We start from the raw sequence: 72,089 nt of genomic DNA, 5'->3' as shown, positions 1-72,089 counted from the left end.
GCATTATGTGCCACGATTTTCTCCGGAACCATTGAACTGATTTGAACCATTTTAGTATCAAATGAAAGCTCTTGCTACTGAAAAAGTTTCTTAAGAGTTTTTATTGAGAACAAACAAGCAGTTTACTAGTTATGCTTCAAAATATGGGTTTCAAGGGGTCGGTTAGCCGAACGTTTCTCAGAGATGACCAAAGCACAATCTCTGCGCTCTTAGTCTTGTTTAAAAGATACCGTAGCGTCATAAGCTAGACCAGACCAGGTTTACCGGTTCAAAGTTTAACCAATATCTACTTCAACAGGGCCTGTGAGGAGAATACCGATTATAGCTTGGTTCGATTTGCGGATCCCCCAGCTTGGGCTGCTCTTTCCCCTTTACATCCTACCTTCTCTGAGGTACTGTCGATAGTCCTCTACGAACTTGAGACAGTAACTTTGCTAACGGAAGACATACGTGCACTTGCCATATTCGAACGAAAGGTGTTACGGACTATTTTTAGCGGAGTACAAACGGAAAGCGGGGAGTGGCGGAGGCGTATGAATCATTAACTACAGGCACTGCTTGGAGAGATTCCCATTGCGAAGATTGCGAAGTCACAATAAAGGCTGCCGGACGACTGGACAGTGAAATCCGTTCTCTTCAAGAACCCCATCGGCACCAGGAATAGAGGGACTCAATGTGATAGATGGCTCGACCATGTTGAAGCCGACTTGCGTGTGTCGAGATGCGCAACGAATTGGCTACGAGTAACCCAGGACCGAGTACAATGGGGGGGAATTCTTGATACTGCAACGCACACGGGAACGGGAACTCTCCTCGTCGTTTTATTGCTGGATTTATAATTCTAAGTATCTAAGAGAAAATATATTGCCTGTCTTTTGTGTTCCTGTGATAACCCTCACCATCGCTAATGGTGGTTGATTCCAAAAATATCCAGAGCAGCAATGTTTTTGATTCATAGAATTTTTAACATCATTTGCCTTGAATAATTTCCAGCTGCATAAAATGTCAAAATCGACTATCAGCCAATGTAGACACTGTCCGCCATTCTCGCTCTGGTGGGGGATAGTAAATATCCAGAAAATAAGAATTTGATAAGCTCATAAATTCACATCTTCATGAGAACTGTGATAGCATAACAAAGATTTTTTTCACCATTGAATGGATTAAATTGTTTTCTTTGGTTATGAAACTTGTAAAACTTTTTCTATCGAAGCTTTAAACATATTTTAAACAAACTAAGTTTTCAGTACCCATTCGGTACCGCAAGCAACCGATTAAGCACATACAATGAAAGCATGTGTCAGCTTGTTGAGTACTGCAGCAGCTTATGGTCATTGCAGTGTCCTACCCCTTTCATAAACCATTGGCCGTAAGCCAGATATAATATAAAACAAAAACAAAGTAGATCGTTTTTTTTCTCTCGACGTTATGTAAAAAAAAAAACGCACAGTGGGAAAAACATTGGATGAAACTGCCAATGCAATCAGATTTACAGATTAAAGTCAACCTTCTTTCAATCACCAAAATTTTGCTCAACAAGGAAGTGAAGACAGTGATCCATTTATAATTATGTTATACGGAGAATGTTAAATAAAATGGCAGTTTTTGTTCCTTTTCACTAGTAGTTCATACCAAATCAAATTATGGAATCTCTTATTCATGCTCGTCATTAAGCATATTTCTTTATAAACTAAATTTAACAAATGCTTTTGAAAGTTCAGCATTTTGAGTTTCGTTCACTGTATACCAATGCTATCATAATGTACCAAAGGAAAGGCAAATTTTTCTCGTATTTGTCCAGTCTGTCCGGACGGACATGGGTTGCCCTTGTCAGCGAAGGCACGAGATAAAAGGCCCAAAAGGAGCAATATGTGCATAAAATATGACTCCCGGTAGGAGCGTAATGCGACAATAATTAATTTCGTTTTCGAGCATTCACTCGTTTAATGGCATGCACATATTGTGACACGGTTGGATGTGCTCTGGTTGTACATTTACTATCGATAGTGTAAATGCTATTATGGTTGTAATAACAGCGGTTAATCAGAATGAGGTTCCGAAATAAGCGCACTTAGAAACAGTACTTAAATAAGTAAACGAAGAGATGAAGTTCAAAGTAAGAAACTGATTCTGTCAGTAATTGCCATGGATCATTAGCCAAACTTTAATCAAACCCACCTAGAAACAGGAAAACTAAGCTCTTGGTGTTATCTCGCAAACCATTGTTTTCCCGTTTATCACCATCTAGGAAAGTCTTTTGTCCTGCCGAACGGAAGATCCTTTCTTAGTCACAGCTTTTCCTCCCACAGATTAGCCACAAAAGCCTCCGCCTCCGTCGCCTCAGCCCGGAGTATCAACACAAAATGTTGTCCTATACTTGTCGCTTTGTCTGCTTCGAACAACCAACGAACAGTAATTTTGACATGGCTTTTGGCACACCCGGAAAACCGGAGAAAGCCAAACTTGACAAAGCCGTTATACGTAGGAAGCTAACACTGAAAGCCCAGCGCATTTGTAGTGTATTTTGTGATGAAATCTCAATTAACGTTTTAGTGACACGCGTCGGGTGCCGGGAATTATTTCGCCAGAAGTGGGAAACGGTGGACAAAGTTGTCGCGTATGTTACCTCTCACTCAAATATTCAATTTTCCTAAATCCTATTATAAACTGAAAATGGAGTGACAGTGTAGCAAACTTAGTCTCGACGACTCGGAGCTGTTGTGACGATACAGATTTTAGTCAGTTTTTAATTTAAATTTGGCACACACCTATTTCGGAAGACTAACGTAATTCAAAATGACAAATGGACAGTGCGAAAAAATATATTTACTCTAAGTGAATAATTATGGAAATATTTTTTTCTTCGTTTGCTGTGGGCGTAATATACCTCTATACAGAGCAATACAGTCGTTACTCGTCGCCTTGACGCTGCGTTTGTCTAACGTCAAGAAGCTTCCAAAGACAAATAGCATCTCCCCCCCGGTCCGGCAAGTCTTCGCTTGATACCTACCTATCTATGGGACCTTTCATGTCAACGTGATCCTGCCGCCACACCGCGGGGTGTGGGAAATCACCGGAGAGACAGCAAAGCTGTCCACCGTCGACTATGGAAACGGCAACAATACTGCCGGCTGGCTGGCTGCTGTCATGATTAGAAGCCATCGGGCCCTGGCGGGCGGATCAGTTCGTCGAAGTAAATAACATTATTAAGCTCCAGTGTTTGCCTTATGTTGAAGGATACTGGATGCGTTCGCATGAACGCAAATTGGTTTAATAAAATTTATGTAGGCAGTAATCCAATAGGCAATTATTTCGGCAAGAAGTTTCAAAGTGAATTGAATGTACGGTACTCTTAGAGCAGGGCACGGGGGAACATCCATTGATTCAAAATAATCTTAAATAATACCTGATTTGCATTAGAAAGGGCTGTCGTCTGGGATTCACATTAGCTCTTTACCCCGGCTAACCTTTTTTGCTTATTTCCATAAACATTCGCGTGCTTCTCCCGGCGCAGAAGAACGCGACACAAAAGTGGCAAAACAGCAGGATGATACCAAGCATCCAACGACGGATCAGATTTTTCATCCTGCGACTAGCGAAAGCGATGCTAGCCAGTGTCAAGTGACTCCGTTGATCTACGCCACCAGAAACGCCAACAGCCAATCAGTGGCGTCAAGTGAATAATGAGACAAAGCCATCAATTAGTGAAAGTGACCAATTTTCTGCTCTATCTCATGCTGGCCGTTCCGCTAGGGACGTTAGTGGACCAACGTAGCAGTGAAGCCAGTGTAGAAGCCAGCAGTGCCGAGACGCCCCCGGGAAGAGTGGAATTAAATGCGCTCGGAGCATCAACCGGTAATGAAGCGAACCATGGAAAAGGACATCATAAAGGTAAGCACGCAACTCTCGTAAACATTTCAATAACATTTTCTCCTACCGCAAATGATTCATTTTCGACAATATCAAACCAAAAAAAAAAACATTCATCTAATCGATTGATTCCCTACCCATCGGGACGAACATCCATCAAAGAGTCATCCGTCACACATCACCGTGACCAGTTGCGAACAACAGGAGTTAGCACTGGAAACCGCATCAACCATCAGCAGCGCCATATTTCCGATGTCAGCCTGAAACCCACCCCCTTTCCCTAGACTAGAAGCAGACTCGCAAGATTTATTCCGTGCTATCAAAATTTACCGCCTCAATAAACCGGAATGGGGCAAACAATGGGAAAAACATTCCGACCTCCACACCCCCTCTCCCATCCGTATTTGGCCCAAACTTACGCCAAAATCGGAACATTATTCAAGTTTGATGAATCGCTGCGCTTGTAATCCTTCTTGGCTGGAAAAGACTTCCCTGCTCGTCGGAGTGTAGGTGGTGGTGGTGGTGGTGGCGGTGCATTAACGCTTGCCTGGGTTTTTATTCGTGAAATTTGTGCTGTTTCATTATTTTCGCAAAACTGCGATTCCGGGTGAAGCTTTATTGCGTTTGCCCTGCCGATGGGTTGGGATTTCATTGAGATTTATGCTTCATACATAGATGTGTGGAGAGTTTCGGCAAGAGAATCTTCCGCTCCGAGGCGGTCAAAATAATAATGGAAAAACAAAAATTGCAGATATTGCAATTTTGAGCTGAGCGTTGGTGTTTCTACTTTTTATTTATTTTATGCGTTTTCGCTGTGTGCTTTTGTTTGCCAAACTATTTTGGTGAGCTCAACTGTTTTTTTACGGGGAACTAAACTTTATTGCCACTGCAAATCATCGTAATTTCTTTTCCAGTACGCGGTTTTAATTACAGCGATTGCGGCTATCCCATTCAACGCACACTGTAACAGTAATTTTAAATTTCGTTTTGGTTGGAAATCCTGGCGTGACCGACCATAAACAGAAGGTTGGGCACCGAAGCATGTTAGCTGACCTAGAAAAAAACAAATAATCGGAGGATGGCAGGTCTATTTTTACACAACAGAATTGATCGCCAAAAAATATTGACCGATCAAACTCAAAACTTCGGAATTCCGGGAGAAACCATAAGAATTTATTGCACATGGTGGGCATTCTCGGTAGTCGACAGAAACTATAAACCATAGAGTCTCACCCTCTCCTTGGTTAGCTTTACCTGAATTTCCTTGCCGATTTTCTAATGACTTTTTCCGAGGATGCTTCGGAGATCTCCTGATGGAAATATTTTTATATAGACAAAATATAGTACTTCACTTAATAGTTGTATGGTTTGCGCAAAGTTGCCCAAAATTTAAAAAAAATATTTTTGAATAAGCTTAGCTTAGGTAGACTGCCCGTAGTTGCACTCCGTGATTGGACGAACCAGTAAGACTGCACAAAGAATCAATTGAATGGTGCTTGGGAGTAGCATGACATTCGCATTGTGCAACTTCTACTGATTTAATACGTTGAAAACTGACCAATAACGACGCCGGCCACGACCAAAATGCTGTACTACATGAGAAAAGAAAGGAATATTAGTCCGAGACTTGTTACGACCAGGGACTCCTGCATTCGGCTCTTCACCTCTCACCTGAGTCAAATATTATTGTAAATTACAAACTGTACTACTGTATTACTACTCAAAACTACTGATTCGAATTTAAACCGAATTGTCACGGCTTCGGACAAATTTTGTTGTCAAAGCCTTTTGCAACGAACGAAGCACTAAAGCAGACGATGCTGATCCCTTGCAATAAAATACTCAGAACCTGAACACCAATCACGGAAACTGAGAATAATATTTTGCTTCAAGAATGATCAGAATAAAACTAAATATGGAACAGTAAACCACATATAACAGTAAACCACATTGCGAAGCAATTTAAAATTCTTAGTGATTTTCATGAAGATGTAGATAATCACACATTACTACTTGGCTCACAATATCTGACAGTAAAAATCAGGAACAGGGAAACCAATAAAGCATTTACTGTAGCAAATAATCCCTAAGTTGATAAGCATTTCCTCCTACCAACACCAATATGTAGAGATAGAACGCCCTACACGCTCTGAAAAAAATATTTTTGAATAATGAAAAATTTTTGTCTACACTACAATCTCTTTTTATGTCCATTCATTTTACGTAATTTCGTTTTAGGGTTTTTTTCTAATTCCCGTCGTAGTAAGTAAAGCCACTCTGATTTTCATCATTTCATGTCCCGCAATAGTGGCCGTAAAACGAGATTTGAGTGTATATTTTATAACTCATTAAATATGCGTATTGGCGACTAACAGTCTTCAGATAATATGTGTATTTTAACATACTAAAGTTATTCAGTATGTAGTAGAACATTTGAAAGCAATAAAAAAATCGTTTGCGAAGCTATTTAGCAAGATTGCCTTTTAAGTGCTCTTTTTAAGCACATCATCATATTTCGCAACCAGTAAGAGATAGATATTTACTACTAGTTGAGCCCGAATCTTACCTTGGCCAGTGTTTGCGAAGATGTTTAATCTTTGTATTAGTTCTTTGAGTTCTTATATTGCATAATATAGCTCTAAGATGTTGTACATAAGTCATAGCCGGAAACTGAAACAAATAGTTTTTATGGAAATATTGGAGTCAAGCAGTCGGGTCAAGCGGTTAAGTCGAACAGTTGAGTCGAGCAGTTCATTCGTGCAGTCGAGTCGAGCAGTTCAGTCAAACGGCTTATTCGAGCAGTTAGTTGAGTCGAATAGTCCAGTTTAGCAGTCAGAAGTCAAGTAGTTGAGTTGAGCAGTCAAATCGAGCAGTTAAATCAAACTGTTCAGTCATGCAGTCCAGCCGAGCAGTTGAGTTGGGCAGTTGAACCGATCGAGCAGTTTAATCGAGTAGTCTAGTCGCGCAGTTGAAGCGAATAGTCTAGTCGAGCAGTTGAGTTGAGCACTCTAATCGAGTAGTCGGGTCAAGCGGTTCAGTCGAGTAGTCCAGTCGAATCGAACAGTTAAGTCGAGCTGTCTAATCAAACAGTTAAATCAAGCAGTTGAGTCGAACAGTCGGGTTGAGTGGCTAAGTCGAGCAGCCGATTCGAATAGTCCAATCGACTAGTTGAGTCAAGCTATTCATACGAGCAGTCGAGTCGAGTGGTCCTGTCGAGCAGTGGAATCAAGCAGCTGAATCCAGCAGTTAAGTCGAGCGTCATATCGAACAGTTGAGTCGAGCAGATAAATCATGCTGTCCAGTCAAGCAGTTCAGTCGAGCAATCGAATCGAACAGTTCAGCCGAGCAGCTCAGTCGTGCAGTTAAGCCGAGCTGTCGGGTCGAGTAGTAAGTCAAGCAAATGTGTCAAGCAGTCGAATCGAGTAATTAAGTCGAGTAGTCCACTCGAGCAGTTAAAGCGAGCTGTTCAATCAAGCAGTCAAGTCGATCTGTCCAATCAAACAGTTGAGTCGAGCAGTCGACTCAAACAATTCAGCCGGGCAGTTCAGTTAAGCAGTCCAGTCGAGCAATCAAATCAACCAGTCCAGTCGAGGAGTCTAGTCAACCAGTTGAGCAATCGAGCAGTCCAGCAGTCGACCAGTGAGGTGACTGAAAATACAACCCATAGGACTTTTCACACTAACACTAATGCGACTTCTGCGGGGCTCACATTACATTAGGCCAGCTCAAGTTAAAATGTAAACATTGACTAAATAAGTGTTTGGCTGCATTTCACACTGCTTTTTACCATTTGCTATGTATGACAAGTGAGTAAAAAAATATGGTTTATGTTTAATTGGTTAAATCTTTAAGCCAGAATATAAAAAACGGCATTTTACATCGTAAAACTTGCGCGACAGATAGACGCGGTGTTCGTGGGGATCATCGACCAATTTTTATAATATTTCTTATAATATTTAGAATCTAACATACTCTAACATACTGAAAAGTTGCAGCGAAAAAGTTATTACTGCAACATGTCAACTTGCTGCTTCCAATCTGAACATTGTCCAGGCAATTAAAATATGAAGTTTGAACTATTTTGATAATATATATATAGACCTCTTATTAAATCTTTGAAAACGTCTAGTCTACAAGAGTCGTTAAACATTACTTAACTATTCTGCTGACATTAACTATATTTAAAATAAAATTAAATTTGCCGCCTTCAGCTTTTAATAGTAATTATTAAATCGTTTATATTTTCAACAGAACTTATGTGATTTTCATGCATAAAAATTAGTTAGATACTTAACTATATCAAATTAGATAACGTTTTTCGGTAAAGTATAGGTTAAAAATACTTTTAGTACAGTTGACAGCAAGCAATATTTTTCCAAAACTTTTCAATAACTAACCAAAATATTGTACATGATTTAAACTTATCACTACGCTGTTTTTGAGTATCGTAAATGAAATATTTATTTAAAAAAATTAAAATAAATCTTATTCAACACTCTTTGCATTCATTTTTGCCTGGCTGTGAGACCATGTGTGGCCCCCAGATCACTAATACATTTACACATAGGCAAAAGCCCTATTGCTACGAAAGCATGACATCAGGGACCTGTTTTTAGTTGCCGATAAGCCTCTAATGACGTCCTGTCAGAGACCTGGTTTTCGGTACAGACATAAGCCTCTTATATAAATATATATTCAGCAAAATTGCTTATTTCAATATGTTCTGCATCTTTTTGGAAATTTTTTTTGACGTAGGACTATGTCTTACGGCAAGGTTTGGGATAGGGTGTCATTCCAAAAAATCTATCTCGAAAAGTGGTCAGGTTTTGAACGTTAATAGCTTCGCGGTTTCCCGATCGGTTTTCAATATTCTTACACCAATCGATCGGAAAATCTTCTAAGAATTGACTCAAATGAAGAAAAGTATGGATTCTTGATGTGAAACTACTGAAAAATTGAAAATAATGAACCTATGTTTAACCAGAATTCTCGCTTCGGAGGAAAATCCAAGAGCAAGGCAAAGTCACGCTCGAGTCATGCAAGTCTGCAGTTCGCGGTCGGTCGTATTCACCGATTGCTGAGGAATGGAAACTATTCTGAGCGTGTTGGAGCTAGAGCTCCAGTTTATCTGGCTGCCGTAATGGAATATTTAGCTGCGGAAGTGATTGAATTGGCAGGAAATGCTACTCACGACAACAAAAGACCATAATTATCCTACCTCACTTGCAGCCACCCTGACTGGTGTTTCATCGTGACTCATGACCATCACGAACGGCTTCGTCGATATTTTAGATCGCATAAGGCTTTTCGGTTGGCTCGATGCAACAACCCGTGCCTGGTTTGCGGTTATCGGTACTCCAATTTACCGAAAATCAAATTACGCTAAGTACGTTAGTGCTAGTTTATTGCAAGCTGGAGTTATGATAATCAAACAATCGGTCCTTTTAAGGGCCATACAACGATTGAAGAGCTTATTATATTTTCTTGTCTAGTTAATACCATAACACAGACAACGAGGGAAAACTTGAATTTTTCGCCGTTGCGAACGACCAACAAATGGCGGGAATAAGTTTTCTGGTCACGGGTGGCATTTTCTGCTACTTCCACAACGTTATCAGTGTACTTCTTTTGTAAGCCATAGAAAAGTTTTGCGCAAAATTTTCAGCTTTTTGAAAACTCACGCCAACCGTCTACCAATTACCAGAGGAAAAGCACTGTTTAATGTAGAAGCAGACAATAAATTTTTTTTTACTTTTTGGTTTAGTGACTTCGATTCGTTTTGATAAAATAGATTCAATCAATTCATAGAAATAACTGTGAAATCTGTTGATAAACATTACGTACAACGCATGTAGCATGTATACATGAAGAATCGTATTATTACATACATGGATACATGCTACTATCTTTACAAAGAGACTTACGTAGTCCTACGTCACCTATGCCGTTGTGTCTTGTGCACAACTACTACTTGATACTACTCAAAGAAGCAAAAGTTTGTGTCGCCCTTATAGGTGAATTCCCGGTCACTCTAATAGTACAGAAAGATACGCTATATGTTCTTAATAAACTTCTCCAAAGACTCCACCCTTGAAAAATTATACTTTTTTGCCCAATTGCTAATGTCCGCTTTTTGCGATTCCGGCAGCGGAGCTATACTCATGTTAGTATTGAACTATCAGTCTAGTTATTCGGTGGTGGCTTGCTGAAAACGCAAATTAAACGGTAAGAGCTCCTCAGTCCTCACGCTCAACTCGACCTTTCTTCCAATCCGGATCAACTCTCTTTCATCGATCAACGGTGTAAGCTTAGACAGCGGATTGGTCTTTTCAATTGCTATCCACTGACTTGCTGGTCGATCCTTATTCTACGACAGTATCTTTAATCCGTTGGCAAAACTGTACACCTGCCCCATCTTCATAAGAAACACTTCCGCATTGGTATATTCGTTCCGTTGCAGCCTGTATCTGTCTAGCTGTTGAAACACAAATGGCTGAATCCCGAATGGCCGAAATAACAAATGACATAATATATCTAATAGCCGAATCACGAAAGGCAGAAACACGAATGGTCGAACGTTATATTCGGCCGAAAATACGTTGATTTTTCGCACGAAATCAATCGAAGATCATCTATCTAAAAACTCTTCATGGTTGACTGCGAAATTACCAGTTCCTTGGCCATCCTACATCCAGGCCGATCTGTTTTCCGTCGAATTTGCTCTCTTACCGGTTTGATATTAATAAAAGTAATAAAAGTAAAAGTAAATGGTTTTCGGTGCCCTTACAGTGCGTTTACGGCCACATTTGGGGTGTATTTTGCAAAAACCGGTTTCCTGATTTCAACGGCGACAGCTATTTGCCTGCTTTTAAACGTAAAAATTAATCAGCAATAAAGCTTAACCATCGTGAATCTTTTTCAATGATTTTGCAGTTGCTGTACACTCACAGTCCACTTGACCGTAACACGCACAACAGAAGCCGGTTAAATTCGTTCCATAATAAATCTCCGATCTTTCCAGAAAAAATAATTAATTTCTACATCCTTATCCTGACTGGTACAAATCGACAATTCTCCTTTCATTTTTTACCGTTTTTCTACCCATTCATAATTTCAACTCCACCTAGAGACGAAGAATCCAACCGTTTTCCGACGACAGAGTCGCATGAATAATGGCATCCACTTGCAGAGCCATTAAAATTGCATTGTTTGCGTTTCACCTCGTGCACTGATTCATCATTAATATTCACGATTTTTCCATTTTCGCATTGCAAAACTGTCCGATCCGTTATGGTCGTTCGATTGCTGCTGCTGCTGCTACTTCTGCTACTAGAATTTTCCACTCGAGTTCAGTGGTAGAGGAACTGAACCGGAAATCCATTCCGATGTCGTGACCCAGGACGCGGCGGGGTCCTGTTAAAGCGCATCCTGTGTCGATACTGTGTTTGTTTGTTCACATGGAAGGTTGAGCTGCAGCACACTATTCCGAACCTGACTGACTGATAGGTTTTGATTCGCGAACCAGTATCAGAGTCAACCTCAAGGCAAACAATGCTGATGCAGAACTTCAACCCACTTCAACACCCGCAATTTCTAGACCATTCGCAGAGTGTCACTTGAAAAACACCCCAAGCGGGCGCAAAAACCATTGTGTGTCGCTAGCGCGATTACTGAACATCGATGTAAATGAAGGCTCTCCATATGCTCAGTTCGGTGATGTTCTGTGTTCGGTTTCATTTACACCGTAATCCAGCAGTTGCGAAAATTTGCATTTTCACGTAGTTCCGGCTTTTGCCGAGACCGCTATTAGCATCAGAAATATTTGGATTGGTTAGCCCAACTGTCGTTGTCGCATGTAATGCATGGCATATGTGCTAACCCGCATCAAGGCAAACTCTATTAAACATGAGCTTTATTTTCAGTCAAATGATTAAACAGGAACGTAGCAGAACTCGACTGTAATGCAGCGGCAGAAGTACGACAAGTGCACTTATTAGATGGTTGTAAAATAGCAGTTTGTATGCGAAACTTTTCCCAACCAACGCAACGGTATCAGAACATGGGAGAATAAGTTCCATCTAACTTGTTATGTACCTACTGTTGGAAAACTTTCAAGGTTTCATCGGAAATATTATGCTGCCTTCTTATTTCAGTTTAATCGCGTGTAGCCAATATTGACTTTTTACCAATGGCTTGAATCCAAATTATTCATTACTTGGAATGAAAATTTTGGCATGTTAACTCCTTCTTGGAAAACATTTTATACATACATACTACAGCTGCTTTGCTCTCTTCTGCAACGCTCAAGCATAACTTTCCTATTTGAACCCACCACAGCTGGTGCCAACAATTTTCCTTCGCGAATAATCTTGTGTAAAATTAATTCCTTTCCTTTCCGGAGTTCGGAAAAGTTTGCCCATCAGAAAGTCAGCAGCTCAGTACACTGCTGCCTGGTGCTACGTACTACGTACCGTACGTAGCATTTGGCAAATCCGATAAAAAGAGTACTTCCAGTATGGGGGCAAAAGTGCTTTGTACAGTATTAGTCAAGTCCGGCAACCATCGTTGGGTGCTGCACTCAAACTTTCATTGCAAATTTTGGAATTTTACCACGTTGCATCGAGGTTGAAAAGAAGCATGTGAATTAGAGCGCTTGAAAAATTTGCCCCAATTTTATAGAAAGGTCAGCAAGGTGGATAAGAAGGAAGCTAGTGGTGAGTGCTGCGCGCGAGTGCATCCTATCCAAGGACTAATGCTGACCCCAGTCCTGGATAATACAGAGTCCTTACAGTAACCTGAAGTCTTCAATCTTCAACGTTTGCTGGAGAATATTTTGAAGAAATACTGACTTCTGACTAGCGCTTAGAGTTTAACAGCGCCATAGAAAATTTTATGGAAAACTCGATATAGGTGTCCATTGTTGAGCATATTTGCTTACATTTTCATAATATTTCTTGTAGAGCACTGGAGGGTATTTTCGGCCCATTAAGCGATTGCATCTATTTTTTCGGCCTATGGCCTAGTTCTAGTGGAAGAACTGGTGGTTTGACGCTTTTTGAATACAAAATTTACTAGATTACTTACAGTCTTGAGAGAATAGTTATAACATATTAAAATTGTATGTCAAATGTATGTGAAAATCGGTACGGTAATTTTGAAAGTCATTATAGTTACTCTAACAGTTTGGGTCGTTCGTGACTTTCTGCGGGGTTGGGATTTGAACTCGGGTCCTCGGCGTGAATACTAACCGCTACACCGAGATTGTCTCCTACAAACACATTCTATAACTTGAGCATTTCGAAATGGTAACTTACAACGCGGAAGCATACCCCGCGGGCAAAAAAGAAAAATACTTTACAAACGGCTTTTCCTTCCTTTAGAAAAAAGAATTCTATTCAAGATAAAAAACAGTCTGCGATAAACAAACAACCGCTATTTTGCTGACTAAGCTAAAATCCTGATTCATAATTCATGGTCGCATTTTTCTTCGACGCACAAAAGCACCAACTTCCGAGACGTTTCGCAAATGATTTACTGCCGTAAATATCCGTCTTGACTTTGTCTGTCATCCAACGGTGAACTCTGGAAGGCTGTAAGTTTTCTTTTCTTCCTTCGAGGACCAGCTAGGATCGAATATTCGTCTAAATAAACTGAACTGCTGCTACGACTTTAGTTGTGCGATAAAACTTCAGATGCATTGCATCAGCGATCACTCTTCTCAGCAGCAGGCAGCGGAAAGGCAAGTAATTTCCACGTACCTACCTACCAGTCAGCAGAAGAAAAACAAATTTTAATCTCGTTTCCCTTCGCAGAATATGAGCAGAAAACCGGAAAATTACGCCAGGAAACGATTTGTCTTGGTTTTCCTTCTTTCCATGGCACGCTTCGTTTCCGGTTCCGATTGAAAGCTATTCTATATGTGCGGTGGGGGATGCTGCAAAGAGCGTCCAATCAGTCACCGGCAGCTTTCCCTTTTGCATCCGGCATTCCTGGTCGAGAGTGTTTACTTTCGAAGCGCGACAACCGACAGCATCGGGAACTGCATCTTGGTTCAATCTGCAGCGAAACTATAGCTCTATGCTTCGAGAAGCTTTTATTAATTTCCGTTTTGTAAAACTGTTTTTTTTAATTCTGTCTGTTGGTAATCGTGACAATCAGGTCATCCGACTACGAAGAACGGATTGAATTTGTAAATCGGTTCTGCAGTTAGCTACTTTGTAGTTCATTTGATTATCTACCGACACGGTCGTCGATGTGGTTGCATTGCACTTAAGGAGCACACTATCCCACCCAACGTGGCTGGCTCATGCCGGAAATTGCATCCTTTTCTGCGAACATGCAATCAGCTTCCGTTAGATAGAGAGAAAAAGGAAGCAAGATAATGGGATAAGCTTATACTCGGCTACTATGGCAATGCCATCATCGCCGTAATCATCCTTTCATCGTACAGTTGCTGGCTTTAGGTAATCAATCACCTGAAGCATGATGCTTTCCTCCAGCGGCATTATTGTCTGCAGCGCCGGATGATTTCCGTTTTGAGAATGTCTCGCAGTAACATATTATGCCGGTGTAAGTTTCCAAGGCACACACATGTTCCAGTGGTGCACAATAGCTAAAAGGAATAAATCATTCGAGAATATTTTACCTCCCTGTTTACGCATTGGCTTGTTGTATCCATAACTTCAAGGGGCTTAACTTTTATTTGCTTCTAACCTTCTAAGGAAAGGAAACAAACTGGATAATTTAGTGTATCGAGAGCTTCGATTAGATGTAGAGAATAAAATGATTCAATCTATAGATTCTAATGAACTTTTCAACAATTATACTTTCTAATCAAGTTTTTCGGCTGGACTAAAATGTTAGCTTCTTCATGATGATAATGCCAAATAGTGGATTGATAGATGGACGTACCAAAGGGAAAAAAACGAGGATCATTTTACCAATCAAATTGAAGAATCATGCGACGGAGGTTATTGATGGATAGGATACAACAACAATAAGCCGTTTTCTTTCTGATGGATTGTTCTAGGAAACTGTAAGCCATTCCACTTGGTTTTGTCATTTTGCCTAGAGAAACAGACAGAATGGCGCAGTTGTCGGTTATGTACGATAAACTTCGACATCAAGCTGGATGTGGTTTATTGACAAGCACTCTGTTTGATGCCATGTTATCACCTAATCGGGTTTGAGAAAAAGGAATGCAATCCCATTTCTAGTGGATGCAATCCGTTCATGGTTGGTAATTCAGAAGTGGTATTTCGAAGTCACCAATCTGAAGAATCATTTTTTTTACTCTGACTCTCCATTTGTCAAATGGTTAGAATTTTATACTTGGAAAGTAGCACATGAAAGTATTGCAAAAGCGGATAGGACATGAGGCAGACGATGGGCATACATAGACACAAGGTCTACAGACTTCAGGCATAATAGATGTGGATGTGCTATGTAAACAAGTATAGAGCAAATAGGCATAACGAATGAGAGGCCGAAAAGACACAGGACCAAATGGATTCAGGGCTTGGATGGATTGGAGACGTGGTCGAATGTGTGGACAAGTTGTACTAACCTGTACTTCTTACTTATCAATTTACATTTCTCACTTTTACTTTCTTATTTCTCACTTCTCATATTACACTTATGATTACGTTCTTCTTGTTTCTCAATTATTTCTATTTACTACTCGCTATTCACTACTAACTTCTCACTTCCTATTTGTTACCCACATCTCATGAATTTAGATTTTCCGGACTTTGAAGCTGGATTTTGTTTTCGTCGGAATTTTGCTCCGAAAGCAACCAAGCAGCTGTTCAGAACTCCAAAACAATCTTGTGTTCTCCATGGTGCTAGATTCAATTCCAAAAGTCCCAGTGGCGAAGTAAAGATATCAATCACTGGTTATTTACATCTTGCAAACTCACTGTTTACAACCCAGTAGCATCAGAGAAACTACTTTCCGTTGATGTTATTCGGTTCATTGCTACCTGAAATTAAAGAAAAGAAGCGTTATTAAGGTTCAAAAGGCGCGATCTAAATCTAGCAATAATTCACTGAAGTTTTTGGAGCGTCTTAGTAGAATACAAAGCCTGAAAAAATCAGAGGGGTTGTGTACAGGACACGACCGCATATATAGGTGACGCAGAACTACGTAAGTCTCATTGTAGTGATAGTAGCATGTATTCATGCATGTAATCATTCGATTCTTCATGTATACATGCTATATGCAACATATATACATGCTGCATGCGTTGTATATAACATTTATCAAAGTAGTAACATTGCATACGTTCAATTCTCAAAAGATTGTGTGCATTTGAATACAATTTAACAAAATCAAGAACACAAACTATTGATTTCCTGCTACCTTACTGAAATTAAACATTGTTTTTATTACCCATGGTTCCCCACGTTGAAGGGATTTTACCAATTCAATTCTATTTTATCAATAGCACATCTTTTCACTACACTTCTAATGAAACCGCATGCATGCGTATTCATACAGAGTCGTATTATAACCGAACATTACAGCTGTAGCACATTTTTCCAACACACATATCAAATTCGCCGAGGTTTAGTCGTCTCGCAGTAAAGAATTTGCGATCTGTTGGGACAACGAACTTGTGTCATTTTTTCTGGCACACTTCCCTAACACAGACATCAAATTGTACTAGGTTTAATCGCGTTCGTAAGAAATCTGTTGGCACGAGAGGGCTTTGTCACTTTTTCTGGCGTACTTCCCAAGCAAGGACATCAAAATGATCTAGGTTTAACCGCGGTCCGCGGTGTTAAGAAGTCTTGTTGAAATAAGGAAACTTCGTCGCTTGTTTTGGCTTACTTCCCAAGCACAGATATCAAATTGGTATAGGTTTAGATCATCGTAAAGAATCTTCCAACCAATCACGAAGCGAGAATTCTGGTAAAACATAGGTTCATTATTTTCAATTTTTCAATAGTTCAACATCAAGAATCCATACTTTTCTTCATTTGGGTCAATTCTTAGAAGATTTTCCGATCGATTGGTGTAAGAAAGTTGAAAATCGATCGGAAAACCGCTGAGCTATTAGCGCTCAAAACCTTTCATTTTTCGTGACGCTCGCATTTTTCGATTTTTTGGAATGACACCCTATCTCAAAACTTGCCGTAAGACGTAGTCCTACGTCAAAAAGAAGAGATGAAAACTTTTTCCAAATTTAATTCTACTATTAATATTTATTCCCGACAGATACGCATTTCGCCTACGATTTGCAGGCTTCATCAGTGTCTGTGCGTAAGTGAAATACTGTTGGTAATCGTCTATCTTCTCGGTGCTAGAAGCAAAGGGCAATCATTACCGTCGCGTGGGAAGCGTATGTGTGCGTGTATGGAACGGTTAAGACTGGAGGGACAAAATTAGATATAAGACTATCTAATAGAAGGATGCGCAGATAGTTTAATTGCAAAAACACTTGGGTATCAACCGAGAGTGTGAGTTGGAGTTCCACCTGCCACTGAACGACCCAATATATTTTTGGGCTTTCATTAAAATTCCCCAGTTTCATGCAGTTTATCATTCTTCTCACCAAACGCTTCTTCACTTTACTATTTTCTATGTTGGAAGCACCTCCAAACATTAAAAAAAAGATCGTCAGTCAAGTCTAAAATCCATCGTCATCGTCGTCGTTGAGGCACATAAATCCAAATCACGCTTTTGCTCAAAATTAAACCATTTGGAAGTGACTATTTTGAACATATGAAGCTTTGCAAACGATATTATTTTGCACATGTTGGCTCTCGTTCGTTCAGTTCATTTGCATACGCATTTGTTGTTTCATGCGCAAGGCTCCGGGGAAATGAAAATTTATCTGGCTAAGAAATACATAAACAACTTCTGTCTGATGTAACATTTCCACTGAGACTCATGAATGTTCATCTGGGAAAAAATAACATCTACGCACATTCAAGAATGGAACAATAAAATTTGCCATTTGAAGTGGATCGTATCGAGAGGAGAGGAGTAGACAGCAAAAGAAAACAAAGAAAAACTAAGAAAAACATCTCAACCGAATGCATGTCTTTTCACTGTTTTTGGTGCCAAGTTGATTAAGCATGGCTTGTATAGACAAACATATCGTTCAGTTCTTGTGTCGTCGAATAGATTGAAAGACCTAACAAATCGTTTGCTTTTCCAATCAAATCCCTATAAAAAGGACGTTAAAATTTAATTTCGCACGAATGGAACATGTGTCGTCTGACTGACTAAAAACGTTGCCTTAACGATAAGCAATATCGAATAAAATGGAACCTGTCAATGAGATTGAATATAAATGCATATAGAACAGTCGCTTGTAAAAATACTATGTTTTCAAAATATGACTAGAACTTGAAAAATAATAGCAAAATAATGAAATATGTTAAATAATGATAATTACAATTCTGTGAACAGCATAGCAGCTATTTCGGTGCGACTGTTCCATCAGTTGCAGAAGGCCAAACTTTTTTGTTTCCTAACAATTCCTGCCAGGGTTTCCTCTATATTGAATTGATTTTTCAACCAGCGAGAATGATTGAAATGGTACAAAGCGTGGGGGCGGACTTCAGCAGGCAGTGGCGGGAAAAACAAATAACCGACTGGGCGACAGTTTGGCTTTCATAGCCCCTGCTAATACCGCCGGGTGATTGAAATCAAATGGACCTGTCAATGGACGGACGGAGCTTTCCGCCTTTCCTTCTTTCGTTTCGTTGTGATTGGACAGTGATCCGAGCAGGCTGGTTGATTGGATTCCGTCGTTGTATCGATTGTCATCATTCTGTAGCTTTCTGAGGATTTTCCAGCCTGCTAGATCTTAATTATGTTTCTTGGATGGATACTAGGAATGATTTATTTGCTAACAACTTTTAGTGTCTAAAGAAACGATACGAAATAAGTTGTGGTAGGTACAAAAAAGCCACAGCAAAAGACAAACTCAAGCACTTTTTAATTATTTTTCTCCCCTGCTACTGGACCAACAAAAACAAAAAAATAAAGCTACTCTTATAGTAACAGTTTATAAGCCGTACAGAGGCAACAATTTTGTTTAAGTTAGGATGCAAAATTGACCGGCCGGTGTCTCGAATATCTCAGTGACTACTGATCTGGTTAAAACTTTCTTAATGCATGCGAAAAATATCACAACTTAGTTAATTTAGAGAGACAGATTGCGGTTGGCTTTTCCATAATTTAAACTTTATTTATTTGAGCGGATCTCCTTTCTTCGCTGCACTGTAAAAGCTTTTATTAACCATGGTAAGCTTCTCGCCCACTTTACTAAGTAGCCACCTTCAAAGGATTGCTACAGCAAAAGAGCACTTTAACTCTAATTTGACACTAAAAGTAATTTTCTCGGAACATGGTTGTAATTCAGCAGCGGAGAAACGAGCCAGGACCATGGTGCCGTAAAAATGTAACCGTTTTTTAAGCTTTCTCTCTCTCTATAGTATCAATGAATGGATGGTGTGGTCGGTGTAACATCGCTACAGCATGAAAGCAAACGCTAGGGTGAATGATAAAATTTAGAACCATGTCCAAGTCAGTAAGTAATTCTCGTTTGTTTCGCCGTTTTAGCGATGATCTCGATCATTCAATCGGTCAGTAAGCTAACAATGTTACCAGTAGAGCTGTTGAAATTGTATTATTGAATTTTATTTCATATTTTATTGTCAACCAAGGGGAAAATTCGATTTCGTTTTATGACGCACTTGTGCAGCGGAGCATTTAATAAAAATTGCTCGAGGAAATGGTTTCCTGCTTCCCTTACCAAACGCTGTGAGAAGGAGATAAAACTGAAACCGTGGTCTTGCCACGGTGGTTTAAAAGTGGGAATTGGCCAACTTAATTGCTTCCTGAGTTAGTACTTTATATGTTACGAAATAGTGATCAGAGCCAACGTCAGGTTCGCGAACGGACTGCCACACCCGGACGGGTACACTAGGATCTCCAGAGGCCCAGTGAGCGGTGCGCCTCCACCTAACGAAACGCTGCATTTGTTTCCTTAGAGCATAGTAAAACCGACGGTACGTTCTGCTCTTTACACACTAGGGCTTATTAAATGTGACATTTTAACACATTTCTTGAATGACTACAAGCTCCACCTTCATCTCAAAAGCATTCTGGCCAAGACACCCCACATGTGGGAGCGCGGCGTTAAGCATACGGGTGTCAGGCATAATAGACGATAGGCATAATGGATGATAGGCATTAGCGTGCCTAGACATAAACAAAAGGTGGAACACCCGAGCTTTCAGAAAAAAATTTTGATCTGGGAAAACGGAGTAATCACATAATGGCGAATCCATTATTACTAGTCACGAAAATTCTGGTCAATTTGGTTGAAAATTCTGGAATTCCGGGAACAATTGGATTTAAAATCAAACTGCCTGCCAAACAAGACTTGAACTGGACTAGAAATAAGAGTCGAAATTGAACTTGAAATCGGACTTTAAAGAACTTAAATTTGACTTAAAATTGAACCTGAAATTGGAACTAAATTGAAATGCGGTCAAACATATATTAATATATATGGTTTCAAACAAATAAAATATTATTATATGTTTGACCGCATTTCAAGGTCAAGACTAAAACACGAAGTTTGGTCTATTTCATAGGAACGGAGCCTTTCCCCGAAAATCTACGCTGAGAATCGCGGCTAACACGCTGACAGACGAACAGCGTCACACGCAGTACCTTGTAAGTCGCAAGGGCCTGCATAGTGTCGTCGTCCCGCCAGTAAAAATAAAGTTAGATTAAACTTCTCGGTCGGTGGTTTCTACAGTAGACGGAGGAAGAGGCACAATTTGTGTCTAATAACCCAACCCATGTCGCTAGCTTAATAAGGGGGGTTGCGCAGTCTACTTTTGTCCAGCGCCTCCGTGGTTCAAAGGTACAAGTACCAGCGAACCACATGCCCTGGCGGGTGTGGTGGGTTCGAATCCGGTTATAATCTCTGATTACAGCGTGGTTCAACCCGTGCACCTTCCAGCATTGGACAAAAGGTTGGAGTCACAACAACTTATTAAGCGTAGCTACCAATAATCCCCCACCTCACCTTTCCACTCTTTCCCCTCCATTCAACAATTTTTCATTACTCTTCACTACCGTCCCTTCATCAATTGAGGAACCACTGTTTCAAAAAATATTAATTTATATGCCTGGCTGCATTTCAAGGTCCAAGACTAAAAAACACGAGGTTGGTCTACCGTTTTTCATGTTATTTTCTTTCCCATTTGTAGATCTTTTATCTTTTCTTTTCTTTTTTCCAACGAACTAGAAACTGAAAACGTCCAGTCCTCGTCTTTTTATAACTGCTTTTGACTCCATTCCTTCTCGTTTTTCGTTTTCATCTATTCCATTTTTTTCTTTTTGATATCCGGTTTTCCGTCTTTTCAATCGCGTTTAATGTTTTTGGCTGCCTTATTCCCATTCCCATTCCAAATTTCCTTTTTGTATCGTCCGTTTTTCATCTTTTTCTCTCCCGTTTTACCCTTTTCTTTAGTCCATTTTTCTGTATTTTTTCTTCTTTTCTGTTCCTATTTCCCGTCTTTTGTATCATCTTTCTACTCTTATAGTCCGTTTGACATCTTTTTTTTTCTCGTTTTCCTCAGATTTTTCTCTCACTTCTTTCTTTTGTTCTGTGTTCCGCATTTCTTTTGTTAACTCGTTTGCGCTGTTATTCTCTCTCTCTCTCTCTCTCCATTTTTTCTACTTGCTGTTTCCCCTTTCTCGGTTGCTTCTCTCTTCTTTACATTTTTCTACATTTTTTTCTTCATCCTATTTTTATACTTTTACTCTGTTTCAATTTTCGTCTTTTTTCCTCCGTTTTTCCACGTTTTCAAGCCCGTTTTTGTTTTTTCATGTCTCGTTCTTTGTTTTTTTACTGTCCCGTTTCATCGTTTATCTTTTTAAGGTCCCGGTCATCAACCGTCTCTTACCGCTTGTTTACTCCTATCCCGTTTTTTCTCTTCGTGTGTTCCGTTCTTATATTACGTCCTGCTTTTCCTCTTTTTCTTCTACGAACTAGTTTTGTCCCTTTTACCTTCAGTTTTCAATTTTTCTTCTCTGTTTTGTTCTTAATTTTCAATTTTCCAGCTCCCGCTTTTCTCCTTTTCTATTCCATTTTTCTCTTCTTGCGTTAATTTTTTTACGTTCTGAAAACAACACTCGACCAACGACCACATCGTTTTTACCTCGTTTTCCCTCCTTTTCTCACCCGTTGTACTATACATACGAACCCTAACATTACTCACTTAGCAGTAGCGCTCTACTGTGACCAATCTTTTATCGTTTACGTCTTATATAGCAAATAGCTATAATCATTCTGAGCAAAATGATGCAGTTTATTTTGACCTAACAGCAGCATTCGATAGCACTAACCACGATATTGCCATATCCAAACTGGAAAAGCTAGGATTCGACGGCAGAGTTATCAGTTGGCTACATTCGCATCTCACTGGCCGTCGACTGGTAGTGAAAATTGGTGATAATTATTCTGCTGAGTTTTCTACTCGATCTGGAATTCCCCAAAGGCAGCCACCTAGGACCGTTGATATTCCTTCTATACATCAATGATGTGAATTTCAAACACAAAGTTCCCCGCCGACGATTTGAAAATCTTCTATCGAATCAGTTATTGACGCCCACGTGCTTCAGCAACAGCTAGACAATTTTGCAGGCTGGTGTTGCACAAACCGTATAAAAGTTAATCCGAGTAAATGTGCCGCCATCACTTTCTCTGTGCTGACTTGTACTTTTGATATTCAGTGTCGACCAGCATTCACGTCGCGACCAGCGAGGATTGGCGTAACCATCGAATACACTAAGCATAGAATGATTTTATATACAGTCCCAGTAGTCTATCTCTTTTTAACCTTAACAACATATTAGCATCAGTAAAATATCGATTCATAGTAACGATTATTTCGTGAGTCAAAATTAGTATAGAAGGAAACGTTTTGCAAAATAAAATAAGCCATTTGACCACTGAGCTTCTTCTTGTCAACGTGACCCTTTCGGGCTATCGCCTACTGATGACAAGTTCTCTAGACAACCCCGCAATTCTTTGATTGGTACGGGCCATTGTCAGGCTTAAGCTCAAGTAAGACCAGTCTACGTCTTTCGTATCACTGTACCTAGTAAAAGTTCGCCGCGTTCAAAATCCGCAAATACGTGTTAGTTTTAGATGGCTCCCAAGATATTTCAGACCGTTTTCTTCTTTTCCGCTTGTTTTTCCTTTTATAACCTGTTTTTCCTTCGCATATCTCTTAAAGCAAACAACATGAAGTGAACAGTTTCTTAGTTTCTCTTCTTATGTAAGTTTTAAGCATGCTTTCTTAGCATACTCACCGATTATCAATGGATTTAGGGGATTTCGTCTCCTGCTGCGCTCCAGAAAAGGAAGCAAAACAGGAAAAATGAAACCAAATGAGAAAAAAGTGAAAGAGTACTAGGATAAACGTGACAAAAACTGAACAAACGATAAAGAAACTGGCATAAAAAAATTAAGGAAAAAAACGAGAAGGAATGGAATGTAAAACGGAATATAAAGAAGGAAAAAGCGGAAAAGAAGGAAACGGCAAAGAAAAAGAGAGAAAATGATGCAATAAAATGGAAAAGCAAAGAAGCAACGAGAACAGAGAAACAGAAAAACGGAACAGAAGAAAAAATGGAGAGAAAGAAATCGGAAAACAAAAGGGATAAGACGGAAAAGAACAACAGAACGAGACAGAAATGGAAAGGTAGAATATAATAACACGAAGAACGGAATAGTCGAAGCGAGACAAAAAATTAAAAAAACGAGATATGACAAATGACAGAAAAGAGGAAAAACGGGACTGGAAACCAGAAAAAATGAAAAAATAGAGACGAAAAGCGGAGCAGAGGAAATCGCAATGCAAACAAAACGCTAGGAAAAGAGATAGATGAAATAAGTGGCAGTAAAAAGGAAAATTCGCGATAAAAAAGGGGAAATCGGGCAAGGAAATATGAAACATAAGAGAAATTAAAAGCGAAATGACGAATAAAAAATAGAAAAGGAGAAAGCTGCCATAAAAAAAGCTGCGAGAAAGTGGGACAGAAAAAAGTAAAGAAAAATAGGAAAATCGAACTAGAGGAAAAGCTACAACGGAATGGAAAATGACAATAAAACAAAAGATAAAAACGGAAAACATGAATGGAAAGGAAAGAAACAAAGAATAAACGTGACAGAAGACAGAAAAATTAAACTCAAAAAAGGAAAACGGAACAGACGAAGATGGAAAACAAGGAGGAAAGAAGACAAAAAGCTAGAACAGGACGAAAAAAGGGGAAAAAAGAAGAGAAAAGACGGAAAACAGGGTAAAACAGGTCTGAAAATAGGTAAAAATGGGACAGGCAAGAAGAAACGAGGAAAAACGTAACAATGAAATGGGAACCGCGGTACAAGAAAAAGAAAAAAGAGACAAAGAGGAAAACGGAATGAATGTGAGTGCAATAAGATGAAACGTGAAAGAATAGGACGATTTTTTTTTCAATTTCTGTTTTGTCCGCTTCTATGTTTAGATGTTTGTTCCTTCCTTTTTTTACTTTTTTTCCTACTCCAGTCTAATTAACTATACGTTTAAGTCCAATTTGAAATTCAATTTTAAGTTCAATTTCCAGTTCAATATGAAGTGAAGCTTCAAGCCAATTTCAAGTCTAATTTAATGGTAGATGTCAAGTCCAATTTCAACTTTAAGTTTTAGTACAATCGCAAGTCTAATTTCAACTTTGGTTTTAAATCTAATTAAACCCAAAAGCCCGGAGTTTTGAAACTAATTGGTTGACATTTTGTAATAACCAATAATAGAGTCGTCAGCCTAGGATTGCTCTGTTTTTCCAGGCCAAAACCTTTTTCGAGTTCCCCACCTTTTGTTCATATCTGGGCACACTAGTGCTTGTGACGTAACAAGCTTCCTAAGCACTTTTGTAATAAATACAAACAAAAATCGTAAACTAGAGGTATGCCTATGCCTGTTAGTCTTTGCTATGCGATTATAGAACGTATGGGGGGGGGGGGGGTCAAGCAGGGCATCTTCACCAACCATCAAGGAGTCATCGCAAGGAGAAGTCGAACGGTGTGTTTTTTTTGCCGTTTTTGGGTCTTTTTATTAAACTCGTTTCTTTTTGTTGTTGTTACAGTTACAGCCTTGATTACAAATAAAACACTAATAGTACACGTAAAATAAATGAAAAGAAAAATAGAGGTTCTTATATATCTTCCACTTCTGCTTTTGTATGTGTGTGTTTCTTTTTTTTGTTGCTAATTAAACTCTGTTTACAATTTCTCTGAGAGCTACCTTAACTTAGATTGATTAGTTAATGTGATTTTATTACATAATTCACTACTGCGCGTCTTCCTGGTAAGTTGTTACGTTGTCTTCTATATCATAAATTCTTCAGGTGTTGTTGTCGCCATAAAAATTTTGTTGTTGTTCTTGGAGAGGAGCTACCACGTTTGCTGTCATGATTTTCTCAATTGTTCCAGTTGTTGTCGTTGTTCTTTTTTTTTGATACATGTTTTTATCACTTTGGTGGAGTCTCTAGCCGATGTTGTTGTTGTCGTGTGAGTAAGTGTTTTATTGTTTTCGATTTCTTCTTGTTCAGAACAGTTGATCGATTGATGGATTGAACATGTCAAACGTTTTCTTCGAAAATCGCTTCACGATAATGATAATAGTAATATTAGTCGAATGTAATATATGTACATTATGCACGTAGAAAAATAGTAAAAGAGAGATAAAACCGCGTCTGAAAGTCCTACAATTTGGTTGTGCAGTTTTGTTCTGCTTTTGTCGTTGACATTATCAATTGTTGATGTTGTGGTTGTTTTCTTTGTTGAGGGAGGTCGCCAAATAAAGTCATTGGTAAGTTCGAAAACTTTCGAAATAGTCTGATGTCGCATAGATCAATGGTTCGGATCCGGAGCCGCTAACGGGTCGGTGTTCAAGCCACGCACGTACCAACGAATTCGCATCCGTCTTAGCGCTGTGAATGATAGATAAAAAATGGCATTCGTAACGGACGCGAGTGAAGCACACGGTACGGTTTTATGATCACGAAATGAACGAAATGAAGGGCGTCAATCATCTAAAAGCGTGTAAAAATATCTACTCCTAGGAGCTATCTACGTTTTCGACAAAGCTGAACACCCACAAAAAAATTAACGCTGTCATCAGCGACCTTGAGAGTTCAACCTTTGCCGGGGTTATAAGGAGTGATGTCTGTGAGGGCGGGTGTGTGTGCGTGCTGGTGTTAGTGATACGACACTTACACTTACGGCAAAGTCGCGTGCGTTGATCTTCCTCGGGGTGACACCGTAGGTATCCTTGCTGACCGGGTTGTAGTGGTAGCCGGGGGCGCGGATGCGTTCGACAGCGTACTTCGAATCGGAGTAGATGCTGGAGGTCTCGATCGTGGAGCTGTAGTTGCGCTTCTCCTTGGCGACGATATCCTGGGATCCTGAGAATGACGAAAGGTCAGACCTCAAGTTGAAATGAGGTTGTAATTTGAATGGAGATCGGACTTACCCTTCAGGGATTTTAGGTAGGTGTTGAAGAAACGAGCCTTCTTGCTGATTGGCTCGTAGCTACCGATCATTTCTAGGTGTGGCTTGAACATTTTCGTTTGGATTTAGCGGTTCGTGGCTGTGGTTAAAACAAACTTAATTATTTCTGTTATCAAATAGATTTTTTCAACTCAGTGGGATGCTTTTCGTTTAAATTGTGATGACCAGAGGACCCATTCAGCGGTGCTTCTATCACTACAGACGGAGACGACACAAACTTCAAAGTTAATTACTATAGAGCGACCGAAAAGTTATTAAAAACATTGCAAAAGTGGTAAGCAACTGTGTTGTGGTTGTTATGCAATCGAGCAAGACTGGTAGAATCCACCCAAAGTCGCATGACGACGGCCGAGGAATGGGAGAGTAAAAGACACGCGCGCGTTGCATAAAATAAACGTACTTTGCATCTCTCTAGGAAAGAAAAGATTCCCGCAGAGGGAGCAGGACAAGCGGCAAGCACTGCTGGGCGCCCAACACATTTTCGCATAATTTTAAAAATAGTTCACATCGCGATGCGTTGCGGGCAGCGCGGTCGGAAGAACCGTAAGTGGTTGTGCAATGTGAACAATTTTTGGCAAGAATACGGCAACCAATCGGATGTGGATTTCACGTCAGTTAAGAAGACCAGCCCCTGTGGTTTACTGCAGTGCCATCTAACCGAGCCGGCATCTGGCAGGGTTAAAAGTCATATTTTGATGTGATGGGGATCTAAAAAATAAACAAATGACATTCCATTCGGATGCAGAGTTCGCTACGGAAACCGACCAACATTCCAGACTGTTTATGCTTTTTTGAGTGCCCGATTGCCAACAGTCGCACATCGTTAGTGAGTCGCCACCAACTGTGATGAATAGAAGGTTAAGCCGCGGTACTAGGAAGCTGTATTTTATGAGCTGACTCTGGTGGGGGGTTGCTAGGCTGCACTGTACCGCGAAACCGAAAATATTCTGCGACACCACGCGGCACACGGGAAAAACTTAAAATGTGCCGAAATGGGTTCGAAAGAAGGTTCGGGCGCGCGGACAGGAAAAACTGCAAGTGAAATTATTTTAACGAGCGTAAATTAAGTACAGTGCAGAGTGCCACAGCCCGTAAAAGGGCTAGCGGCTGTGATTTATTGGACAGGTAAAAAATTTCATCTCTCTGCTTCATAAATAAAAAAGAAAGTTCAAAATTGCGGAGTGCAGTGCAGTGATGCTGTTAATTATTTGTGGGGTTGACTTTTGTATGAATTATTTTCATGAAGGTTGCAATAATTTTTATGTGTGCTAATTGTTGTATATATTTAATTTATTGCTCTTTTAACACCTTTTGTATGAGATCGACTATTGAAAGAATCAACATCATCCTATCACCATAAATATAAGCACCATATTCAACGTCTGTAACGAAAACCAGGTTCCTGACAGGACGCCATATTGTTGTGGTAAGAACCGTAGCTCGCTCGTTATACGCTTTGTATAAAGCTGCAACTAATACATGTGCCGCCTAAACTACAGCTGCCTGCTGCGAGCACCTCATGAATACGCTGTCATCCGGGACAGGATTTGTTTTGGGCCCGAAAGAGAAGGGGCGCAGAGCTTGCGTTGTAAACATCGTAAAAACTTTCGTGGTTAGAGCCCCAGCGCCGCAATTGACAGTGGCAAATTAGTATCACTGACGAACTAACATGACACATAGTAGAAAATCCTTTAGGACGATGCTGCCTGCACATTTCGCTTGCACGTTGGCACCCTCTCTTGAGCATGTTGTGAAGTAACATATATTTGTAGGGTTTTTACATTTGTACGGTTTTGTACAGCAAACTCGAAGCAACACTCGAGCGCCGTGGAATGGCCATGTTGCAAAACATGCTTTTTGGTGAAATGAGCGATTTTTTTGCATGGACGATGGAATTAACGCGAGCGTCTCGTCCGTCTGGCTGTGTTAGTATATAAATGTAGGCGACGACTTAAACAAATCCCATGATTGCATCCAAGACAAGCGTCAGTAACGTAGCTGCATCTTATGAAGTTACATAGCGTTGCATAGGCTAGAGTTACCTCTGTTTTAATGTACCTAGATTATCACATCAAAACAGATAGAATTATAGAAATTAGGATGGGAACCTCGGATTCGCACTCAATTAGACGCGGGCTACCCCCAGTACGTTGCCTCCCAGTTGGCTTCGAGGTATGACGCTAGCCTAATAAGTCAGTTGTCGCATGTTCGAACCCCGACTGGGGGAGGCTGTTAGAGTAAATAGGATCGTAGCAATTGCCCCTGCAATTATCCTGCACTCTAACAGCTGGCTGACTTCGCATAAACACTGTCGTCGACTGTCGTATAAACACAGAAGGTCAAGTTTCGATAACGGAATGTAGCACCTAGGCTTTGCTTTGCTTTACCCCTAGTACATAATAATGGATTTATGGCAGGCTCAGATTTATCAACTCTTCGTGAGAACCACCCTATTAGATTTTTGGAGTGATGTCCTGCCTTCAAGTAAGACGTAGTTATGGTATCCTGGTAATGGTAAGTGGTATTTATACCATATTAGGGTATTTGCCTGGAATATGTAATGAGTGTTGATTACACGTTATTTAAGCAGTTGTCGGCAGCATGAACTGAGGCAGAGGGAAGGCATTGGAGTTGGTTGACAACTAGCCGCGTAAATAAGGTCGGTGATTTAGTCGTGCAGATGGCGAATTACTAGATTACACATTGGCGATCCATTGCCAAATTGAACCTTCAAGGTGAATTTTTAAATGAAAACATAAACATATATTTTAGCACAATATATTGGCCATTCGGGTGGCGTTCCGAATGGAAGTAGAGATTTGCTTTGGCTGACGTTTGTTTTGCGAAGTTGTGCGTACTAAGTTTTGTTAGGTAGCACTTGTTAGAATTCCACAGCCGCCCAGTTAGCTTCGATCTAACTTTCAAAACTCATTCGGTATCGGGTCGCTTGCAGCGTTAAACTCATGTGCGCCATGGTAGAACCATGTATGCCGTCGTGTAAAATTAGAGTGCGTTACACAGATTAATCGAGGAACAGCTGGAAATGCATCATTTGACGTTTTTCCTGGTAATGTAGAAATTCAAGGAAACCCAGACCTCCCAATTGCGGTCAGCTAGTGGCAGAAAATCGAATACAGCTGACCTGGTGAAGGCCAGGGTGAAGTTGTTCAGTCTGTTCAAGCGTCGATGGAAACTTTCGATTCGCGCTGCGACGATGTTGGATGGATGTTCTCATCTGGTTTGTCCAAGGCTTCGGAAGGCACCGAACCGGAATGACAAACAAAACACGGTGGCCAATACCCGTGCCAGGAATCTGAACTGAGATTAGTTGACGGAGCCGCAAAGCGAGTTGCCAAGACAGGAGTTTTACGTGGCCATATCACGGTTAGCCGTTCCGGATGAGGGCAAGGAAGAAGAAGGTGGACAAATTCGCTAGAAAAATCTTGGTTTGGCAGGCCATCTTGTGGATGCAGCAAAATGAGCCAACCGTACATCACTTCGTAAAACACCTAAGGTTTTGGATAACAAACTGGCATTGATAAAACAATGGAAAAAACTATTAAAAGAAGTCGGTCCCAACATTACCTAAAACTTTGGAAGTGGCGTCAAGGGCACCATTCGGTTATTGTTTATTCCCTAACCTTTGAATTAAAAGAAGTCGGTCCTAACATTACCTAAAACTTTGGAAGTGGCGTCAAGGGCACCATTCGGTTATTGTTTATTCCCTAACCTTTGAGGGGTGAATTGGGCAAAATGGATTCTTGCCTTTCGCACATTATGGAGTGGATAGGATTTGATTCTTCTGACGTTTTGACAAAATTTGGAAGCTATTTGAGTTCATTTCACGGACAACAATCAAGTTTATCTACCGTTCAATTAGCTTCTATTGTGATTTTTGAAGATAATAGAACAAAATGGCCACCTTTCCGAGGTCTGCACAAGATGGGAACATCACATTAACATAGAAATAGATATGTCGCCCAGTTAACTTGGAGGTACGATGCTGGTATAGCAATCCCGTCGTCGTATGTTCAAATCTCGGCTGGGTGGTGCTACAAGAGGTAGTAGAATCATTGCACTAGCCCCGTAAACGACCTGTACTCTAACAACCGGCTGCCACGTCTGTTGATAAAGAAGGGTTAAGCTCTGAAGACGTTGATACCTAATACTATGCTTAGTTATATTATGGATTTTAGGCTTTACAGTCAGTTTTATATCGATGACGGCTTTTTTATACTGCCTGACGTTTCGGCTACAGAAAACAAAAAGTAATGAAAAAACTGTATCCCAGTGTACCGCTAGCCCTCACGGGTAGCTGGCTGCTCACGAATTGTTTGCCTCGTGAGTGGTTATGCAGAAAGACGCTACGAGACTGTGCGTTTGCGAGTGTGTAGGTAGTAAAATGTCTGCACACAGCAACGCCGGCTGTTTTTGGTTTGTTCTCGAAGCGCCATTTTGAGAATTTGCGTGGAGCGACAAATTGGCTAGTGCCGGTTCTGCTCAATGGTAAATAAAATTTCGTCAGAATTGATACAATCGTTGGAAAGTTATCGAAGATGGCACGCGACAGACGTGAAAACATCTGCCGAAAACCCAACGTGATCACAGGACGAATGATCGCCAAGGCAAAAATAAAATCAGTCCTGAATGTTTCGTACATATAAACGAGTGTTCGTACGAATCATTGTATTCTAAAAAATGCTTCGTGCATTATGCGAATGTTATGAAAGCTCATGATAAAAATAGTATAATGCCGACACCTATCGGAAAATAGCAGCGACATCACTTTTTTCTCTGAAAGAAAAGCGGACATGATCGGGAATCGAAGAACAGCCGACGACAGAAGCCGCAAAGCATCAAATGGGTTATGGTGCCAAATGTGCTACGAATTTTGGGCTGACAAAATGGGGAAACTGATACAATCATGAAAAAAAATTTCGAAATTTGTTTTTCAAAATTCATGACTTAAAACCTTGCAATATCGAAGACTTCTACTAAAAATTAAATTTTAACCCTCAATTGGCCAACCGAAAACTAAATGAACCGGGCACAGTACACTGGTCCAGAACCTTTTTTGGTGCGCATTAGCTTTGGGCGGGAAAACTTGGTTTTAGGTTTATCGAACCTTTGGAAGAGTTTCTTAAAATTAAAAGTTCTATCGTCCAGCGGAATTCAAATTTTTATTAATCCCCCCAAAAATGCAATAAACAATTTATTTTTCTTTAGTTTCATTATAACACATTGATGTGTTCTGCAGTTTTACAGCATATTATTACAAGAAATTTTGCTGAAGATAGTAAGCTTCTATTTCTTCAGCAAAGATAGAAAAATCCTATTTCTCATAAATGAAAAATCGTTAAAATCAGTTTTTCTAATTTAGCTATTTTTGTAGTTGTTGTATGACTTTTTAATGTTTTACAAAGTTGCATAAATAGTAAAAATACACAACATTGCTGAAAATAGTATACCTCTAGCTTTGCTTATTTAGGAAATATAGAACTTTTACTAGAAAAATACCCTAATTTTGACCTCGAATTACTCGCAAGAAGGCATAATTTTATTCAAAACTCTCCCCAGAGAATCAAAATAGTTTCAAGCAGGCTGAAATTTTTTATAAATTATGTTTAAAAGCACAAAAGTTTAACAAAATTTATAGACTTACAAAATCGGGATAAAAAGCTGATAAAATCGGGGGTAGACAAAATCTGGAACTGACAAAATCGGAACATTACTGTATTCTACTTTCCTACTGTTATATGTCCATTAAGGGGGCATAGTACTTTTTGAATTTAAAAAAATCGAAATTTTTTTTATTGATTATTTCGAAAGATTAACATTTTGATCATATGTGTTTTAAGTCATTTCGATGAATTCCAAAAATTGACAAAGTTACAGCTATTTGTACCGCGCATGTCTAGAGCGATTACACAGCGAATAAAAACTTCAACGTCGTTTTTCTCGAAACCAGGTTTTGAAAGTCGGTACCATAAATATCTCAAGAACGGCTGAAGCAATTCTCATGATTCTTTTTTTGTTTCAAAGCTAACAAAATTATCTAGTGTTTGACCCATCTTTTTTTCGATATTACAATTTTTGTATTTTTTAGAAATGTTTAAAGTCAATTTTTTCGGCAAAAAACCTTACTTTTATGTTTGAATGTCCGCCATTTTGTTATGCGTTCGAATTTAAAAAAAAGGATGGGTCAAACACGAGATAATTTAATATCCTTTCATGTCGTTTTGGAATTTTTCAATTCGGATAAGCCCCCCAGCGCCAATCCATGGTACCGCAAATCATGTTTTTTTCGAATGATCATGTTCAAGGAGCCGTAGGGGAGAGGGGAAGAGGTTCATATATACAAACAAAACTGCAAATATTAGTATAAAGTGCAATATTTAGCAAGCAATAAACCAGAATCGATTCGCTTTTCGCGTTATCGAGAAAAAAATATTTGAAATTTGGCAAAAAATATGGTGTAAAAAGTACTATGCCCCCTTAAAGGGTGTTCCACATCAAATTGCATCACGGAAAAAACGCTGTAAAAAATTACCCATTCGGTATCTTTTCTTGAAAATTTGAGTAAAAGTAGTTTAGATTGTATTTTTAACACTCTGTTTTTATCGCTTGGCATTTTTTCAAAAATTGGAAAAAATGGCGTCACCCGAAAAGCAACGTCGCAAATTGATTTTGCGCAAGCACCTAGAAAATCCTGCACTCTCTCATCGGGATATCGGAAAACAACTCGGAATCGTGCTGCCAACGGTGAGTCGTGTTAACGAAACTGGGAGCATCGAACGGAAGGAGAAATGCTTCGGTCAGGAATGTGGCCAAAAAGTTGAATCTGTCCAAGTCTTTCGTTCAGAGATCCAAGGACCGGGAGGGACTGCATACGTACAAAGTGCAGAAGACGCCAAATTGTGATAAAAGGCAAAATACGGTGAGAAAGGGTCCGACAAATGTACAACTATATGCGGATGAAGCATGTTTGTCTCATCATGGATGATGAGACTTACGTCAAGGCGAACTTCCGGCAGCATACAGGGCTACTGTTCTCCACCGCCCAACACAAATTTGAAGTTTCGGCGGAAGTAAGGAAGAGAAGCAGAAACTTTCAAAGTTTACTAAGCAATACATGATTAAGCATGCGCATGTGGCAAACGGAGTGCACCATTCGTAACTACCGGGACTGTAAACGGGCAGATCTATTTTCAGGAGTGTCCACAGAAGCGTCTGTTTCCTCTGTTGAAGCAACACGAGGGCCCTACGATGTTCTGGCTGAATCAAGCTTCGTGCCACTATTCAAAGGATGTCCTGTAGTGGTACGAAGCCAACGGAGTCATTTTCGTACCTAAGAACATGAGCCCCCCAGCGCACCTGAACTAAGACCCATCGAAAAATACTGAGCAATTATGAAGTACCCTAAGCAGGTCAAATCTGAGGAAGATATGAAGGAAGAATGGATTTCCGTACAGAAGAAGCTGCAGCCAGCTGTTGTACAGAAACTTATGAGTAGAGTTAACCGTAAGGTGCGAGCATACCGTTATGGTATTGAAGTTGAATGAAATAAATATGCCAAAAGGTTACTAATGGGTTATATTTTATTGTCTGAACGTTTGAAAAGAATCGATCAACTAGGTAATTTTCCACAGCATTCTTTCCGCAATTCAATTTGATGTGGAACACCCTCTATTCTCAGAATATGTTGCGAACTTACTGCTTATAACAATCACCATCGATAATAAACATGCGGGAGAACTGGCAGCATGACTGAGGAATCATCATTGCCGAGAGGACCGAAATCTATACTCTCCCAAAAGGGAATGTTAAATTATATTCTCGAACCATTGGTTTCGATTTGGAACTTCGCAAATAGCATGTTTATTGCAATAAATAATCGAGGGATGGTATCTCTTTGCATTCTGTAGTAAAAAGCTCAAAACAACATTGTAATAAATAAAAATACACATTATCATGTTGAAACAATTAGGTCGAGGTGGCGGCTAACAGTTTTTAGTCCGGGCTGTAAATAACTCTAGCTTCGAAAAACTGTTTAAATTTTAATGAACATGCATGCGTGAAGCACACTTAACTGCATTAACATGACCATAACTGGGCTAATAAAAAGCTTTCTTCAAATGTCCACATGCGAATAATTACCGCAGCAGACTAACATAACATTTACGCTCCGCCAAAGACAGCATGAAAATGCTAATTAACGCAGCGCCTCCATCACTTCCCACCGCTCGCTCTCAGTTGTCTGACCGCCGCTAGGCTTTATACCACGTCTGCTAACGACGGAGTTTAGCGCCGAGGGAAGTATTTTTACGTCATCCCATGTGCCACAGACACACATACACGCAAGAACAGTGACAGTTTGAACAAAATTTTAAAAATATCAAACGAACAGATTTCGGGAGATAAAAAGGCAGAAAAAGTGCAAACATCGCAGTATCACCTAGAGCAAGTTGGTACAAATATCCTAATGAGTCCGTCCGCTAGCAGCGAGAAGCGAGAGACCGCAAAACGCGCATATTTTCTCGCTTTTTTCTTTCATACACTTTATCCCTCCCCATCAAGACCAGTCAGCGAGCGCAGCATCCGACGGGTTTAAATAGATCATGGTTCTTCACCTCGAAGTCGAAAACCACTGCAAAATGCGTACGTCTAATAAAATACACAAAAAGCGGAGCAAAATGAAAAACCACCAAAGTGCTGCCTCGCCGCTCGCTTCGAAAAGCGCTTGTTCTTGATGGGTGCGCTCTATTTTTAGCCCTCAACAACCGCAGCATAGCGCTGGCAATATCCGGGCTCTCCGCGCGAACGTCTGGATGGCTTTCCGAATATTAATCAATCCGAAGCGCAAAACCAGACCCTGCGGTCTGTCTATCACAGCACAGGTCACAGGGGAAAAAAATTCTCCCGATTAATTCGAATCCATTGCACAAATACACTCCGGGCAACGGATCGAAAAATCGGTCAGTTGTCACTCTTCACCGCATGTAAAACTTTCACCCGTTCTCCATTTTATTCTGCGTTTTTAATTGAGTTTGACCACCTCCGGTGGCCACCAGTTCCGCATATGGATTAAAAATAAAAATTAATTCTCACCACTCGATAAATCCGGAAATAAATCAATTTCCACAAATGTTTCACCATTTAATTTGCAGTTTCATCAAATTACGAAATCAAATTCCAATTTGTAAAACGGAATTAACTTCGCAATCAAATATTTAAATGGTATCCTACGGAGAGAAGGCGGAAAGTCCATTTTCCGAACCTGCACTATGCACCAGAGAAGAGGGAAGCTTTCGCCGAAGCACCACCCACGCTTCCACCAACACCATTTTCATCACTAACCGGATCATTTCCAGGCGTGGGTGGGGCGATCAACATCAAAGCAAGCATAGACCGTGTTTCTTCACCGCGGTCAGGCCAGGCGTAACCAAACGAAAAGCATCCTCACTGTATTTTTTTTTTCTGCTCATTTCCACCGATTCCGAACGGCCTGGCGGCTCAAAGCTTAAACCATTTTCACTACGTACCGGGTCCTCAGCGAAACTCAACTGTTCTTTTTGCAAGATATCTCAAGACTGATTAGAATGATACTGGTGAGGCACTAAAAACCCCTGTCCTAGCCGGCTGTGGTTTGCTAGCTTCGATACTGCTTGGGCCGCTGTATGAGTACGGACCGCGCTTTTCTATCCTGGCCGGTCCTACTTCGTTCCCCCTCCCCGTCTCCCAATCGGTCGGAAAATCTCGACCACATTTGCCGTTTGGGATGCGTGAACGGACCCCACCCAGCCGATGCGCGATCGTCCAACGAACAGTGCAGCCACAGTGCTGTCGAGATGACTGTGTGTGCATCATCACACAGTACACACATAATGAGCCGTCTGTCTATCGGAGAGAATGTATGGCTTTGGATCGGGAATCGATTTTAAAAATACTCACCCAACCAGCATCACCGCCAAAAGACAAGCCAAGCCGAAACCCAAAGCGAACCAAGCGAAAACAGTAGTGCAAAGAGGTGAAGATCACGTTCCGCCAGGTACACTTAGAGAGCATACAACATCACAAAGTCCCCACAAGCAGAGCGGCAGAGCGTCGATCGCGAAGGAATGTACGTTCTTTCTAGTCCCGGTGTTGATTATGTACGAAGTAGGGAAATAGCTTAACCGACCGGCGGCGACGGAGGGGACCAAGGAGAGGAGAACTATAGCAAAAGGGGAGGTGATTCAAGGGCAATCTAAGTTGGCGAATTATGTACACTTGAACGGAAAGCATGTGTTCTTTTAGCTGTGCCCACCGCTGACAGATAGATTTGTTGTTCTGAGAAGTGGCGTAGGCGTTAGTGGAGTTCGATGTTCGACCATTATTTGCGTGTACATACGTCAGAGATCTACACAGAGGATGTCAATGGAAGAAATGGGGAAGCCACCTCGCTGGGCCGGAGTCCGGTATCTTTATTTCGGTTGCTTCTGTCCTGTGTTTTGAAGTAAGGGAAAGTAATCACCAGTGAGACAACAAAAACAGCGAGTCCACGGGACTAGCTTGGCCATAAAACATTAAAGATCTTTGCTATTTTCCTAGAAAGTAAAGTTTGTGGATCTACGTGAACTAATTCGAGAAAAATTTGATAGTTTTTTCTTACGTTCTAAAGGCAAGTACCTTCTATTTAATTCTAAATGCTAAAACATGTCGGGAGTTCCACTAATGTGCTCGAAAAGATTCATAAATCAGTTTCAAGTTTTTACTCTTCTCGTTTTTGTCGCAAACAGACTATTATATTTACCAGTTAAGAATTTTGTAAATGTACATTTTTGTGGAATCCTTGAAAAAGACTTAATATGAATCGAAACGTCGAAAGTTGAAGAAAAACGTTCGTTTTGACAGCAATTTGACTGCAAATCCGAAAAACACAACTCTGAAAAAATATTCAGTCCAAAGTTAGTCCAAAGTAAAAACCCGAATTAATCCACCTAGCGGCGTGACCTAGCCTTTCTACTGCCACAATAATCATTATTTAGTTTCTCAGGAGCATCTATAATTAACTTGACTCTATTTTTAAATATCCGTTCTGTATTCCTCAAAATCCTTTTTTGCCTTATTTGAAAAATTCACAACGTCCAATACGTAGAATAATTATATTTTCTTTCCTTGGGTGCGTAAATAGTTGCAAGCGTCATTTATGTTACTTGATGAACACCTTATTTAGTTTTATAATTTTTACGTGATTTATATAAAAAATATAATTTTTGCAGACTTGAATGAATATATATAGAAAATTAGAAATTAACCCTCTAACGGGTCTACAGACGACCTTAACTTTCGGGCTTCAGAGCCACATACGAAACATGTTTCGAATTGACAATATGTGTTCTTAGCAGATTTTTTGATATTTTGGTATTAATACCATGCGTTCAAAAGCTAGCATCTTTGAAAAACAAAAGTTCAGAAAAATTATCATTATACTTCGCTTTTGAAGAAAAAGGATATCTACAACAAAATGATTCATCTCAAAATTTTACTATTAGTTTGCTTGGCTTCAATTTTGCAATATAGGTATCTGAATTAGAAAAAATAACTGAATAGAGCATTAGATATGAAAAGAGAAATTGAAATTTTTCTTAGCTGGCGCTCTTTCAAATAATTATTTTTGCATGAAAATCAAAACTTAAGCTTCTTTTGAATGTACTTTCATGAAAAGATAGTCATTAGCTTGGTCGCATCGTTTTTACAATGTATCCCATAAGAGGGACAGGGAAACAAGATGAGATAAAAAAATAGTGCAAAAGCTGCGCCATAAACATGCTTGAGAATGGGAAATATGATCGATATGATTTCAAGTGCTTGTCATTTTTTATTTATTTATTAAAACATGATACATGACATAAGACATCTAAAAATCCTTTAAAATGTCACTAACGAAAACAAATCTTATAAAATTATTACCGTGCAACGTTTACTTCCTATTTTTCATATAACATGCCTAAGCTCTAGTATCTATTGATAGAAAAGAGCTTCTATTGATGCGCAAAATTTGTTTGAAATTTGTATAATTTTGTTTGGAAAAATCAACTCACTAGTATTTTTAATCCTATACACCACTAGACTTACATGCTTAAATTAACTGCTTTTCTTCGCTTTTTGCTTTTCTTGTACAATTGTGAGTAACATCAAGTGAAGAAAATGACAATTGAAATCTGAAAGCAAAGAAAAGAAAAAACTTTTCAATTGAATCTCGCTACTAAATATTTATTTGCAACAGATACGTAGTTCGCCTACGACGTGCAGGCTTCATCACTGTCTTATTTCAAAGCGTATACGTATCTGTCGCGAATAAATATCAAATAGTGGAATTTAGTCGGTAAAAGTTTTTTCTTTTCTTTAATTTCAGAGTTCGTATTCCACTAAGAGACTTCAAAAACTTCAGACAATTGACCTGTTTCTCACTTTTCTTGAATTTCAATGCAAATTTAAAAATTGCAAATAGAAATCACTTACACACATACATACACACATACATACATACATACATACATACATACATCATGGGCGTAGCGACGGGGGGGGTTTTGGGGGTTCAAACCCCCCCCACAGGAGAAAATTTGTTATACACTTTCAAGCTTGAAATTTCACAGCCAGCTGTTGTTTAAAGCAGTTTAAGGAAAATGTACGGGGCTGATTGTACGATCCCCGTCGGCGTCGTGAACTTAGAGCCGGGGTGGTTTGTGCTGTTTTAAGCCCCATTTAATGCGATCTTGGGTTACTCGTCGCCCATTTTCCAGGTATCTCTAAAGTCTCAGTTTTTTACTTAAAAAATAAAAAATGTCGCTTTAGACCTGGACGAGCCATCTCGCACGTTGAGTCGCTCTGTGCCAGTGTCGGTGGGATTATTGTATAGAACCGTTTTCCTTACGACGTGACTGGTTCACTGTAGTTTACTGACTTTCGCCAAATGTACGTTGGTAATATTCCTGAGCAGTGAATGTTGCCCTTGATTCATGCACCTTCGCTCTCAGGTTGTACTTCGTCGAATGTCGTCCGTAAAGGCGCGTAAGTCCTCCGTGAGCATGGTCTATCGGTCTAATAGGGGGTTTGTACATTGTCAGGTTCCTAAGATAGCTTTGCGCAGCGTTTGGCGAAGCTCAAAGTAGGCCCGTTGTCTAGCTTGAATATGCCGCTGGATCTCCTTATTTGTGTTGTTATCCGCGGCTACCAGCGATCCCACATACACGAGCTCATCTACGACTTCTGGTTCGTCGCCGTCAACGATTATTGTTCGCGAAAAAAGCACGTTCGTCTCATTTGGTCCGCGTTAAATCAGACCAGACTAAATCGCAAAATTTAAAAGAATGAGTTAATGACAGCAAACGTTCAAGAATTTTCTAAGCTACATTTTACTTTAATAACACTACATAAATGTTGCAAACAGTCAGTGTTATGAGATGATTTCGAACAATTGATAGCTACAAACCATACAGAGCAGCAAACTTTGAACGCATTTTTCTCGAAATAAGATTTTTGTCACTTGGCTCGGTCTGACTTAACAGCGACCATTTGAGCTATTATCATTCATGTATTTGGTCTTCGACGCGTTGATTTAAAGTCCAATCCTGCTAGGCTCCGCCTTCAGTCTAGCACAGATGGTCGGTGCTAAGTCAGACCGAACCAAGTGACAAAAATCTGATTTCGTGAAAAACGAAGTCAAAGTTTGCTGCTGCTGTGTAGTATAAAGCTGTCGATCGTTCGAAACCATTTCATATCTCTGGCTGTTTGCAACGTTTGTTTGATCTTATTAGAGTAAAATGTAGCTTACGAAATTCTTAATCGTTTGCTGTCATTAACTTATTATTTTAAATTTTGCGACTTGGTCCGGTCTGATTTAACACCGACCAGATGGCCTTCGTCGTGGCAAAGTTTCTGTCACCTGCTTAGCCAGCTGGCAAAGTCATCTGCTTAGCCAAGAAGTTTGCTACATTTACTGAGGATCAAACCTCTCTTTTCGAAATCTGATCGTCGGATCACCTTACGAGCGATGTTGAGAATCATACAGCATAAGTTGTTCTTCAGCACTCTCGCTGCGTCTTGAAGAGACTCAGTTCTATGGATTTTAACAGCCTCTTCCAGCCGAGATTCGAACATACAACATACCTCAATGCCGGCTGGGAAGCCATAACTTTAACTCTGTTATTTCAATTTGATTTTTTGTTATGAGCAAAGCAAAGTCGTGGGATTAAACGTCCTTTCTAAGACTTGATCCCTCTTCATCGACAGACTTCGCAGTCGGCTACTACAGTACAGGACAGTTACCGGGCTAGTACAAAAATCCTACTGGCTCTATCTAGCAGCACCGCCTGGCCGAGATTCGAACATGCAACGACTGGTTTGTTAGACCAGCATCGTACCTCGAAACCAACTAAGCGGCATTTGTCTGATGAAGAACACTCAATTTCAACCAAAATAGTTTTTAACTGAAAATAATACTCCATTTCCTGAATAAGCTGCTTACGGTTAGACTATGTCAGATTTGTTTTGGTAAAACCCCCCCCAAGGAACTTTTCTGGCTACGCCCATGGATGTACATACATACATACATACATACATACATACATACATACATACATACATACATACATACATACATACATACATACATACATACATACATACATACATACATACATACATACATACATACATGCATACATACACGCATACATACATCACACACATTGAATACAACCAACATTTGATTGATATGATTTGATTTCACACGTTTTAACGGTTCAATATACGGTGCTTAAGTGTTAAAGTTTGAATAACTTTTGAATGAACTGTCCGATTTTAAATAACTCGGTTTCGTTTGATAGATCTCAGCAGTAATTTTCAAATAGTCATAAAATGTGTGATGTTTTTCATTAAATTAATGCTTATATGTTACATAAATATGTTTTAAATACTATTTTTTCACATTTCTTTATGTAACTTTCAAACTACAAGTCCAATCGTCATGAAAATTGGAAGTTAAGGGTTTGCAAGGCTCCTCTTTCATATGCAATCAATTTTGTTCAAATCGGTTAAGGGACCTATGAGATAATGAAGTCCCATATTTTTCGTATTTTTATACATAACTTTTGAACTAAAAGTCCGATCACTATGAAATTCAATAGCGACCAATGGGACATCTAGACCTTTCATTTGACACTAAGAACATTAAAATCGGTCCAGCCATCTCCGAGAAAAGTGAGTGAGATTAAAAGCGTCACATACACACACACACACATACACACACACACACACACACACACACACACACACACACATACATACACACACACAGAAAATGCTCAGTTTTCGAAACTGAGTCGAATGGTATATGACATTCGGCCCGCAGGACCTTCTTTCCATTTCCGGTTTTCCGAGTGATTTCTATACCTTTATACTATATATTTATATAGTAGAAAGGCAAAACAGTTGGTACAATTCAGTAATATAGATATGATTTGCAATAACTACCAAAGAACATACTAACAGATCGCCATATCACTGTGAAAGGTGGGTGTACCCCATTAATCATACGGGATAATATGGACATATGGACAATAGGCAATTCGACATTGATTTGCACAGGTCCAATCGACTCAGTTTGAAATCGGATTAAATTAATGGCCGAATAACACATGGTCGAAACACGAATGAAAGAAATAACAAGTGACATAATAGATCTATTGACGACATAAACACGGTTCTCTCGATGGAAAAAGACCCCTCTCCCCACTAAAAGGGAGGGGGGGGGGGCTCCCATACAAATCTATGCATATGAAAATGGATTTACGTCTGCTCTATGTTCCTTATAGAATCGAAAACTACTGAACCGATCGGAGTGAAAATTTGCATGTAAGGGGTTTTTGGTGCCAGCAAAGGTTCTTATGATGGTTAGAGACCCCTCCCCACACTTAGAGGGGGGGCTCCCATACAAATGAAACACAAATTTCCTCATAACTCGAGAACTAATCAAGCAAATGGAACAAAATTTTACATGTGGGTGTTTTTTTCTATGGTGAATTAGGACCCTTCCCCACTTTAGGAGTGCCCCCCCCCCGAATTCTATACAAATGAAATACAAATTTCCTCATAACTCGAGAAGTAATCAAAAACCAAAAACTATCAATAGTAACATTAGATAATCTAGCGTGAGACGGCCACAGGCCGCGAGTGTTGCCGGTGACCTGCCGTCAGAAGCACCGGCCACTGCGGGGGGCAGCCCCCCGTAGAGATCACCTCTATCTAGGTTTATTTATTTTCCTAGATCTACTGACCTCTATTACTTTCCTTCAGTTGGGTCACCCCTGCGAAATGGTACTTTCTACGAAAAGATCTTCCGTGAAATGGTACATCCCGCGTAAGGTTTTTCGCGAAATGGTATTCTGCACAACTCTACATTCTCGGTTGACCAGAGAATTGGTGTTCCGCAAAATGGTTTGTAATGATGTCGAATATTTAAATGCTCTCCGCTTTATTTTATCAGGCTAAGCAATGGAGGGAGTTGTTTTCAACTTTACTGTGAGGAAAATTTGTATATTAAAACACCCATGAACTCCCCAGAAACTTGCAAAACTCGAGATTGTGACAAAGGTCATCCGAGATTCACGATTTATGTACAACACAGTTTAATTTGTGGCAACACGAAGTTTGTCGGGTCAGCTAGTAATGAATAAAATTAAAAATGATAAGCAATAACCATTGGCGTAGCTAGCTGATTTCCCTGGAGGGGGCCTAGAGAATGCCCTCCAAAAAAATTCATTATGATCCTGTTACGCCGATTGTCACCGATAGCACAGAGCTGTATAGGGAAAGACCAAGTGGGCTACATGAAAGCCCACGTAATTACGGACCAGATGTTCACTATCCGACAGAACTTGCAGAAATATCGAGAGTACAACGTGCACATCACATCTTTATTGTTTTCAAAGCAGCATATGATGCACTAGATCGACGCCTGCTATGGCATATAATGCACGAACACAGCTTTTCGGGTTTTCCGGATAAATTGACGCAACTGCTCAGAGCTACATTAGATCGAGTGATGTATTTCGTGTGTAACTCGGAGATACTTTCGAATCCTTCTTGCATGCTATTTAACATCGTTTGTCGGTTTGAAAATCAAAATCGTAGCTGGTGACTACGGACAACAGTAGTAAAGAGTTCCAGCGGCACATTTAAGCGGGAAATCAGGCCTACTTTGCCCTTTGCATAACGCTACGATCAAGAAACATACGCCACCATACGAAGAACTTGAAGCCGTGACACAGCTCATGGAGGACATACGCGCTCTTGCCGTGTTCGCACGGAAGGTACTGCGGACTGTGGCAGAGACGTATGAATCACGAGCTACAGAACCTGTTTGGAGAGATTCCCATCGTCATCTAGCGAAAGTCAGTAGGTTACGGTGGGCCGGACACGTCGTAAGGATACCGGACGTCAGTGCGACGAAAACAGTTCTCTTCAATAACTGCACCAGCACCAGGAACAAAAGGCTTAACGTGTAAAGATGGCTCGACCAGGTCGAAAGCGACTTGCGACTTCTGAGACGACTAGGAAATTGGCAACGAGTGGCCCAAGACCGAGTTGAATGGAGACGAGTGCTTAAAACAGCTTAAGCCGGGGTGACTAGCAGACTACCGATAGCTACTGACGACGTCGACAACAGCGCGTTTGAGATACCTAGCAAAAAAGAAAACATCTACCCAGTGGGAACACACACTGAATTTTTTTCCAGTTATTAAATTACAATGGGGAAATTTCTGGAGGGGGCCTGGTACCCCCTCTAGCTACACCAATGGCAATAACTTTACCAAAGAACATACTGAAAGATCGCCATATCACTGTGAAAGAAGGGTGTACCTCATTAGAATTACGGATGATAGACATACGGACGTTAGGCATAAATATTTAATTTTTCGACGACAATCCGCTTATCGACTCCATGCCGAATTCAGGAGCCGTCTCCACATTACTCGGTCTTGGACTGCCGTTCTCCAGTTTACTCGGTCTTGGACTGCCGTTCTCCAGTCGTCCCTAACACCCGCTGTTTTAGCATTCTCGTCAACAGCGCTCATCCAACGTGTACGGGGTCTACCTCGAAGTCGTCGGCCTCTGTTGGGTTCTCTACTAAATATTGTTTTTGCTGGTCTCTCATCCGGCATCCTTGCTACGTGGCCAGCCCATTGTAGTCTGCCGTATTTTAATCGCTTCACAATATCCGCATCTTTGTTCCGCCAAGAATTGATCGCAGGATATTACGCTCAGAAACGCCAAGAGCTCGTCGGTCGCTCCCTTTCAACGTCCACGCTTCGTGGCCGTAGAGCACCACCGGGAGAATTAGTGTCTTATAGACCGCGAGTTTTGTACGGAGTTGTAGGCTACGGGACCTCAGCTGGATACGTAATCCGTAGAAGGCCCTGTTGGCAGCCGCTATTCGCCTTTTTAGTTCACGGCTCACATCGTTGTCACATGTCACTAAAGTACCAAGGTAAACAAATACGTCGACCACTTCAAAAATCTCTCCAGCCATCACCACCCGCCCAGTTAGCATCGAGGTACGATGCTGGTCTAACAAGCTAGTCGTCGTATGTTCGAATCTCGGCTAGGCGGTGCTTGCTAGTTAGAGTCAATAGGATCGTTGCACTGGCCCCGTAATTTTCCTGTACTCTAACAGCCGGCTGCGAAGGGTAATGTCTAAAGACGGTATAAACCCATGGCTTTGCTTTTTTAGCTATCACCACTGCAGTTCCAACACCCGAAGGGCTACCACGCTCTCAACCAGCCACCATATACTTTGTTTTGGTAGAATTTATGATAAGCCCTATCCTCGAAGCTTGCTACTTAAGATGCGTACACGCATCTTCTTCCACAGCTGAACGCCTGCCCTTCGAATAACACCTTCCAATGCAATGTTGAACAGCAAATTCTATAGTCCGTCACCTTGCTTCAAACCATCTAACGTCACAAACGAACTCGATGTCTCACCCGCTAACCTGACACATGATTTTGAACCATCAAGGGTAGCACGTACCAGCCTAATCTGTTTTGTTGGAAAACCATGTTCAAGCATAATCTATCACAGCTCATTTCGTTTAGCTGAATCGCCGCTTTGAAATCTATAAACAAATGGTGAGTCTGCAAGTTGAATTCCCGGAATTTATCGAGGATCTGTCGCAAGGTGAACATTTGCTGGTCCATCGCGGAGCGTCCCTCTCGAAAACCGCACTGGTTTTCGATACCAAAGGTTTCCTGCAATGGCCTCAGCCTGAGAAACAGGATGCAGGAGAGTAGTTCCTCGATAATTGCTGCATTCGAGTCGATGGCCCTTTTGGTATATAAGGAATATGAGACCTTCCAACCAGTCCGAAGGTAATTCCTCCTCAGTCCATAACTTTAGAATAACCTGATTGATTGCACAATACAGCCGTTCGCTCCCAACTTTCAAAAGTTAGGCGGAGATGCCGTCCTTTCCTGCTTTGCCGTTTTTCAGGTCTCTCGCTACTTTCCTAACCTCGTCCATAGTTGGTGGATACATAGCTTGTCCATCATCCTCAATCGTTGTCCAGTTTCTGTTGACCGCTCCATCTTGTTCACCATTCAACAATGCATCGAAATGTTGTTTCAAACGCCTAGCACCTCCGATCTTTCGCTAATCAGGTTCCCCTCCTTGTCGTTGCACATAAGAGAAGTTGGCACGGTCCGGTTCCTGATTCCGTTGATCGTATTAAAGAAACTTCTCGTATCGTGCCTCTCGAAGCAATTTTTCGCCTCCGCAAGAACGCGATCCCAGTGCTGACGTTTCTTACGACGGTGAAGTCTCTTTACGGCAGCTCTAGCATCTAGGTATCTCTCTCTGATCTGGCGTGTCACAGTTGCAGCCAATATGTAACTTCCGGCTCGAATCTTCTCATTAGTCACTCGCTGGCACTCAAACCACTTACTGGAAGTGGTTGCAGCAGTAGTACTCAACATTTCCCACGCTGTAGTACTGATCGCGTCGTGGTTTTGTCTCCACTGTTCGTTCAAGTTCTCTTCGAGATGTTCACCGATCCGCTCATCAGTCTTCCGAGAGTACTCTGCAGCAACTCCTTCCGCTGATAACCGCCGAATGTTCAGTCGTATCTTGCTTTCTACGAGATAGTGGTCCGAGTCGACGTTTGGTCCCCGGAAGGATCGCACGTCTGCGATATCAGAAAAGTGCCAGCCATCAACCAGAACATGGTCGATCTGAGAGCAGGCCTCTCCATTAGGGTGTTTCCAGGTGTGCTTCCGAATGTTCCATCGTGAAAAATGGGTACTACAGATAACCATTCCTCTGGCTGCAGCGAAGTTGATTAGCCTTAGGCCATTGTTGTTTGTGGTAGGATGGAGGCTTTCTCTATCAATAACAGGACGAAAGAACTCTTTACGTCGGACCTGTGCCTTTTGTATCCCCGATGACTATCTTTATGTCACGTCTTGGGCACTTTCCATAGGTCCTGTCGGGAAGATCATAGAACGCCTCTTTTACGTCATCGGGTTTGTCGTTCGTCGGTGCGTACACATTTATCAGACTGTAGTTAAAGAATTTGCCCTCAATTCTCAACACGCATAGACGGTCATTTATGGGCCTCTACCTAATGGCACGCTTTATTTGTTTTCCGTGTAATACGAATCCGACACCGTGCTCTGCTTTAGCGCCGCCACTGTAGTAGATGTGATACTTGAATGTCGTGCCCGCAATAGGATCTACTGCGCGGAATTCACGTTCTCCCGTTTTCGACCACCGCACTTCCTGGATGGCTGCAACCCCCACCTTCATCTTCTGCAGCTCTCTTGCCAGGATACCCGCGCGTGGCGGTTCAAGTAGAGTCCAACATTCCAAGTACCAAGTTTCCAATAATCGTTGTCCTTTTTCTATTGCCTGGGACCATGCCGATTATCCGGTTGTAGTTCCTTTCCTGAATTTCTCCTAGCGAAAGTTGTTTAAGCATACTGCCTTACTAGGGCTGCAATGCCTAGTCTCGCGGACAGGGCTGCTGTCTTGGGTATAGCTGGCGAGACACAGCGTTTCATAAGTCAGCCGTCCGCCTTGGATCAGTCGCTGTTGTATGCCGCCCCTAACCTGGGATACAGCCGCATACCTGGTACGGAAACGGCGATTCACCGTGCAGTGGAATCGCCGTCGCGAGCCGCCCCTAACCTGGAGTCAGACGCTCACGGCTGGCAAGGCTATTCCTTTTGCCTACATTCAGCAGATGCATGAGTGTCTCCTTCCCTGTCGGAATACGTATGACGAAACACGAATTACCGAATTATAAATTGCCGTATCTCGCAGAAAATATTCGCGGCCTTCGACTAATTCAAATGTTGGGTATATAAATACAGTAATGTTCCGATTTTATCAGCCCCCGATTTTATCAGCTTTTCATCCCCAGTCTATAAATTTTGTTCAACTTTTGTGCATTTAAACATGATTTATAAAACTTTCCAGCCTGCTTGAAAGTATACTGATTCTTTGGGGAGTTTTTGAATAAAATGAATGCCTTCTGCGAGTAATTCGGGGTCAAAATCAGGGTATTGTTATAGTAAAAGGAAACTCTTCCAAAGGTTCCATAAACCTAAAACCAAGTTTTCCCGCTCAAAGCTAATGCGCACCAAAAAAGGTTCTGGAAAAATCATTCAAAAAGCAGAAAAAACACAATACTATGATTGAAACATTCTCTCAGAATAGAACCGGAAAGGCGCCAGTCCACTTATAGAAATAAAAACGTATAGACACTGTCGAAGGGTCGACAAAAACGATGAAGACTTATGGGAGCCAATTCAAACTGGCCTCCCATTATGTTGCGGCGAAGCAATTAAGCCTTCTAATGGTGATAGCAGGTCCTGAGTTGTTGTGATATGAATATGAATAATAATACAAGCAATCAATTGCTAAATAGTACAAATGTGACCGTAATAAGAACACTTTAGAGAGTATTGAATACGGTAGTCATCCGAAAACTAAACTTGCAATTTGTTTCGAATTAAGTCAGAAACAGAAAATGTCTAGTCCTATTTAAATAACTACAACTGGATTGTAGAATTGCGTGTTGGAAAACCGCTCACGAGGCCACAATTGATGGTCAGAATTCCTAACCCCTAAAAGAAACGGTCAGCTTTCATCGGCCAAACCACCCATCATTCAATGCTTCTAGATTTTTTTTTCAAGTATAAGTCTGTCATTTCAAAAAATCTTGTCAATCTTGAAGTGGTCAGTCAACCGACGCCAAAACGGTTGTGTGCCCAGACAAGGTCGGAAACAACAACCCAGCTCAGACTGCCTCGTGCGGACGTAGTTCCATTCGCACTGTTTTCAGCCGACACAGAAAACAACGCAATTTTCTAAACCTTCCACTACATTCTGGCAGCCATTGGGTCAACTCGCACGAGGACATCACAAAATCCCATTCATATTAGCGATCATTCAAACTGATGAATATCTTATTCAATGGCAACGAACGCGTAAGTGTGAAGGCTATACGGATAATACTTTTTTATACCGGTTCATCTGCTTATGGTGACACTGCCTTGACGTAAATCAAGTTCACATCCCGTTTGCCCACTTGGAGCATGATCGCGAGCAGGACACAGGCTCTCACCCACACCGAGAACATCTATTTCCGTTGAACGAATTAAATCGGGAGAACTCGTTTGCGGGCAAATTTTATCAACTATTTCGAGTTACTTTCAAACAAAAATAGGCAGAATTTGTTTACACTAATTTAATGTTCAAATTAGTCGCCACACAAACACGCAAGTCCCGTCCCGTCCGTTCAAACGCGGTCGGTCATAAAACAATACGATAGCTCGGAAAAGCTCCCGTCACGGACCGATAAAATTGTTTTCGCTTTAAAGTGCTATTCACACCAGCACGAGACCGGAGTCCGGTGTGGAGGAAATTTTATGAGAATTGGTCAATTTTGTTTTGTATATCTTATATAGGGAAGCAACTTTAGACCACTGCTCTTTTTGCGGCGATTTGTAAACAAACCGTCAACTTGTCTGATATTTCCATTCTGACAGTATGGAGTTTCAACGCCTGTTCTTGAGCAGATTTGAAAACTAGTATTCGAGCAAACACTTTTAACATATTCGTCATCTCGTGACAGTTTCATTCGAAACATTTAACTCAAAAGGAGTATGGAATATAAATATGAAAAGTGCACGAAAGCAAGTGACTTTTGCTTAAAATAAGCTAATAGCAACAGTACAGAAAAGTAATGTTAAATCGGTCATCGTCACTTGTCTTTGTGTTCAGTACGTGCCGGTATAAATCGGCCTTTATCGAAAGGGTAGCTATTTTTACGCGAATGCTGCGCACTGGTTATTATTATCATCAACTCAGCATCCCATTACGAAGGCGAAAAAACTTTTTCGTTCGGTCGGCTAACGGGAACAGCAACAGAGTTGCTGATGATAATACCGTGCCAGTGCCAGAGCACTAGCGCGATGCTGGCCGCGTCGAGGACAGCTCTGATGTCGTCCCATGTCGTGTAGTGTTTTACCCATCTGCAAGTTCGACGATATTATTAACTTATATATTTAACGGTTGAGTAATCGATGGTCATTGTTTTGCTCGCAGGATCATGCGTCACGTTCGCCTCAACGACGGCCGGCAATGACTGGGTTATATGTTTTCCCAATTTTCCTATGGCTATTTAAGGTAAACAGAGAAATTCGCTTGTTCGGTTTCCTTTGTTTGGTAGTGAAATTACGGCATGCATATTTTTAACAATGATGTCAGATGACATGTCGACAGGTTGACAGAGAAAACAATGTGGTTGATCGCAGATCAAATTTCAAAGTAACGTTAAATATAGAACATCAAATGTTTTATTCGCTCGCACATTACTAAGCCAAAGCTGTAAATTCCCGTATCATCGCAATCTCATCCAATTTCATTTATCGTCATGAGCGGATTCAAACACAGCTGAATGCTGAGCTTCTCGGGTACAGGGGAAAGACGAAGTGCGTTGCAATTTTCGTCGAAAACTTCGCTCCATTTTAATTAGCCTATTGTCGGCCGTCCTACGCTCACCCGGTTTCTCAAGATGACCGAAAGTATCAAGAATTCTGCTGATAACAATCAGTTGAGATTCGCCAAACTTGAATGTGTTATTGTTAGCCACTCGGAGCTTTTGTCCCTTGCCGGTTTACTTTAATTAAATTAATCTAATCTTTGTGTAAAAAGTTATTTCTCCAAGCAAGCACTCGGTAGTGAAGGCAAAAAGTAACAACGTAAGCTTCCTGCCTGCCGCCCTGTTGACCGAACAAACATTTATCATTCCACAAGTGGAAAACTTGATCCCGGTTTTTCGTCGTTTCAGGTTCCTCTCACTGCTCCCGGCTAGTGTTCAACTCCAGCCGGATGAAGAACGGAAGCGTAGCGCCTTCCCACTCGAAGCATTCGGGTTTATTTCCATCGGCCATTTGCTATCAGTATGAATTTATCGGACAGGGATTAGAGCGCATTCAGGTACACACCCGGAGGGGAGAACAGAAAAAAACAAAGGGATCTTTTAAACTAGTTTTCTTTCGCTTCTAGATTGTGTTTTCCGAATTCCGTCTGCCGACAAAGTTGGAGCCAAACGAATGTGGTGAAACGGATATTCTGATGGTAAGTAATTAGCTGATTGAAACAGAGTATGGATCGATTCCCTATCGACATGTCCAATTGAACAATAGACGACCTGAGCCTTAAATTTTCATTCGGAGCACACCAGTTTTGGAAGAAAAACAATCGAAAAAAAGATTTCAATTTGCACTGAAATATAATCGTGGCTCTGAGCCAGATTGCACGTTCACGATTCGCCAACTCGAGTCGAACTTTGCTCATCGCTCGTTGAAATTCGCCACTCGCAGAGATCAAATCGCTCGGGACGTGAGATCTGAACTTTCCCCTGCTGAACGATAAACAACATAAGGCAGTGCAAACATTTATCCAACGCTTTGCCCGATAGGCTGGCGCTAGATTTTTTCGCTTATCGAGCGAACCATCTTTTCTATGCTATAATTCACCCCTTACTGTCTTGTCAATATGGAAAGTATGGGTTCCATAAAACTCGTTCATTGTTTTTCTCTCTCTTTAAAGCAAATCCTACCGCATAGTATCACAAAGTAAATGGCGTACTTAGGGTGGAACAGCTAATATTTTAAAGTTTATTACTATGGCAGAGAAAACCATATTCAGCAGATAGAGATTAATAAACAAAGAGAAATACTTTTCTTGTTATGCTCATTAAATGAGAAATCTGTGACTGTTCTCAGAAAAAATTGTAGCTAACCAACAAAATTGATAAAAATTAAATGAACATTGAAATAAAACAATTCTGGAATAAGTAGTTTAGTCAGTTGCTGCAAATCTTGCTATCCCACCTTCTTCCAATGTCTAGGTACGCCATTGAATGCATTCCTTCTCCAGTAACATACTTTTGATATTCTGATTTCAAACCGCAGAACAACCACCGGCACAGACAAACGAATAACTCGCTTCCCAAGTCACATACTTCTGAGGCAAATACTTCGCAGCATCCGAGTTGAAAAATTCAGATCAGCTTTTCCGCACATTTCATTCAACAGATCTGTATCAGGCCACTAACCGTTAATGGCATGTACGTGCTCTGCAGCGTGATCCATTTCTCCGGTTGCACTCGATTGTACGCGGTATTTATCGATGGAGGATTTCACGCGGAAGTAATCTTACTGCTGTGTTCTTGCTCAGGTTCGATGCAAACATCTTAACCCGAATCAAAGTGGTGTGCTCTTATCTCATCATCTTATATTACGATATCCTAGCAAGGCTTCTCTCCAACATGCAGATTTTAAATAAGAATAAATCAATAAAGCAAATCTCAGTAACCATAGCAGTGATTCTAGAATGCAGGTAATCTAGCATAACATCCAAAGCTGCATTGCAGTGTGTAGCTTGCTACGATGATCAAACAACGTCTTTCTTCATAATAACAATAATAGCAACCCATGAAATGTATCTTTCCCAGCAGAGCGTTGGCTTCCGGTCGGCATCCACCAGTAAACCAATGTGGAAAGGGAAAAGTCGTTTGTAGTAAACTTTAATACGCAATATTCCCGAGCGCCATCGGCACTGTGAATCAAATTCTTAAGTGTTATTGCGGCACGGCCGCACAGTGACATCAAAGAGCAAAGTGCGGCAATTTTCTCGGGAAAATTGCACTTATCTGACTGCCTATGGTGATACATATTACGGTTTACTTTCCATTTACAGGTGCTCTCCAATCGGGGCGACCGAGACGAGGTGGTCGAAACCCTCTGCGGGGACACTCTGCCGAAGCCGGTTCTGTCGAACGGACCGCGGCTATTGCTGGAGTTCCGCAGCAGCTTTAATAACACCGAAAACAAGGGATTCACGGCGGATTTCTTTTTTGTCACCAGTATAAAGATGACATTGTTAAAGAATGTGTTCATATTTAGCTGAAAATGAATGTTTTTCGACAGATTTCGGGATTCCCACCGGGTATCAACCGGACCAGGCAAAGTGTAGCTTTCACTACTTCAAGAACGCTACCAACCAGGGCTGGATTCAGTCGCCCAACTTTCCCGGTGCTTATCCGAGGTTAGTTTCCAGCTCCGCTGGAATGTAGGACGTCATATTTTCCAACCACCATCACCGTTTATTAGCGCAATCATCGACCGAATTGGCTAGCGTTACCGGTGAAACTAATAACATTTCTTTTTACGTTTTATTTCTATGCGTTTTTCCGCACATTAGGAACATCCGGTGCAATTACTTCTTCTACGGCGATCCGCACGATTACGTCCTGATACGGTTCACCTACTTCGACATCGAGGGAATCGCTTCGTAAGTATAAGTAAAAGCGGAAAGCTTGTGCTTGACCGCTGCTGCTGCTGCTGCTGCTCTTTGTGTTTAAGCGATGGATGGTTTTGTCTTGCCTAAAAAAACAGATATCGATTAGTAGTTTGCGAAAGTACTCGCTGAACGTATTTTGTTATTTTCAAACCGTGGCTTTGCTGAAGATGTGGCAGACTGGAATAACCGCTGGAAGAAAAAGATTTTTACAACACTTGCTGGAAAAAACAATACAAATGGCATTAATCAATCATTGCCCAGTTTCTGATTATGACTTTGTTGAATTTTGTTGCTACCCTCCCATTGATGCAAGGCGAATTCACAGCACTCGTTTATTGACACATAATCAACGCAACGACCATGGATATGCCGCGGTTGAATAAATTAACGTTTACCCGATCTTTTGTCGTAAAACAGACTTCGCAACTAGCTGTTAGAGTACAGGACAATTGCAGAGACAGTTGCTACGATCCTGTAGGCTCTAACATAATTCATAATTGGTTGTAAAAGAAACGAAACCTGCCACTAGCAACTCTTCTTTCCTTCGAAAAGTTGACATAACATAAGGACGGTAGTTGATCCTAAAAGTTCTGCAATCAGCTGGAAATGCCCAAAAACCAGTTCAGTCAAATTATAACATTCCTTTTGGTTCCACGCCCTGATGATTATTAAGGTGTCCAGTTGTAATCCTTGGTTAATGTTGGTTAATAATGCCAGTTGGGTTTAAACCATTGTTTATTTGAGCGCAGAATACCTGAAAAGATAAGAAAGAAATAAAAAATTAGAAGATAGTCTTATTCATTTATTTAAATAAATTTAGTTGTCAGTAATCATTACCGTTACCATTACCAATACCATTATTGTACGTGTTGTGAAGGTGTTTGTGTTATCATAGATGGTCTCTGAAGACCTTCACCTTAATAACAATTTATTTAGGTTGCTTCAGTCGAAACATCAAATTAAATATACACACAAGGGTAAATATTTCAGCAAGACAACGACCCCATCAGGGCTGATTCCCCGATTAAGCGTTTATGGGATGAGCAAATCAAAATAAAAAGCAAACGAAAAGATTCTTATTCCGCTCAAGAATTTCCATTTATTTTAAACAATCGACATACAACAGCTTTGAACATTTTCAACCGACAGCTCGTCATTCATAGTTTCCGCATTTACCTGCCCACGCAAAAACAACCGTGCAAACTCAACCTTGTATCAACCTACCCCTCTTATGTTTCACTGTCTCTCCACTATCCGAAAATAGCTGTGACGAGAACACCGCAAGCGACTACGTGGAGTTTTCCAACTTCGTCACCCGGGACCGGAAGTTTGCGCTGTACTGTGGCTTACGGCGTGATCTCATCGTCCGGTCGGATGGCAGATTCTTTCGCGTTACGATGGTATCGAACGATCGGCTCGACGGAACTGGTTTCCGGGCACTCTACGCCTTCGAGAGTAGCATTTCGGCCGGAATGATGGGTGGACCGTCTGGTGGTGGTGGTGGCGGTGGAGTGGTCGGCGTTGTTGGAGCCGCCGGCGTTCCCTACATGCCCCAACAGTACCACACACAGACAACGACAGGACGAAGTGTGGTCGCGGTGGCCAAAGTTACCAGCGGTGGACGGACCGCAGCATCCGCTGCAGCCGTTTTAAAAGCGGGTAAGTTATTAAATTTCCCGAGAGACGTGTGAAAGAGCAAATTGCAGTGCAATTAATTATGACGAATTGTAGCACAATCAGAAATTCTCGTACTACTACTTAAGGCACACCAAAAAGAGTACATGAGAAAAGAAAACTTCCACACATGTAGTCGCCTAAATTGCGACTACCGACAAAGCATCAATTTAACATTCGGCAAATGAACGAAGTTCTTTTATTGAAAATCCCAGCAAGCGTTGCGTTGATTCATACGCCAAACGAACCGTTATTCCCTGTTGCCTAACAGCGGGCGCTTCGAAAGCATTGAATTCTTTATTTATGGGAAAGCGTGGCTTGTGCAGCAACCAAAATGAGAAACATTTTCGAGCATAATACGAAACAAGGTGAACCACACAATCGCTCGCCAAATATCATAATCCCAAATCTCTGACGTGATTATCCGTTCGAATAATACTTTCTAAACGAACTCAGTTTCACCTGCTCCCACAGGAGCGAGCGTGAAAATCACTGTGCCTTCAACAGCTATTCTAACTGTAACGTTATATCAACTCTTGGATCTTTTAACTCAATGTTAAGTTGCAATTCGGCGCAAAAAATCACATAATACTTTTATTCACGTTTATATGCTTGCTCCTTTTCCGCTCTCCCAAAGCCGACAAATAACACAATTTTCAAATTTATTTACAGAATTTCACACGAACGTCACCTTGCTTTCCTTGCCATTGCTACTGGCATTCAAAACAATCAGCCAATTGGTCACGTACCTAATCCGTAACCATCATCACAATCATCGCCATCGGCATCACCATATCCGTACGGCTATTGTTGGCGAATGCTGATCATCCTATTGCTTTGAGCTCTGGTGACATGACAATTCCCCGCAAGGCGGACTGACGACGATATCACATCGGTGGTTTTGCACCAGCTCAGCAGAGGCACGGCACACCTTTTGTCCATGGAACCGCACACAAAACACACGATGAACTGAACGATGGTTCTGCGGACGGAAAACTTTTTTCTACTGCTCGTCCTACAACATACAGCAAAAATTCCAGCATCAAAGTGATATCCAAAGGCAACCTAATCAAAATATGAATAAGTGATAATAAGTGAACTGCAAAGTCCCCAGCTGAGAGACAGCAAAAGAAAACTATGCAAATGTGGTGAGCCGGGGTTTTCTTTGATCTCAATCTACCCGCGCTAAATTGTGATGAGACAACCGGCGGAAAAGAGGATACGAAAATTTTTCCTTCCATTGTAAACGTTTCCCCGAAAGACCAGTCCCAGTTCTGAATGTACGTGCGTATTTATTTTTTGGTGTATGAAGATGTCCTTTCAAATAAAACTGAATAAAATAAAATGCATTGTTGTATGGAAATTTTTCTAAAATGTACTCAATTCAAGCTTATTCAATGCTGTTCCGAAAGGTCCTCGGTTTAGAATCTACCATTAGCATAGTTGACAGTACAGGTAAGACCAGTGTTACGACCTAGCTAGCGTACAAGAAACCGCTGCCAGCAAAACTAGACACATACATTTTATTCAACTCACTTTTCCTGGCACAGGCGCGGGTCGGGCGTCAGTCGTCGCGGAACACACCAGACCGGATTCTTTCTTGGAGCAAAAATTGCTCGCTTTTGCGTCATACAGAAGTCCTGAAAATAGAGTCGTCGCTCCGTTAAAAACTTATGCACGAAGCGGCTTTACACGGGTGCAGCACGGCCGGCCGGCCGGATGAGAAATGATGTAGCCCGTCGTGGTGGCAGAAGCCGCTGCTGCTCATTAGGATATATGAACTCATTAGAGAAAACGAAGCGGTTTAAGGGTCGCCCATTTTTCGTGCTGGGAAAATGGTGCGATCCCAGCAGGTGTTTCTTCGGTGTTATTATTTTATATTTCACACAAAAGTAATTTGCTTACACAAAACATGTGCCTCGGAAGTTCTCAGCTGTGCCGGCTGGTATAATTCGAACGATTTTAATTAAACTTAAAACGAACGGCAACGTTATACGCTTCACGTCTGAATGAGTTTGTATTGACAATTGCAATATATTTTAAAATCCAGTTTACATCTGAAAACGTCATAATTCACTCATGCTATGCAAATTTGCTATAATGCTATATTTTTTATTTATAAACTTTATAAACTTACTTTTATTTATAAACTAGCTGACCCGACAAACTTCGCATTGCCACAAATTAAACTGTGTTGTACAAAAATCATGAATCTCGGATGATTTTTGTCACAATCTCGAGTTTTGCAAGTATCTGAGAAATTCAACCTTAGATGATTCACGTTGGCAGTTACGTAACTATGAAAGCATCGCAGATAACCAATAAGCGTCACTACTTACTTACTTACTTAGGTGGCTTGCCGTCCTAAGACAAAGCCTGTTGAACAAAATTTCTCCATGTAACTCGGTTGAGGGCTACCGCTCTCCAATTCCTCGGACACCGAGTACTCTCCGCCAGATCTCGCTCCACCTGGTCTAACCATCTTGCTCGCTGCGCTCCTGGTCGTCTTGTTCCTACCGGATTTGAGGCGAACACCATCTTTGCAGGGTAGTTGTCCGGCATTCTTGCAACATGCCCTGCCCATCGCATCCGTCCAGCTTTAGCCACCTTCTGGATACTGGGTTCGCCATAGAGCTGTGCGAGTTCATGGTTCATCCTCCGCCTCCATACTCCGTTCTCCTGTACGCCGCCGAAGATCGTTCTTAGCACTCGTCGTTCGAAAACTCCGAGCACTCGCAGGTCCTCCTCGAGCATTGTCCATGTTTCATGCCCGTAGAGAACAACCGGTCTAATAAGCGTCTTGTACAGGGTGCACTTTGTACGGGGACTTAGTCTGCTCGACCGCAATTGCTTGTGGAGCCCATAGTAAGCACGACTTCCGCTGATAATACGCCTCCGAATCTCACGGCTGGTATCATTGTCCGCCGTTACCAGTGAGCCAAGGTAGACAAATTCATCGACTACCTCAAACTCATCGCCGTCGATCAATATACTACTGCCCAAGCGGTGTCGTTCGGCCTCGATTCCGCTGGCCAGCATGTACTTTGTTTTAGACGTATTTACCTTTAACCCAATCTTTTCTGCTTCGCGCTTTAGTCTGGTGTACTGTTCAGCCACCGCCACAGATGTTCTGCCGATAATATCCATGTCATCGGCAAAGCAGACGAATTGACTAGATTTGTTGAATATCGTGCCCCGCGTGTTGATATCCGCTCGGTTCATAATACCTTGTAGCGCTATGTTGAACAGCAGGCATGAAAGACCATCACCTTGACGAAGCCCTCTGTGTGATTCGAATGAACTTGACAATCCACCCGAAATCCGAACACAGCACTGCGTACCATCCATCGTAGATTTAATCAGTTTGATGAGCTTCCTGGGGAAGCTGTTCTCGTCCATGATTTTCCATAGCTCTTTCCGGTCGATGGTATCATATGCGGCTTTGAAGTCAACGAATAAATGATGCGTGGGAACTCTGTATTCACGGCCCTTTTGGAGGATTTGCCGCAGTGTAAATATTTGATCCGTTGTAGACCGACCTTCGACGAAGCCGGCTTGATAAGTTCCCACAAATCTATTCGCAATTGGTGATAGACGGCGGAAAATGATTTGGGACAGCACTTTATAAGCGGCATTGAGAACGGTGATCGCTCGATAGTTCTCACAGTCCAACTTGTCGCCCTTTTTGTAGATCGGGCAGATAACCCCATCTTTCCACTCCTCCGGTAGCTGTTCCGTATCCCAAATTCTAAGAATTAGTCGGTGTAGACAAACGGCCAGCTTTTCTGGTCCCATTTCAATAAGCTCCGCTCCGATGCCATCTTTTCCAGCTGACTTGTTGTTCTTTAGCTGCATGATGGCCTCCTTAACTTCGCCTATCGTTGGGGCTGGCACCTCTTCCCCGTTTGCTGCACCGTCGAAATCGCTTTCCCCGCCGCCATGGTTTTCCGCCTGGGCGCCATTCAGGTGTTCGTCGAAGTGCTGCTTCCACCTATCCGTCACCTCACGATCGTCCGTCAGAATACTGCCAGTTTTATCCCGACACATTTCGGCTCGCGGCACAAAGCCTTTGCGGGATCCGTTCAGTTTCTGGTAGAACTTCCGCGTTTCCTGAGAACGATGCAGCCGCTCCAACTCCGCATATTCCTGCTCTTCCAGGTTGCGCTTTTTCTCCCGAAAGATTTGGTTTCGCTGCATCTTCTTCTGTTTGTGTCTTTCCACGTTCTGACGTGTGGCACTGCGCATCTTGGCCGCCCGCGCAGCGTTCTCCTCATCCATCACCCTCCTACATTCATCGTCAAACCAATCGTTCCGCTGATTCCGGGCCACATGCCCGAAGGAGCTCTCCGCTACACTGCTGATGGCTGTTTTGATAGTGTTCCAACAGTCCTCGAGAGGGGCTTCGTCCAGCTCGTCCTCTTCCGGCAGTGCAGCTTCGAGTGAATGCGCGTAGTTTGCGGCGACGTCTGGCTGCTTCAGCCGCGCGAGATCTAACCGAGGCTGGCGTCGGTACCGAATGTTGTTCACAACGGAGAGTCTTGGGCGCATCTTAACCATCACTAGGTAGTGGTCCGAGTCAACGTTAGCGCTTCGATAGGATCTGACGTCGATAATGTCTGAGAAGTGCCGACTGTCGATCAAAACGTGGTCGATCTGTGATTCTGTCTGATTTGGTGACCTCCAGGTGTACTTATGGTGGATTCTGTGCTGGAAAAAGGTACTACGTACGGCCATATTCTTGGAGGCGGCAAAGTCGATAAGTCTTAGGCCCATTTCATTGGTTCGCTGGTGTGCACTGAACCTTCCAATCACCGGTTTGTATTCCTCCTCCTGGCCGACCTGAGCATTGAAATCCCCGATGACGATCTTGATATCATGTTTTGGGCAGCGGTCGTATTCACTCTCCAACTGCGCGTAGAATTCATCCTTGTCGTCATCGGTACTTCTGAGGTGAGGGCTGTGCACGTTGATGATGCTTATGTTGAAGAATCGGCCCTTGATTCTCAACCTGCACATTCGAGGATTGATTGGCCACCACCCAATCACCCGTTTCCGCATCTCGCCCATCACTATGAAAGCTGTACCCAGCTCGTGTGTGTTGCCGCAGCTCTGGTAGATAGTATGTCCATCTCTGAACGTACGTACCGTTGAGCTCTTCCAGCACACCTCCTGCAGCGCTACGACGTCGAACTTGCGGCTCTTCAATACGTCGGAGAGCACTCGAGTGCTCCCTTGGAAGTTGAGAGATCGGCAGTTCCACGTCCCGAGTTTCCAATCCATAGTCCTTTTTCGTCGCGTGGGTCTATTCCGATTGTTCCAGTAAGAATATATTTGTTCTTCGTTCCATGCTTTAATATTTTTCGTGGTGACGGCTTGCAAAGCCTGCTACACCAACCCCCTGTTTCGCCGGAGGGCCAACGAAGCTCGAAAGAGCCCTCCTTTCCTGTCAGCATACGACCTTGGCTTCCACCGGGGTTGGTTACCCGATCTCCACCAAAGTTGCTCGTATCCCGGCTGGTACCACGAGGCGGTAGGAATAGGAGTTGCTGAATAAGAGGCTATGAACCACTGTAGGGTCTATTTTATGCCTACACGTGCACAAGGCACCGACGGTACGCATTATTCAGCCGTTTACCAGCCATAAGCGTCACTAATGCTATTCAAATGCAAGCCAATAAGGATTTAAGCAGCTTTAAATGATACTTAAATGCTATTTTGGTAAAATATACAGCTACTTTACTGCTAACCTTTTTATAGTGCTGACAATGCTAATTTACAGCTAATTACCGACACGAAGAATTTGAATACAATTTTGGATGCCAATTTACAACACCTATGCAGTCAAAAAGCTAATATACAACAACGCTCAGTATAAAATGCCAGATATACTGATTTGCTGCTTACGTTAATGCTTATTGGTTACGTGGGATGGGTAGTTTAACACACAAATTTGCAATTTTCCCTCGCAATAAAGTAGAAAAAAACTCGAGGGGAGTTGCTTAGCCAGAAAGCGACTAGCAATATTCGCGAACAACCTTAAGCGGAATGTACCATTTCACGAACACTTTTTCGTGGAAAGTACCATTTCGCAGGGATGATCCTTTGCTAACTCGCTATCGCTCGTTTGGACCCGACTGAAGGGAAGTAATAGAGGTCAGTAGGCCCAAGAAAACAAATAAACCTAGACAGTGGTTATTTCTGCGGGGGGTTAGCCCCCACCCAGTGGTCCAGGTCTCTAACCATCATAAAATAAATTCAAGACGCCAAAATCCCCCACATGCCAAATTTGGTTCCATTTGCCAGATTAGTTCTCGAGTTGAGGAAATTTGTGTTTAATTTATATGGGAGCCTCCCCCCTCTTAAAAGGGGGAGGGGTCATAATTCACCATAGAAGAAATTTCTGCCCTTTAAAACCCCTACATACCTAATTTGGTTCCATTTGCTTGATTAGCTCTCAAGTTATGAGGAAATTTGTATTTCATTTGTATGAGAGCCCCCCTCTTAAACAGGGAAGGGGGCCTAATTCATTTTTTTTGCTTCCTAAAGCCCCCACATGCCAAATTTAGTTCTATTTGCCTAATTAGTTTTCGATTTATGAGGAAATTTATATTTCATTTGTATGGGAACCCCCCCTCTTAAAAGGGAAAGGGATCATAGAAAAAATTTCTGTCCCCTAAAAGCCTCACACGCCAAATTTGGTTCCATTTGCTAGATTACTTCTCGAGTAATGAGGAAATTTGTATTTCATTTCTATAGGAGCCCCCCCCCCCCTCCTGAAGCGGGGAGAGGTTTCAATTCACCATAGAAAACATTCTTGCCCCCCTTGTCTCTTGTTGACACCCACATGTCATATTTTGGTCCATTTGCTTCCCTCTTGTCTCTTGTTGACACCCACATGTCATATTTTGTTCCATTTGCTTGATTAGCTCTCGAATTATGAGGAAATTTTTATTTCATTTGTATGGGAGCCCCCCCTCCTAAAAAGGTAAGGGGTCCTAATTCATCATAGAAAAAATTCATGCCTCCAAAACACCCACATGCCAAACATGGTTTCATATGATTAATTAGTTTTCGAGTTATGAGGAAATATGTATTTCGTTTGTATAGGAGCCCCCCCCCCTCCTAAAGTGGGGAGGGGTCTCAATTCACCGTAGAAAAAATTCTTGTCTCCAAAAACACCCACATGCCAAGTTTTGTTCCATTTGCTTGATTAGTTCTCGAGTTATGCAGAAATTTGTGTTTCATTTGTATGGGAGCCCCCCATACAAGTGGGGGGAGGGGTCTCTAACCATCATAAGAACCTTCTCTGGCCCCAAAAACCTCTACATGCAAATTTTCACGCCGATCGGTTCAGTAGTTTTCGATTCTATAAGGAACATAGAGACAGACAGACAGAAATCCATTTTTATAAGCATAGATTGCAATGCTAGCGCACCATAATGATTTCTCTAATTTCAGGCTTTAAAAAACCGATCGCTCGCATGACCATTCCTTTCAAATGTTCCACAGTGTTCCACCATAAGTTGTACTTGGTGGAATACAACAGAAGTTGACTCACAAAAAATTAGATTAGCTGTTCATACCTGCTATCTTGGGCACGGGAGGGTATTTTCAGCAGGTTTCTAAATTCAGCCTATTTGCCTGTTATAACTATTTTCTCAACACTGTAAGTAATCTACTATTTTTTATTCAAAGAACATCAAAACCACCATCATTTCCACTAGAACTAGGCCATAGGCCGAAAAAATACAGGCAATCGCTTAATGGCCCGAAAATACCCTCCCGTGCCCTATCTGCGGAAATATGCAATTATATCACATCATCAAGTTCTTTCATTAGAAAGACCTCTGAAACGTAATTAAAGAGCCAGATCAAAAAACTGGTTTAAATATCCACTATACTCCGTATTACCCTTTGCCACGAGCTTTCGAGTCTTGATTAATACGCCTAGAGGAGGGCAAACAAAGCGCCAAACACCTATAGCGTGGTTAACGATTTAAGTCCAAAGTATATTGAAATTTTGAAGGGTAAGCAACAGTGTTGGTTATTCCAAGTGTTTCAAAACCAATAAATCAATTGTTGGTGGAACTTTAACAAATTATTTGGGGATTGTAGATTTAGCAGCATTTGATACCACATATATGAAAACTGATTCGGATGGCTGAGCTGTATAATTTTGTATCTTCAGTTTCATGAGTCATGTTTTAAGCTGAATTAATTACTTCTACTGGCGCTTTAGCGAATATATATTAAAATGAAGAAAATTAGAAAAAAAACTTTATATGAAATGATAAAACATTTCTCTCTGCTGCCAATATTCGGCAACTAAGCTAATATAGTAGGGGAGTGTCGTCGTGGTTGGGCCACGTTTTGGAATTCGCCCATAACTTTCGTTTCAAAAGGAATTTTGGAAATCTCAATACATCGTTGCAAAGGTCTAAGAATAAGGTATATTTGCGGAAAGTTTTGAACTGATTGCTTGAGAAATAAAAAAGTTATAGGCATTTACGTGAAGACAAAAAATGTCATAGTCGGGCCATGTTGTACAGGTTGAGCCACCGCAGAAAATCTAAGACATACATATTGAAATTCTATATAGAGACATGAAAAGATTGAATTCCGTGAACAACGGCTCATATAGGTACAAATACCCTATTATTAACTGCATTTTTGCGAAATTTTGGCGAACTTGTACTTGTATCAATATTGCTACAATCGCCTTTTCTGAAGTGTACAACTACAATGAAAAAAACAACAAAAATCTAGGGTTTTATCGTATTAATTTTGCTTTATTTCTTCACATTTTACGTGACTGACATTCTCTAGTGATTATTGCGCATCTGCGCTTAAAATTATGGTGGCCCAACCATGACTACTCACGTGGCCCGACCTTTACAAATAGCACTTTTCTAGTATTTCACCATAGCTTTCCCAAACACCTTACTGGAGGGGATTTTTTTATAGTCTTCGTGTGCAGCACAGTAGGGTATTGTCGTTATCGTCGGGCCACTGTTATAGTCGGGCCGTCACGATTTTACAGTTTTAGTAACTCGTGATATCTATGATACAATCATTGTAAAACTTCTTACTGTGATAGCTAACTTTTCACAATATTGTGACTATCAATCGTGTATTCAAAACATCCGTACTGAATTCAGTGACTAAATCTTACAAAAAAAAGTTTTCCAGGCGCAATGAACTTTTTTTCAAGAAATGATTCATGAAATGCAATTATCGAGATAAATTTTGAAAATGTATGAAGTGTGTTGTGCTGCACACGAAGACTATAAAAAAAATCCCCTCCAGTAAGGTATTTGGGAAGGCTAAGGTGAAATACTAGAAAAGCGCTATTTGTACAGCTTGGGCCACTTGAGTAGTCATGGTTGGGCCACCGTTATTTTAAGCACAGAAGCGCAATAATCGCTTGAGAATGTCAATCACGTAAAATCTGATGAAATAAAGCAAAATTAATACAATAAAAACCTAGATTTTTGTTGGTTTTTTTCATTCTAGTTGTACACTTCAGAAAAGGCGATTGTAGCAATACAGATTTTACAAGATCGCCAAAATTTCGCAAAAATGCAATTAAAAATAGGGTATTTGTACCTATATGAGCCGTTATTCACGGAATTCATTCTTTTCATGTCTCTATATAGAATTTCAATAAGCATGTCTTAGATTTTCTGCGGTGGCCCAAGCTGTACAACATGGCCCGACTATGACAACATTTTTTGTCTTCACGTAAATGCCTATAAATTTTTTATTTTTCAAGCAATAAGTTCAAAGCTTTCCGGAAATATACCTTATTCTTAGACCTTTGCAACGATGTATTTAGATTGCCAAAAGTCCTTTTGAAACGAAAGTTATGGGCGAATTCCAAAACGTGGCCCAACCACGACGACACTCCCCTACACTTCATACATTTTCAAAATTTATCTCCATAATTGCATTTCATGAATCATTTCTTAAAGAAAAGAAAGGGTATTCTTAAAGAATCCCCTTAATAACTGATTCATGTTGTTTAAGCTCTTCAAATAATTAAACTTGAAGTTTCAATAGAATACAGCTTTTGTTCAATCGAAAGTACCCATTTACCGTGTATATCCATTAATTTAAACGATTCCTCATGCATACTAACGTGGTTCGTTTTTAATTTGAACAACTGGCAACCCTCAATATGTTAAGGCTTGTATGAACTAATCGCCCTGCTCTTTGTCATTGTTTCGGTGGTTTGATTTAGTTGGCAAAACAAACACGCTAGATCAGAGAGCAAACAAACAAATCACTGTTATTGACATTGTGTTCATAAGGAAATGAGATCATATTGATTATGACATTTGAACCATTTTTAAGTAAAATTCCCACGCAAAAACCTTGCATGGTTTATGGGCCTCAAATTGAAATTAACTCTTCTCAAAAACAAACAAATATACCAATACTGTACCGGATCAACAAAGGTACAGCTGGTTATAATTACTACGATTGCACAGCGGTTAATATTCATAATGAAGAAATTATCGCAGACACAAAGCAGCCGCTTTCACACCTTGTTAACCGCAACCACCCATGTAAATATATGCTCATATAAATTATAATTACATACCCCATATAAAATGGGCTGGTTATCGAATGAGGAACGAACACATCAGAGTCTTCTACGGTACAACCGACGAGCTTATCGCGTCAATTTTTATTTATTTGCATAATTTCAATTAAGCATCGACCCTGCCTACCTACTGCTGCAGTAGCGCGCAAATATGATGAGATGCACCTTTTGTCAACGCGCGTTGCTGCTCCGATGGAGAAAAAGCACAGTTCCGGCAGTTCCGCGTTCAGTTCAGTAGCGGTAACCCGAAACCATTCTGCGATAAGAGTGATTTCAGCGAACAAACCTCGTTAGCGGACTGAACGTGTAGTGTAGCGTTGCATCATAGCTACATGTGGGCTTATTTCGGAAAATTGATGGAAATGTCAATAACAAATGCGATTTCTGCACTGCACTGATTGCCCCGGATTCAAAACAAATGATGTCCCGCTGGAAAGGGGGAGGTCATAAAGTTCAGAGTTCATGTGAAATGGGCAGTGATATTTCATACTGAGCGGTATACATATTGTACAACAAAGGTTTTGTTCTACTGAAAGATGCCTGATGAATCTGTTGAACAGATGCACGGATGGGGAAAAGTACCGTGACGACAAAGTATAAAGTTCCATCACTTTTGATTTAAACTATTACACAGAAGAGATTTGAGATTTGACTCTTCCATTCACCTCTAATCCAATAATATTGTCTACGCTGTCTGTCTGAGCTGGTCACTTTGAATCCTTTTGTTAGTTCCCAGGAAGAACGTATTCATGTTTCTCATCAGCGCCAGGGACTTTGATGTTGGCAAATTCCAAATTCCTTAAAACAGAGTAAAATTGATCAGTTAGATTCTTCTCATTCTCATTTGACTATAAAAGCAAACCGTTTTTTGCCTTACTTTGAGGTATTCAAAACAAGATCGGAATGTCCGTTTTGCTTTTATCGACCTTTGTGGTTTACAATAGGGGGACATTCCTTCAGTACGTCACGGCAAATCCCCCTCTCACACCAAAAAAATTAAATATATATTTCAAGCTATCAATTCAGTTCAGCATCGGTTTGGTACACAGATTTTTCGTTTCCGAATACGTTTTCACGAATCCATTGAACAGTACAGCGAATAACTCGATTTTATCCATTTTGATCCCTTCACATCACTACCAAACTGCATGAATTACACAACTGAATGGATATCAACACTGTTTTAAACCAGCATGCTTGTGAGCCAGAGTCGGCGAGACGACGTTCCGATCAGTCACTTGCCATTCATAAATAATCATTTCGTTTGACTAAATCGTACGCCGCCTTTAAGTTCTCAAATAGTGAACTTATGTATTCTATCTATCTATCTATCTATACATATAAAAATGAAATGCTGTTCGTGTCTCCGGTATAGATTCGCAAACCGCTCGACGGATTTTGATGAAACTTGGCATACACATTGCGTACGATGTAAGGAATGTTGTTAGCATGGCTTGAAACCCCTCCCGCATCTAGAAGAAGGGGCTCCCATACAAATGAAACAAAAATTTCTGCATAACTCGGGACTTAACAAGCAAATGGAACCACATTTGATATGTGAAAGTGTTTGGAGGCAGAAATTTTTTCTATGGTGGATTTGGGCCCCTACTTCTTCTAAGAAGGGGGGCTCCCATTCAAATAAAACAAAAATTTCCTCATAACTCAACTATTAATCAAACAAATGGAACAAAATTTGGCATATGACGGTTTCTAGAGATAGGATGTTTTGCTATGGTGATTTAAGACTCTTCCTCCCTCTAGAAAAAGTGGATTTCCATACAAATGAGAACATGCAAATTTCTGTATAACCCGGGAACTAATCAAGCAAATGGAATCAAATTTGGCAAACGAAAGTTTTTTTTTTCTATGGTAGATTAAGACCCATCCTTCTTCTAAGAGGGGGGGGGGGGCTTCCATACAAATGAAACACGAATTTGTGCATAAATTGTTAAGTGGGATTAGAAATTTGTGGTGATTTAGGAATATCTTGGTTTGTCAAAAAGAAAGCTCTTGGTTGCAAGATTACAATTAAGCAAATCTTCAGCATTATGCATCTACCCTTTTTTTAGAATGGCGTAGCAACGCACGCCGGGTCCCCAACGGAAGGGAAGTTAAGTTAACCCCGGAGTGCCTACAAACGAAAACAGCGCGCCGGATTCCGATATCGAAGATCCAGTGAGAAATTCGTCAGCTTAGGAATAATAGAGCCGCCGGAAAGGACCGATTCCGGGCAGAGCTCTACAAAAATGGCCAAGAACAGCTAGCAACGGCACTTCATTGGATAATTTCTAGGATTTGGGAGCCAGAGGAGTGGATGAAAAGTGTGCTTTGTACCATCTACAGAAAAGGTGATCGGCTAGTTTGCTGTAATTACCGCGGCATCATGTTGGTCAACGCCGCCTACAAGGTGCTCACCCCCCCCCCCTCACCTTTCCACTCTCTCCCATCCATTCAAAAAATTTTCATTACTTTCCCCTACCGTCCCTTCATCAATGGTAAAACCACCGTTTCAAAAAAAAATATTAATACACTGAAGTCGCTTTTCACGCGGTTTGTTTTTTACGCGACTATTTTTACGCGAATTTCGGAATTTACGCGGTTTTTTACGCGAATTTCGGAATTTACGCGACTTTCGGAATTTACGCGGATGTGCGCTCAGAGCAATTATTTTTTCGCGTAGTGTTGAAATTCAGTTTTTTACGCGAAATTTTGTTTTTTTTACGCGAATTATGGAATTTACGCGGTTTTTTACGCGAATTTCGGAATTTTCACGTTTTTACCTTTGTTATACTATAACAAAGGTTTAGGAATTGGTCGAAAAACACGAAATTGATCCGAGGCCCGGAGGGCCGAGCCACATATACCAATCGACAGGGTTCGACGAACTGAGTAATGTCTGTGTGTGTGTGTGTGTGTATGTGTGTATGTATGTGCGGAGCGCAACTTTTCTATCGCCTGTTTCTCGGAGATGGCTGAACCGATTTGTTCGCTATTACTTTTGTTTGAAAGGTATTATTGCCTAGTATATCACTATTGAATTGTTTCGAGGTCCGACATTTCGTTTAAAAGTTATAAGTAAAAAAGTAAAAATTACGTGACACGATTTTCTCCGTACCCAAATGACCGATTTCAACGATCTTGGTATCGAATGAAAGCTCTTGTTAACACTAAATTTTTCGGATAAATTTTATTGAAAACAAACAATCAGTTTAAAAGTTATGCTTAAAAAACCTGTTTTGACAAGGTAATAATTATCGCCTGTTTCTTAGAGATGACTAAAGCGATTTAGACGCTATTAGTCTCATTTGACAGGTAACATAACCTAATAGATCACTATTGATTTGTTTTTTGATTGGACGTTTAATTTGAGAGTTATGATCAATTGAATACAACACATTAAAATTTACAATAATTTATAACGATTTCATCTAAGATGATTTATCTAGTTTGAATTATTTTGGCATCAAATTAGAGATTTTAATGCTACAAATATATCTGGAAAATTTCAGAAGAATCGGTTTTGCCGATCAAAAGATATTAACCCTCCAACACTCGCGCCGACTTTTGTAATTCGGTTACTCGTGCGCACAATGGTCCAAAGCCAAAAAGACATGCGCATTAGAATTTTGACTGGGAAAACTTGGTTTTAGGTTTATGGAACCTTCGGAAGAATTTCTTGAAATTGAAAGTTCCATCGTCTGGTGCAATTTAAATTTTGATTAATCCCCCTATAAGTGAAATAAAAAAATTATTTTTCTTCAGTTTCAATATAACACATTGATGTGTTCTGCAAAGTTTTAGAACATATTATTACAAGAAATTTTGTTGAATACAGTAACCTTCTATCTATTAAGCGAAGAGAGAAAAATCTTATTCATTGTATATGAATTTGTAAGATCAGTTTTTTCTATTTTAGCTCTTTTTGTAATTGTTGCATTCCTTTTTCATGTATTACAAAATTGTATAAATAGTAAAAATACACAACTTTGATTAATATAGTATACCTCTATGTTTGTTTGTTTAGGTACTGTAGAACTTTGATTAAAAAAAAGCCTTAATTTTGACCCCGAATGACTCGACTACCAACAGATACATTTTAAACATTTTATATTTGCTAATTATGTTGCTGCATACAGACACCATTTTTACATATGAAGAAAAGAGAGAAACTTCCAGGGCCAATCACGGTACAACTCACATGCTGATTGCTTCGTTTCTGGATGTCAGTTTATGCTGATCTATTTGCCCAACAATTTAAAGTATTAATGCATAATTATGACATTTTGCTCATAACAAGGTAATTGAAGAACATACGTTAGTTAAGCAGAGATTTGTAACTTTATAACAATATGGCATTCAAAAACCTACACGTGTTGTACAAAATGCAACAGCGTGAGTAATCGAAGGTTAATAGAAATTGATGAAATTTATTCAAGAAAACTTTATTGATGTCAATCAAAAATAATGGCGTTACAGAAATTTATGCGTAGTTCAAAAACCTATGAACTAGACTTTTACTACGCAATGTATATGTTAAAGAATAATATTTCCTCTTATAACTTGCTTTTACTTGCACTTACTCAAATCAGAAACAACCAGCTTACCCTTACTCAGCATGAAAAAAGGATCTATCAAAATTTATAGGTGCTGCTATTTTGTTCAAATTTTGTAAATTTCCAAAAATTCCTTATTAAATTTCCAAAAATTTAATGAAAACCAACGCACCACGCAACGTTAACCAATAGATGAATTATGTTTCGAAGACGTGTCGATTTCTATCTCAAATAGCAAGTAAGACCGTATAACAAAGGTTCCTTTCACCACTAGGTGGATTAAATCGGGTTTTTACGCGGTTTTGATTTACGCGGGACGTATCTTTTGCGTAAAAAGCAAGTTGAGTGTATATGCCATTTCAAGGCCAGACACGAGGTTTGGTCTGAAAGTGGTTGATGAGTTCGTATATTTGGGATCTCTGGGCACCGCCGACATCCGCCGAACCGCCAGCTGGAAATCGAGCAAGGAGCATACGCCGCCGCACAAAGCTACTTACTTACTTAATCAGCTCCAGGCCGTGGTTTCCTCTGCTGTACGAAGAAGTCGTCTCCATTCCACTCGGTCCATGGCCGCAATTCGCCAGCCACGTAGTCTACGTAGGGTCCGCAGGTCGCCTTCCACGTGATCGATCCATCTTGCTCGCTGCACGCCCCGCCCTCTCGTTCCAGTCGGATCGTTATTTAGAACTTTTTTGACCGGGCAGTCGTCCGACATCCTCACGACATGCACAGCCCAATCGCAGACGACTGATTTTTGCGATGTGAGTGATGGGTCGTTCCCTAAGCAGCTGATGTAATTCATGGTTCATTCGCCTCCTCCACGTTCCGTCTTCCATCTGCACTCCGCCGTAGATGGTGCGCAACACCTTCCGTTCGGAAACACTAAGGGCGCGTTGGTCCTCCACGAGCATAGTCCATGTCTCATGGCCGTAAAGGACTACCGGTCTAATCAGCGTCTTGTAGATTGTTAACTTCGTGCGGTGGCGAGTTTTGTTCGATCGCAGCGTCCTACGGAGTCCAAAGTAGGCACGATATCCTGCCATGATGCGTCTTTGTATTTCTCTGCTGGTGTCGTTGTCTGCGGTAACCAGTGAGCCCAGATACACGAACTCTTCTACCACCTCGATTTCATCACCGTCTAAATGAATCCGGGGAGGGAGGTCAGCATTCACTTCTCTAGAACCTCTTCCTTTCATGTATTTTGTTTTTGATACATCAATGACAAGTCCAATCCGTTTGGCTTCAGCTTTCAGTCCGATGTACGTTTCCGCCATCCTCTCAAAGGTACGTGTAATAATGTCAACGTCGTCAGCGAAGCTAAGAAGCTGGACGGACTTCGTGAATATCGTGCCACTCGTGTCTATCCCCGCTTTTCTTATCACACCCTCCAAAGCGATGTTGAATAGCAAACATGAAAGCCCATCACCTTCGAGATTCAAAAGGACTCGAGACTGCCCCTGATACTCGAACAACACACATTACTCGATCCATCGTCGCCTTGATCAATCGCGTTAGTTTATCCGGAAATCCGTAGTAGTGCATAATCTGCCATAGCTGATCTCGATCGATCGTGTCGTACGCCGATTTGAAGTCGATGAATAAATGATGCGTGGGCATGTTGTATTCGCGACTTTTCTGCAACACTTGCCGAAGCGCGAAAATCTGATCCGTGGTGGCACGGGCACCCATGAATCCCGCTTGATATTGCCCCTCGAACTCCTTTCCAAATGGTGATAGTCGACGATATAAAAGTTGGGAGAGTACCTCGTAGGCGGCGTTCAACAGTGTGATTGCGCGGTAATGACAACAATCCAACTTGTCGCCCTTTTTGTAGATCGGACACACGATGCCTTCCGTCCACTCCTCCGGTAGTAGCTCTT

The 72,089-nt window shown here is 41.0% G+C and overlaps 2 protein-coding genes across 3 annotated transcripts; one reads left to right on the top strand and one right to left on the bottom strand.

Moving 5' to 3' along the window:
- Positions 1 to 24,990: 24,990 nt before the first annotated feature.
- Positions 24,991 to 36,060, bottom strand: LOC128745184 (uncharacterized). 2 transcript variants are annotated; one of them, XM_053842201.1, is made up of 4 exons: positions 36,002 to 36,060; positions 26,422 to 26,538; positions 26,166 to 26,353; positions 24,991 to 25,879 (listed from the first exon to the last, which is right to left on the bottom strand). In XM_053842201.1, the coding sequence occupies exons 2-4, from the start codon at positions 26,510 to 26,512 to the stop codon at positions 25,874 to 25,876; spliced, it is 285 nt and encodes a 94-aa protein (XP_053698176.1). In that variant the 5' UTR covers positions 26,513 to 26,538; positions 36,002 to 36,060; the 3' UTR covers positions 24,991 to 25,873. The 2 variants fall into 2 exon arrangements, with proteins under 2 accessions (XP_053698176.1, XP_053698177.1); XM_053842202.1 differs by having other exon boundaries at positions 26,172 to 26,353.
- A 308-nt stretch (positions 36,061 to 36,368) lies between these two features.
- LOC128736001 (suppressor of lurcher protein 1) lies at positions 36,369 to 55,874 on the top strand. The gene is made up of 8 exons (XM_053830488.1): positions 36,369 to 36,579; positions 50,858 to 51,006; positions 51,076 to 51,147; positions 52,774 to 52,939; positions 53,004 to 53,121; positions 53,278 to 53,367; positions 54,641 to 55,035; positions 55,723 to 55,874. The coding sequence occupies exons 1-8, from the start codon at positions 36,369 to 36,371 to the stop codon at positions 55,872 to 55,874; spliced, it is 1,353 nt and encodes a 450-aa protein (XP_053686463.1).
- Positions 55,875 to 72,089: the final 16,215 nt, after the last annotated feature.

Source organism: Sabethes cyaneus, chromosome 1 (genome assembly GCF_943734655.1).
Source record: "Sabethes cyaneus chromosome 1, idSabCyanKW18_F2, whole genome shotgun sequence".
In the NCBI taxonomy this organism is placed as follows: Eukaryota; Metazoa; Arthropoda; class Insecta; order Diptera; family Culicidae; genus Sabethes; species Sabethes cyaneus.
This window is presented reverse-complemented; position numbering and strand designations above follow the sequence as displayed.

Coding starts and splice junctions, on each gene's coding strand:
- LOC128745184 (XM_053842201.1), bottom strand. CDS start 26,512: ATGTTCAAGCCACACCTAGAAATGATCGGTAGCTACGAGCCAATCAGC. Junction 26,354..26,421: donor CTACCTAAAATCCCTGAAGG/GTAAGTCCGATC, acceptor CGTCATTCTCAG/GATCCCAGGATATCGTCGCC.
- LOC128736001 (XM_053830488.1), top strand. CDS start 36,369: ATGTATGGCTTTGGATCGGGAATCGATTTTAAAAATACTCACCCAACC. Junction 51,007..51,075: donor AGGGATTAGAGCGCATTCAG/GTACACACCCGG, acceptor TTTCGCTTCTAG/ATTGTGTTTTCCGAATTCCG. Junction 51,148..52,773: donor GTGAAACGGATATTCTGATG/GTAAGTAATTAG, acceptor TTCCATTTACAG/GTGCTCTCCAATCGGGGCGA.